The sequence below is a fragment of the Salvelinus namaycush genome, chromosome 13, assembly GCF_016432855.1.
Source record: "Salvelinus namaycush isolate Seneca chromosome 13, SaNama_1.0, whole genome shotgun sequence".
Classification (NCBI taxonomy): Eukaryota; Metazoa; Chordata; class Actinopteri; order Salmoniformes; family Salmonidae; genus Salvelinus; species Salvelinus namaycush.
In genome coordinates, this window is record NC_052319.1 from 40,602,348 (window position 1) to 40,670,886 (window position 68,539).

At 42.0% G+C, this 68,539-nt stretch overlaps 2 protein-coding genes and 1 pseudogene across 2 annotated transcripts; 2 read left to right on the forward strand and 1 right to left on the reverse strand.

The window, feature by feature from the left end:
• Positions 1–27,767: 27,767 nt before the first annotated feature.
• LOC120058130 (protocadherin-8-like) lies at positions 27,768–30,971 on the forward strand. The gene is made up of 3 exons (XM_039006602.1): positions 27,768–29,909; positions 30,230–30,428; positions 30,631–30,971. The coding sequence occupies exons 1-3, from the start codon at positions 27,768–27,770 to the stop codon at positions 30,969–30,971; spliced, it is 2,682 nt and encodes an 893-aa protein (XP_038862530.1).
• Positions 30,972–31,045: 74 nt separating this feature from the next.
• LOC120058131 lies at positions 31,046–45,132 on the forward strand (annotated as a pseudogene).
• An 8,451-nt stretch (positions 45,133–53,583) lies between these two features.
• Positions 53,584–57,275, reverse strand: LOC120058132 (endothelin receptor type B-like). The gene is made up of 7 exons (XM_039006604.1): positions 56,889–57,275; positions 56,659–56,771; positions 56,105–56,309; positions 55,765–55,905; positions 54,398–54,531; positions 54,208–54,316; positions 53,584–53,718 (listed from the first exon to the last, which is right to left on the reverse strand). Exons 1-7 carry the CDS (start codon positions 57,273–57,275, stop codon positions 53,584–53,586), a joined length of 1,224 nt encoding a protein of 407 aa, XP_038862532.1.
• Between the last annotated feature and the right edge of the window lie 11,264 nt (positions 57,276–68,539).

The following is a 68,539-nucleotide window of genomic DNA, read 5'->3' on the forward strand; positions in this document are numbered from 1 at the left end:
TAACACCAGTTATATTCTCCTGAGTAGGACATAACACCAGTTATATTCTCCTGGAGTAGGACATAACACCAGTTATATTCTCCTGGAGTAGGACATAACAACAGTTATATTCTCCTGCGTAGGACTAACACCAGTTATATTCTCCTGGAGTAGGACTAACACCAGTTATATTCTCCTGGATACGTAACACAGTTATATTCTCCTGGAGTAGGACTAACACCAGTTATATTCTCCTGGAGTAGGACGTAACACCAGTTATATTCTCCTGGTGTAGGACATAACACCAGTTATATTCTCCTGGAGTAGGACATAACACCAGTTATATTCTCCTGGAGTAAACCATAACACCAGTTATATTCTCCTGGAGTAGGACATAACACCAGTTATATTCTCCTGGAGTAGGACATAACACCAGTTATATTCTCCTGGTGTTGGACATAACACCAGTTATATTCTCCTGGAGTAGACATAACACCAGTTATATTCTCCTGGAGTAGGACATACACCAGTTATATTCTCCTGGAGTAGGAATAACACCAGTTATATTCTCCTGGAGTAGGACATAACAACAGTTATATTCTCCTGGAGTAGGACATAACAAAAGTTATATCTCCTGGAGTAGGACATAACACCAGTTATATTCTCCTGGAGTAGGACATAACACCAGTTATATTCTCCTGGAGTAGGACATAACACCAGTTATATTCTCTTGGAGTAGGACATAACACCATTTATATTCTCCTGAAGTAGGACATAACACCAGTTATATTCTCCTGGAGTAGGACATAACACCAGTTATATTCTCATGGAGTAGGACATAACACCAGTTACATTCTCCTGGAGTAGGACATAACAACAGTTATATTCTCCTGGAGTAGGACGAACAACAGTTATATTCTCCTGGAGTAGGACATAACACCAGTTATATTCTCCTGGAGTAGGACGTAACAAACAGTTATATTCTCCTGGAGTAGGACATAACACCAGTTATATTCCTCCTGGAGTAGGACATAACACCAGTTATATTCTCCTGGAGTAGGACATAACAACCAGTTCTATTCTCCTGGAGTAGGACATAAACACCAGTTATATTTCTCCCTGGAGTAGGACCTACAAACTACCAGTTATATTCTGCCTGGATAGGACATACAACCAGTTATATCTCCTGGAGTAGGAACTAACGACCAGTCTACTATATTCCTCCTGGTGTTAGGACATAACACCAGTTATATTCTCCTGGAAGTAGGACATAACACCATTTATATTCTCCTGGAGTAGGACATAACACCAGTTATATTCCCGGAGTTAGGACCAGTAAACACCAGTTATATTCTCCTTGGAGTAGGACATAAACACCCAGTTGATATTCTCCGGAGTAGGACATAACACCCATTATATGCTCCTGGAGTAGGACATAAATCACCAGTTACATTCTCCTGGAGTAGGACAGTAACACCAGTTTAATTCTCCTGGAGTAGGACATAACCCAGTTATGATTCTCCGGAGTCGGACATAACACAAGTTATATTCTCCTGGAGTAGACATAACAACCGTTATATTCTCATTGGAGTAGGACATAACAACATTTATCTTCCTCCTTGAGTTAGGACATAACCCAGGTTATATTCTCCTGGAGTAGGACATAACACCAGTTATATTCTCCTGGAGTAGGACATAACACCAGTTATATTCTCCTGGAGTAGGACATAACACCAGTTATATTCTCCTGGAGTAGGACATAACACCAGTTATATTCTCCTGGAGTAGGACATAACACCAGTTATATTCTCCTGGAGTAGGACATAACACAGTTATATTCTCCTGGAGTAGGACATAACACCAGTTATATTCTCCTGGAGTAGGACATAACACCAGTTTATATTCCCTGGAGTATGGACATAACACCAGTTATATTCTCCTGGAGTAGGACTAACACCAGTTATATTCTCCTGGAGTAGGACATAACACCAAGTTATATTCTCCTGGTAGTAGGACATAACACCAGTTATATTCTCCTGGAGTAGGACATAAACACCAGTTATATTCTCCTGGAGTAGGGACATAACACCAGTTATATTCTCCTGGAGTAGGACATAACAACAGTTATATTCTCCTGGAGTAGGACATAACACCAGTTATATTCTCCTGGAGTAGGACATAACAACCAGTTATATTCTCCTAGAGTAGGACATAACACCAGTTATATTCTCCTGGAGTAGGACATAACACCAGTTATATTCTCCTGAGTAGGACATAACACCAGTTATATTCTCCTGGAGTAGGACATAACACAGTTATATTCTCCTGGAGTAGGACATAACACCAGTTATATTCTCCTGGAGTAGGACATAACACCAGTTATATTCTCCTGGAGTAGGACATAACACCAATTATATTCTCCTGGAGTAGGACATAACAACAGTTATATTCTCCTGGAGTAGGACGTAACACCAGTTATATTCTCCTGGAGTAGGACATAACACCAGTTATATTCTCCTGGAGTAGGACATAACACCAGTTATATTCTCCTGGAGTAGGACATAACACCAGTTATATTCTCCTGGAGTAGGACATAACACCAGTTATATTCTCCTGGAGTAGGACATAACACCAGTTATATTCTCCTGGAGTAGGACATAACACCAGTTATATTCTCCTGGAGTAGGACATAACACCAGTTATATTCTCCTGGAGTAGGACATAACACCAGTTATATTCTCCTGGAGTAGGACATAACACCAGTTATATTCTCCTGGAGTAGGACATAACACCAGTTATATTCTCCTGGAGTAGGACATAACACCAGTTATATTCTCCTGGAGTAGGACATAACACCAGTTATATTCTCCTGGAGTAGGACATAACACAGTTATATTCTCCTGGAGTAGGACATAACACCAGTTATATTCTCCTGGAGTAGGACATAACACCAGTTATATTCTCTTGGAGTAGGACATAACACCATTTATATTCTCCTGGAGTAGGACATAACAACAGTTATATTCTCCTGGAGTAGGACGTAACACCAGTTATATTCTCCTGGAGTAGGACATAACAACAGTTATATTCTCCTGGAGTAGGACATAACACCAGTTATATTCTCTTGGAGTAGGACATAACACCAGTTACATTCTCCTGGAGTAGGACGTAACAACAGTTATATTCTCCTGGAGTAGGACATAACAACAGTTATATTCTCCTGGAGTAGGACGTAACAACAGTTATATTCTCCTGGAGTAGGACATAACAACAGTTATATTCTCCTGGAGTAGGACATAACACCAGTTATATTCTCCTAGAGTAGGACATAACACCAGTTATATTCTCCTGGAGTAGGACATAACACCAGTTATATTCTCCTAGAGTAGGACATAACACCAGTTATATTCTCCTGGAGTAGGACATAACACCAGTTATATTCTCCTGGAGTAGGACATAACACCAGTTATATTCTCCTGGAGTAGGACATAACACCAGTTATATTCTCCTGGAGTAGGACATAACACAGTTATATTCTCCTGGAGTAGGACGTAACAACAGTTATATTCTCCTGGAGTAGGACATAACACCAGTTATATTCTCCTGGAGTAGGACATAACACCAGTTATATTCTCCTGGAGTAGGACAGTAACACCAGTTATATTCTCCTGGAGTAGGACATAACACCAGTTATATTCTCCTGGAGTAGGACATAACACCAGTTATATTCTCCTGGAGTAGGACATAACACCAGTTATATTCTCCTGGAGTAGGACATAACACCAGTTATATTCTCCTGGAGTAGGACATAACACCAGTTATATTCTCCTGGAGTAGGACATAACACCAGTTATATTCTCCTGGAGTAGGACATAACACCAGTTACTATTCTCCTGGAGTAGGACATAACACCAGTTATATTCTCCTGGAGTAGGACATAACACCAGTTATATTCTCCTGGAGTAGGACATAACACCAGTTATATTCTCCTGGAGTAGGACATAACACCAGTTATATTCTCCTGGAGTAGGACATAACACCAGTTATATTCTCCTGGAGTAGGACATAACACCAGTTATATTCTCCTGGAGTAGGACATAACACCAGTTATATTCTCCTGGAGTAGGACATAACACCAGTTATATTCTCCTGGAGTAGGACATAACAACAGTTATATTCTCCTGGAGTAGGACGTAACACCAGTTTATATTCTCCTGGAGTAGGACATAACAACAGTTATATTCTCCTGGAGTAGGACATAACACCAGTTATATTCTCCTTGGAGTAGGACATAACACCAGTTACTATTCTCCTGGAGTAGGACAGTAACAACAGTTATATTCTCCTGGAGTAGGACATAACAACAGTTATATTCTCCTGGAGTAGGACGTAACAACAGTTATATTCTCCTGGAGTAGGACATAACACCAGTTATATTCTCCTGGAGTAGGACATAACACCAGTTATATTCTCCTGGAGTAGGACATAACAACAGTTATATTCTCCTGGAGTAGGACATAACACCAGTTATATTCTCTTGGAGTAGGACATAACACCAGTTATATTCTCCTGGAGTAGGACATAACACCAGTTATATTCTCCTGGAGTAGGACATAACACCAGTTATATTCTCATGGAGTAGGACATAACACCAGTTACATTCTCCTGGAGTAGGACATAACAACAGTTATATTCTCCTGGAGTAGGACTTAACAACAGTTATATTCTCCTGGAGTAGGACATAACACCAGTTATATTCTCCTGGAGTAGGACGTAACAACAGTTATATTCTCCTGGAGTAGGACATAACACCAGTTATATTCTCCTGGAGTAGGACGTAACACCAGTTATATTCTCCTGGTGTAGGACATAACACCAGTTATATTCTCCTGGAGTAGGACATAACACCAGTTATATTCTCCTGGAGTAGGACATAACACCAGTTATATTCTCCTGGAGTAGGACGTAACACCAGTTATATTCTCCTGGAGTAGGACATAACACCAGTTATATTCTCCTGGTGTTGGACGTAACACCAGTTATATTCTCCTGGAGTAGGACATAACACCAGTTATATTCTCCTGGAGTAGGACGTAACACCAGTTATATTCTCCTGGTGTAGGACATAACACCAGTTATATTCTCCTGGAGTAGGACATAACACCAGTTATATTCTCCTGGAGTAGGACATAACACCAGTTATATTCTCCTGGAGTAGGACATAACACCAGTTATATTCTCCTGGAGTAGGACATAACACCAGTTATATTCTCCTGGAGTAGGACATAACACCAGTTATATTCTCCTGGAGTAGGACATAACACCAGTTATATTCTCTTGGAGTAGGACATAACAACAGTTATATTCTCCTGGAGTAGGACATAACAACAGTTATATTCTCCTGGAGTAGGACATAACACCAGTTATATTCTCCTGGAGTAGGACATAACACCAGTTATATTCTCCTGGAGTAGGACTTAACAACAGTTATATTCTCCTGGAGTAGGACATAACACCAGTTATATTCTCCTGGAGTAGGACATAACACCAGTTATATTCTCCTGGAGTAGGACATAACACCAGTTATATTCTCCTGGAGTAGGACGCAACACCAGTTATATTCTCCTGGAGTAGGACATAACACCAGTTATATTCTCCTGGAGTAGGACATAACACCAGTTATATTCTCCTGGAGTAGGACATAACAACAGTTATATTCTCCTGGAGTAGGACATAACACCAGTTATATTCTCCTGGAGTAGGACGCAACACCAGTTATATTCTCCTGGAGTAGGACATAACACCAGTTATATTCTCCTGGAGTAGGACATAACAACTGTTATATTCTCCTGGTTTAAAGATCCTCAAGAGAACTGAAGATCAGTTTCTCTTCCTTAATACAGTAACTGCAATACAGTAACACAACCGACCTACTGGGATAAAACTGGTTGAATCAACGATGTTTCCATGTCAATTCCACGTCAATTAAATGAAAACTGATTCTGAAAACTGATTGGATTTACAAAAAGTAATCAACTTAAAGGGAATTTCATCATTTTTCCCCCCCCACCCGACTTTTCAACTAAATCCAATGACAGAGTGAAATGTAAATCAAAACTAGACGTTGAACTTACATCTGTGCCCAGTGGGAAGCTTCTATTTTCAGAGCAGATTATCTTCCAATTCTGGAGTCTGGTAATGTAAATATCCTCTCCTGTATTTTCATCTCAGTGTGAGACTGTATACTGCCATGTGTTGGGGAAGAAATGGTGTCATGTGTAATTAACCAATTCTGCCAGTGATTGTGAACACCTTGTTGACATCTTCATTCCACATGAGCTATTACTGAATATTTTTTGGGGACATATTTGCATAATTATACCTCTTCCTGCCTTCTGATGCTATTGCCTCTCATACAGTGTTGCTTCAAATGAGAAAAAGGAGGGAAATAGCCACATCTTTAACCCCTGTGGCAAAAAAAGTCTGTATTTGTGATGAGAGCGTTTCTCCCATCTGTACCACTTTTAAGGCGCGACGGCTTCACTAAGAGGGAAGTATACCTAAAAAATTATTGTGGATCACATATTATTCAAATCACGGGTATGTTGCTTTAGTTCTTATCAAAATTTCAGCTAATTCTGGTTCAGAGTATGTGCAGATCAGCTGGCTGTTGTGTTCTCTGACATTTCCAATCTCTCCCTAGCTCAGGCCTCCTAACCCACCTGCATCAAGATGTCCACTATCATCCCCGTGCCCAAGAAAGGGAAACTAACTGAACTGAAAGACTAAAGACCAGTAGCACTCACTTCTGTCATCATGAAGTGCTTTGAGAGGCCAGTCAAAAACCATATCACCTCCTTCCTCATCGACACACTCGACCCTCTCCAATTTGCCTACCGCCTTGACAGATCCATGGAAAACACATTTGCCATTGCACTGCACACTGCCCTTCCCCACCTGGACAAAAATAATGCATATATGAGAATGCTGTTCATTCCTTCATTACCATAGTGTCCTATAAGCTCATTACAAAACTCAAAGCCCTGGGTCTGAACTCCTCCCTATGCAACTGGGTCCTGGACTTCCTGACGGGCCGCCCCCAGGTGGTGAAGTTAGGCAACATTACCTCCTCCACACTGATCCTCAACACAGGGGCCTCACAAGGGAGCATCCTTAGTCCCCTCATGTATTCCCTGCATACCGACGACTGCAAGGCCAAACACATTTCCAACTCCATCATCAAGTTTGCTGACGACACACGCCAGTGTCTGTATTCTCCAAAGTAACATTGGAAGTACAAAAACAACAATATTCTCCAAGGAGCCAGACAGCCTAATGAGTGATAACAGACAGTTATAACTGTCCTGTCAGAATGTACTGTCAGGTCCAGGAGATACTTTTCCGTTGAGACTTTTCTATTGAGACCCCTACACCAGTGTGTCGCCAGTGCTTTCATATACCATCTAGTGTTATTGTGTTTTATGTTCATATACCATCTAGTGTTATTGTGTTTTATGTTCATATACCATCTAGTGTTATTGTGTTTTCTGTTCATATACCATCTAGTATTATTGTGTTTTATGTTCATATACCATCTAGTGTTGTTGTGTTTTATGTTCATATACCATCTAGTGTTATTGTGTTTTATGTTCATATACCATCTAGTGTTATTGTGTTTTATGTTCATATACCATCTAGTGTTATTGTGTTTTATGTTCATATACCATCTAGTGTTATTGTGTTGTATGTTCATATACCATCTAGTGTTGTTGTGTTTTATGTTCATATACCATCTAGTGTTATTGTGTTTTATGTTCATATACCATCTAGTGTTGTTGTGTTTTATGCTCATATACCATCTAGTGTTATTGTGTTTTATGTTCATATACCATCTAGTGTTATTCTGTTTTATGTTCATATACCATCTAGTGTTATTGTGTTTTATTTTCATATACCATCTAGTGTTATTGTGTTTTATGTTCATATACCATCTAGTGTTATTGTGTTTTATGTTCATATACCATCTAGTGTTATTGTGTTTTATGTTCATATACCATCTAGTGTTATTGTGTTTTATGTTCATATACCATCTAGTATTATTGTGTTTTATGTTCATATACCATCTAGTGTTATTGTGTTTTACGTTCATATACCATCTAGTGTTATTGTGTTTTATGTTCATATACCATCTAGTGTTATTGTGTTTTATGTTGTTGTGTTTTATGTTCATATACCATCTAGTGTTATTGTGTTTTATGTTCATATACCATCTAGTGTTATTGTGTTTTATGTTATTGTGTTTTACGTTCATATACCATCTAGTGTTATTGTGTTTTATGTTCATATACCATCTAGTATTATTGTGTTTTATGTTCATATACCATCTAGTGTTATTGTGTTTTATGTTCATATACCATCTAGTGTTATTGTGTTTTATGTTCATATACCATCTAGTGTTATTGTGTTTTATGTTCATATACCATCTAGTGTTATTGTGCTTTATGTTATTGTGTTTTATGTTCATATACCATCTAGTGTTATTGTGTTTTATGTTATTGTGTTTTATGTTCATATACCATCTAGTGTTATTGTGTTTTATGTTATTGTGTTTTATGTTCATATACCATCTAGTGTTATTGTGTTTTATGTTATTGTGTTTTATGTTCATATACCATCTAGTGTTATTGTGTTTTATGTTATTGTGTTTTATGTTCATATACCATCTAGTGTTATTGTGTTTTATGTTATTGTGTTTTATGTTCATATACCATCTAGTGTTATTGTGTTTTATGTTATTGTGTTTTACGTTCATATACCATCTAGTGTTATTGTGTTTTATGTTATTGTGTTTTATGTTCATATACCATCTAGTGTTATTGTGTTTTATGTTCATATACCATCTAGTGTTATTGTGTTTTATGTTCATATACCATCTAGTGTTATTGTGTTTTATGTTCATATACCATCTAGTGTTATTGTGTTTTATGTTCATATACCATCTAGTATTATTGTGTTTTATGTTCATATACCATCTAGTGTTATTGTGTTTTCTGTTCATATACCATCTAGTGTTATTGTGTTTTCCACCAGGAATTTGACACGAAAGACTCGTGGCGAGCGGAATCAATAACCTCTGCGTCATGCAAAATAGTTGCTTTGTGAGAAGGTGTTAAAGTTCACAGTTAGCCATTGTTATGTTAATGAAAGTTGAAAAGTACCCAGGGCCATGCCATGACTCCAAGTGAGAGCAGGTCCGCCGGAGCCATGGGCCCAGTGAGACACGGGTGGCGGCCCGCGTAGATGGGAAGAGAAATGTCTGAGCCTTTAGGGTAAAATACTGGGATAAATCCTCAGTGGAAATACGTCATGATCAGAGAGTTCCCTCACAGCTCTAACGCTTTGGATTTCCCTCTGTATCGTCGTCTTACTCATCTATAATAATCACTTTGTTTATCTCGGCTGAGGGACACCTCTAACAGACACCTTGAACATTGGAAGATACGTAGCTCTCAGTACAAGCATAAAGAGAAAAAAATGTATTCAATATTCAAGCACCTCATTGTCTCCAGGCTCTAGGAGAAGAATCAATAAAACATCCTATCTGTTCCGATCTGAATTGATGGTTTCCGATGAGGTTTGAAGCCCTCGTGGCGGCACAACCCTCTATCCTCGCACAGAACACAAAAAACACCACCAGAGTTTCATTTTGATCTTTGAATTAATCAGTTGAGAGCTCCTTCTGAACCAAAAAGTACTGATGTTGCCTTTGGGATCTGCGGTCATGCGGGAATTTATGGCAAGTGTTTAAAAGCATGTTTTTGATGAATGCGTTTCAACAGCCATAATAAGCTCATAGAGACTCGAACAAACAATCTAGGGACCTTCTTATATATGTGGAGTACAAAACCCAGCTAATCGCATTGTATTGTTCTACCACATATTCTCATTAGACAAATCTAATGGGCTCAAAAGAGCAGGGATGGGCTCAAAAAACATTGAACTCATCTTGAGGAGCAGCAGTGGCTCGCAGGTCTACGTACCCAAATCCATACCCACACATGTTGTCAGAGCAAAACGTTTCAGCCATCCTCCTCTTGACAGGGGAGAGACATTTTTGTAGTTTTAGAGTTAATTTCCCACAATTCTATTTTTCCATGGGGGAGTAAAATGTTTGCCGTTTTTTAATATGATATCCGAGTGAGAGTGACTAACAAAATCAATGGGGGCCCCTCCCGGTTGGTAAGTCGATCATGATTACTACAGGTTTAGATAGCTGGCTAGACTAATTTACCAGCCGTTAGCTGACAAAGCTAATTGAGTGAGTGACATGACAAGAAAAATACTTTGATGCACAATGAAATGTCTAAATTGCACCTTGTGTATTTTACTATTCTAACTCTCAATGTTATTATCATTATTATTTATTTTTTCAGTTTTTGGATATCGGTCTGTGAGCCTAAAAAACGTGTTTCCCATCCCTGCTGTAGAGCACTGGTTTTCAACTGGTGTGCTTCTTCACACCCGTGTGCCCTGAGGAACTCCCAGGTGTGCTGCTTCACACCCGTGTGCCCTGAGGAACTCTCAGGTGTCCTGCAAACCTTTCCTAATCTAGATTTTTCTTTAACACACTCACTTATAACTGTGATCTGCGGAATGTACATGGCATTTTGAGTTGGGAGTATTAGTGGGGGTCAGATCACAGATTAAGAGGCAAACGGCTACATCTCTATGGTTGTTTGAAGTTCAGTGTGCTCAGGCTGTTGTTACATTTGGGGCACAGATTCGCGAGACGCTATTACCCCTTGTACACACAAATTAACCATCATGAGTAAGGAACTATCAAAATTATGAAAATATTTAAAAGAAACCCTATTTAATCTATTTTCTTTTTTAAATGTTGACGGGAAATAGATGGTCTGCAGTATGGATCAGATGAGATGGAGGTCATTATCACAAAATAAACTAAATAGGGACGTTATAGGTGTGCTGCGGAATTAAATATCCCATCAAGCAGTGCCACGGTTCAAGAAAAGGTGGAAGAAAAGGTTGAAGAAAAGGAACCACTGCTGTGGAGAATATAACCTTCTCTTCAAAAAGTGAGAGAGAAAAACTAAAACACTACAACATTAATGTCTTCAAGTACACACGTTTAAAAACATAACATAACCCAATGGTTAAAACCTCTCTTAGAAATGTGTCTGAATGATGCCAGAATGATGACGACAAGGCAATTATGCAGACGGATCGACAGATGTTGATGGTTACTTGGGGAAAACTAAGGACACAGCTGAGAGGAAGGCTAGAGTGACCCCATCGTCACGATGTTTCAAAAAGAGCATAAAGATCCCCATTGGGCACTACTTCATCTGAGATGAAACGGTGGAATACTATTAAGCCAAAGGAAAAGGGGGATACCTAGTCAGTTGTCCAACTGAATCTATTCAACTGAAATGTGTCTCTGAATCAGAGAGGTGCTGGGGGGCTGCCTTAATCGACATCCATGTGTTCGGCGCCCCTGGGAACAGTGGGTTAACTGCCTTGCTCAGGCGCAGAACGACAGATTTTTACCTTGTCAGCTCGGGGATTCCATCCATCTCTACCGTCCCTACTATAACATTGTTAATATAAAGTAGATGGCTATCATCTATGTAAGGTGTGTTGCCAAAAGAGCAACATAAGATTAATCGCTGCAATATTCTGAAGAACAAGAATGACTACATGGACTGCTTTGACATACAGTATATATATCAATGCAAATACAGAACATCTGGAAAATGAAAGATTAACGTTGGTGTCAGTGAAAGGCTAAAAGAGCACCCAGATGGCTACGCTAGTAGAGGCAGAGGCAGGGCAGTCACATGGCAGGGCAGTCACATGGCAGAGCATGGGATGAGGCTCTGACATGGTGAAGGCAGAGGCAGGGCAGTCACATGGCAGGGCATGGGACGAGGCTCTGACATGGTAGAGACAGAGGCAGGGCAGTCACATGGCAGGGCATGGGACGAGGCTCTGACATGGTGGTGGCAGAGGCAGGGCAGTCACATGGCAGGGCATGGGACGAGGCTCTGACATGGTGGTGGCATAGGCATGGCAGTCACATGGCAGGGCAGTCACATGGCAGGGCAGTCACATGGCAGGGCAGTCACATGGCAGGGCATGGGATGAGGCTCTGACATGGTAGAGGCAGAGGCAGGGCAGTCACATGGCAGGGCAGTCACATGGCAGGGCATGGGACGAGGCTCTGACATGGTAGAGGCAGAGGCAGGGCAGTCACATGGCAGGGCATGGGATGAGGCTCTGACATGGTGGAGGCAGAGGCAGGGCAGTCACATGGCAGGGCATGGGATGAGGCTCTGACATGGTGGTGGCAGAGGCAGGGCAGTCACATGGCAGGGCATGGGACGAGGCTCTGACATGGTGGTGGCATAGGCATGGCAGTCACATGGCAGGGCAGTCACATGGCAGGGCAGTCACATGGCAGGGCAGTCACATGGCAGGGCATGGGATGAGGCTCTGACATGGTAGAGGCAGAGGCAGGGCAGTCACATGGCAGCGCAGTCACATGGCAGGGCATGGGACGAGGCTCTGACATGGTAGAGGCAGAGGCAGGGCAGTCACATGGCAGGGCATGGGATGAGGCTCTGACATGGTGGAGGCAGAGGCAGGGCAGTCACATGGCAGGGCATGGGATGAGGCTCTGACATGGTGGAGGCAGAGGCAGGACAGTCACATGGCAGGGCAGTCACATGGCAGGGCAGTCACATGGCAGGGCATGGGATGAGGCTCTGACATGGTGGAGGCAGAGGCAGGGCAGTCACATGGCAGGGCAGTCACATGGCAGGGCATGGGATGAGGCTCTGACATGGTGGAGGCAGAGGCAGGACAGTCACATGGCAGGGCAGTCACATGGCAGGGCAGTCACATGGCAGGGCATGGGATGAGGCTCTGACATGGCGGAGGCAGAGGCAGGGCAGTCACATGGCAGGGCATGGGACGAGGCTCTGACATGGTGCTGGCAGAGGCAGGGGAGTCACATGGCAGGGCATGGGACGAGGCTCTGACATGGTGCTGGCAGAGGCAGGGGAGTCACATGGCAGGGCATGGGACGAGGCTCTGACATGGTGCTGGCAGAGGCAGGGGAGTCACATGGCAGGGCATGGGACGAGGCTCTGACATGGTGGTGGCAGAGGCAGGGAAGTCACATGGCAGGGCATGGGACGAGGCTCTGACATGGTGGTGGCAGAGGCAGGGAAGTCACATGGCAGGGCATGGGACGAGGCTCTGACATGGTGGTGGCAGAGGCAGGGTAGTCACATGGCAGGGCATGGGACGAGGCTCTGACATGGTGGAGGCAGAGGCAGGGCAGTCACATGGCAGGGCAGTCACATGGCAGGGCAGTCACATGGCAGGGCAGTCACATGGCAGGGCAGTCACATGGCAGGGCATGGGACGAGGCTCTGACATGGTGGGGGCAGAGGCAGTGAACAAAATGCAACACGGTTAAGGAGTCATTGTGTCGAAATTCTTGCTTTAAAAAGTCTAAAGAAATGATTTATTCTGAATTCTTAAAAGCAAGAAGTGATCTCCCATTGAAGAATGAATCAGTCCAGTTGAGCTCCAAAACCGTGTGATTTCTAATCTTTTTAAAAGAATGAGAAGCTAAGTACGTTCCACAAAATGCAGACTATCATGGAATTTCTTCAGGCATGTTATGGACCGAAGTGATTAGAGAATTTAAAATGGAAAGGCATCCCCTGAAACTCAATGCATTTACAATCCCATTAAAAATGGAATTGTGTCTGTGGGCCAACGGTAAATGTGAAATCCCTATCTTCCCTGAAACAGTTCTCATGCATTTTCCTCTTCTGCCTGGTCTCTTTTCTCTGTCTCGTTCCATCCATTCAAGGCCATGATAGATTTGCCCACAAACTTTCACAGAAATAACACTTTCATACAAATAAATCACAGCATAAAATGTTATTATGGGCTGATGGAGCCGCTATATCAGAATTCAGAAAATCTGGTCCGTACTTTTATGGTAAACGTCATGCAGTGGACGGAGGAGAGTTCCAACGTTTGAATTTTAAGCTGACTGAGAAGTGAAGTTGGATAAGTAACACAGCTTCCAAGATGATACAAAATATTATGATAACAAACAAAAAAATATTTTGAGTAAAGGTTGAATTTCTCTCATAGTCTTTATACATTCTTTGTTTTCACCCCCTGTTCTCTCTGTTTATCATTCGCTAGAGATAAAAGTTGCAAGTGAACAGGACCATTCCGGTGTCATAAGAGGGATGGAATTCACCAAGTTTCCATTCACCACAAAAACAAGCATCTGTTACTGTTTCGCTTAGAAAAGATGTAAACACCCACAGAGAAATACACACACCCTGGCCTGGCCACACACACACACACACACACACACACACACACACACACACACACACACACACACACACACACACACACACACACACACACACACACACACACACACACACACACACACACACACACACACACACACACACACACACACACAACAGAGCCTATTACTTAATACTGACTAAGCCCCCAGGTACCTATTGAAATATTTGACTTATATTAGTGATGTCCACTAATACAACACCAGAGACTCTGATATTGCTTGTTTTAAGAGTCTATGTGGTAAGAACACCTTTTATATACCGATGCTGTTGAGTGGAACAAACTACCACAGCAACTCCAAGGAAACTTTCCAGTATGTTACAGTAAATTCCAAAGAAACTTTGGTTTAACAGTTAAACCAAAGAGCCTTTGGAATTTACGGTAACATACTGTACTTTTTTTTTTACAGTAACTTACAGGTAACTGGCAGCCAGTAAATTACTGTAAAAACAACCGGATTTTGTATTTTACAGTGTAGCGTAGCCTAATGTTGTAATGTTTTTGCACCATGGAAATTAGGGACCACAACAAAAGTAAGTCTGACATTTTTGTGATATTCCTGGCATGTTAAAAAAATATATCTACTGTGTATATATATATATTTATATATTTTTTTTATATATATATATATTTTTTTTACTGGCAAATAAAATCAATCAATCAATCAAACCTGCTGACCCATATAACCTGATCCATACTGACCTATAAGGGATGGATAGAAATGTACTGAATTGGTACCTGGAGGAAAATTGGGGAGGGTCCTGCTTTTTAATTTCATTCAAGGGGAGGGATTAGTATATATATTTTTTTTTAATCTAGTCATGTAATTAGTAATTGATGAAATGTCAGTATTTCTCAGTTGCTTATTAGGGTATGTATTGATATGTGCCAGATGTCGCCCCTCATCTCTGATTCTCTGCAGGGCGCATAATATCAAGTATGACTATTGGCTATTTAGTGTGGTCTCAATCAAATGATCCATAGCCTACAAGCTACGAAGCGCATGCTTGGAGAAGCACAGAGCAAAGTTATATTTCCAAGATAGCTGCTGGGATGGTGTAAATAAAACTATGCTGCATTACACAATGCAATGGATATTCCACCCTGAGCGCCGGCCTGCTCTGCTCTTGCTGATCAAACACGTTGTGTGCTGCCTAACCAGTGGCTGTGCTGTGTAGGGCTACTGTACGTTGACAGTTCAGGAGGAGAGTCAAAGGCTTCTTCCGAAAATAATTTTTGATTAGGTCTAATACAGAATAAGTGCGCAGTCTAGCCTATGTTCAGCTCTGTTTGAGAAGATGATCATTTTATTTTTCTTAACTAGGCAAGCCAGTGAAGAACAAATTATTATTTACAATGATGGCCTACACCGAACAAACTCAGATGACGCTGGGTCAATTGTGCGCTGCCCTAAGGTACTCCCAAACACTGCTGGTTGTGATACAGCCTGGATTCGAACCAGGGTGTCTGTAGTGATACCTCTAGCACTGAGATGCAGTGCCTTAGACCGCTGAGCCACTTAAGGAGGACTGGAGGACAACTTTGATAGTTTGCTACTAATTCATTGATTTTATTAAAAACAATATTTTTCTTGCCCATAATGTATTTTTCAGAGTTATTGACCTCTCAATAAGTCAGATTTTATTTTTTATTTTTTATTTTACCTTTATTTAACTAGGCAAGTCAGTTAAAATTCTTATTTTCAATGACGGTCTAGGAACAGTGGGTTAACTGCCTTGTTCGTTGGCAGTTCAGGAGGAGAGTCAAAGGCTTCTTCCGAAAATCATTTTTGATTAGGTCTAATACAAAATAAGTGCGCAGTCTAGCCTATAGCCTATGTTCTGTTCAGCTCAGTTTGAGAAGATGATCATTTTATTTTTCTTAACTAGGCAAGCCAGTGAACAAATTATTATTTATGCGCCCTGCGCCCTGCGAACGACAGATTTGCACATTGTCAGCTCGGGGGTTCGATCTTGCAACCTTGGAGTCGTCATAATTCATTTTATCCGTCTTCATTTAATTAGAATTTATTAACAACAAGAGGGGTTTGTGTTGGAGCCTATTTCTTCCTATTTAAGAAAAAAAGAGGTGGGCCTACCTGTTTGACAGAATAAATCAGGCTATAGGCTGCTATATCCATAGATTTGTTGATCAATTCTTCCACCCCCCATGCACTCTTTATATAGCCTCCATCCGTGTCACTAAGGGGATGTTAAGTGAAAACCAAGACCTCGAATTGAGGGGGTATGAGAGGGTATGCCATAGGCCTACTTTTTATTCAAGAAAATCACAAAAAGCCCACGCCTGACCTTTGTTAGAAAGTGGCTTTAGCAGTGGATACAGAGGAAGAGAAGGTAGAGAGGAGGGAGTGAAAGGATGATAGGTCCTCTGGAAGTTTAGTTTTCCTCCATGTTTGCTCTGGTGGGCGATAGATGACAACGATGTTAAGCTTGAGTGGACAAGTGACAGTGACAGCATGGAATTCAAATGAGGAGATGAACAGGTGAGACCGGGAGAAAGGAGAAAATCTCCACATAGAAGAAATGAGTAGACCTGTGCCACCCCCGAGACGACCAGATGCTCTCAGATTATGAGATAAAACGCAGTCAGATAAAGAGAGAGCAGCTGGAGTAGCAGTGTTCTCTGGGGTGATCCATGTTTCCGACAGAGACTTAAAGTCAAGGGACTGAAGTGCAGCATAGGCTGAGATGAACTCCGAGTTCTTGACTACAGATCTGTATTTCCAAACGTTGCCAGAGACCAGGAGTTCCACATGGGTTGTGCGCGCAGGGTACACTAAATTAAAGGGTTGCAGCCAAAGGGGTTGGCGTGTCTGTGAAGCCTACAGGGAGAGGAGCGAACAGGTATAGAAAACACACACATAGTTGCCAAAGCTACAAAAGAGCAAAATGAGATCATATGAAAATAACTAGGTAAGATAATCTAGTGGTGTGGAGTCGTCCTCTCCTTCCTTCCTTGAACAACTCGGCAGAAAACCTCAAAAGAACCGTCTTTGTTTTCGGCGACAGTCTTAGTTTTGCGACAAGACCCCAGCTGACACGAACGCAGATTACAGCTGCCGATGACAAATCAGGGGAGACTGAAGTACTAATACTAATTGCTAATTGCCTTGCAAAGGTGAAGAGCACACCTCCCGGCAGTGGTGGAAAAAGTACTCAAATGTCATTCTTCAGTAAAAATGACTCAAGTAAAAGTGAAAGTTATCCAGTAAAATACTACTTGAGTAAAAGTCTAAAAGAATCTGGTTTTAATTAAATGTACTTAAAAGTACAGTGGTAGAAAAAGTACTCATTCGTCATACCTGAGTAAAAGTACAAAGTAAAAGTAAATGCTACACATCAAATTCCTGATATTAAGCAAACCAGACGGCGCGTTTTTCTTATTGTTTTTAATTACGGACAGCCAGGGGCTACACTCCAACACTCAGACGTCATTTACAAACACACTATTTGGTGTTTCGTGAGTCTGCCAGATCAGAGGCAGTAGGGATGACAAAGTGGTATATTGATCGGTGCCATAATTCTGTCCTGGCAGAGTAAAAAGTATGGAGTAAAAAGTACATTATTTTCTTTGGGAATGTAGTGGAGTAAAAGTAAAAGTTGTCAAAAAAATAGATAGTAAAGTACAGATATGACAAAAAACAACTTAAGTAGTACTTTAAAGTATTTGTACTTACAGTGCCTTGCAAAAGTATTCACCGCCCTTGCCGTTTTTCCTATTTTGTTGCATTACAACCTGTAATTTAAATGGATTTTTATTTGGATTTCATGAAATGGACATACACAAAATAGTCCAAATTGGTAAAGTGAAATGAAAAAAATTACTTGTTTCAAAAAATTCAAAACAAACAACACCTGAAAAGTGATGCATGCATATGTATTCACCCCCTTTGCTATGAAGCCCCTAAATATGATCTGGAGCAACCAGTTACCTTCAGAAGTCACATAATTAGTTAAATAAAGTCCACCTGTGTGTAATCTAATTGTCACATGATCTGTCACATGATCTCAGTATATATACAACTGTTCTGAAAGGCCCCAGAGTCTGCAACACCACTAAGCAAGGGGCACCACCAAGCAAGCGGTACCATGAAGACCAAGGAGCTCTCCAAACAGGTCAGGGACAAAGTTGTGGAGAAGTACAGATTAAGGTTGGGTTTTAAAAAAATATCTGAAACTTTGAACATCCCACGTAGCACCATTAAATCCATTATTAAAACTTTTTAAGAATATGGCACCACAACAAACCTGCCAAGAGAGGGCCGCCCACCAAAACTCATGGATCAGGCAAAGAGGGCATTAATCAGAGAGGCAACAAAGAGACCAAAGATAACCTTGAAGGAGCTGCAAAGCTCTACAACGGAGATTGGAGTATCTGTCCATAGGACCACTTTAAGCCATACACTCCACAGAGCTGGGCTTTACGGAAGAGTGTCCAGAAAAAAATAAGCAAACATGTTTGGTGTTCACCAAACGGCATGTGGGAGACTCCCCAAACATATGGAAGAAGGTACTCTGGTCAGATGAGACAAAAAATTGAGCTTTTTGGCCATCAAGAAAAACGCTATGTCTGGCGCAAACCCAACACCTCCCATCACCCCGAGATTACCGTCCAGTGAAGCATGGTAGTGGCAGCATCATGCTGTGGGGATGTTTTTCATTGGCAGGGACTGGGAAACTGGTCAGAATTGAAGGAATGATGGATGGCGCTAAATACAGGGAATTTCTTGAGGGAAACCTGTTTCAGTCTTCCAGAGATTTGAGACTGGGACGGAGTTTCACCTTCCAGCAGGACAATGACCCTAAGCATACTGCTAAAGCAACACTCAAGTGGTTTAAGGGGAAACATTTACATGTCTTGGAATGGCCTAGTCAAAGCCCAGACCTCAATCCAATTGAGAATCTGTGGTATGACTTAAAGATTGCTGTACACCAGCGGAACCCATCCAACTTGAAGGAGCTGGAGCAGTTCTGCCTTGAAGAATGGGCAAAAATCCCAGTGGCTAGATGTGCCAAGCTTAAAGAGACATACCCCAAGAGACTTGTAGCTGTAATTGCTGCAAAAGGTGGCTCTACAAAGTATTGCCTTTGGGGGGTGAATGGTTTTGCACGCTCAAGTTTTCTGTTTTTTTGTCTTATTTCTTGTTTGTTTCACAATAAAAAATATTTTGCATCTTCAAAGTGGTAGGCATGTTGTGTAAATCAAATGATACAACCCCCCAAAAATCTATTTTAATTTCAGGTTGTAAGGCAACAAAATAGGAAAAATGCCAGGGGGGGGGTGAAAACTTTTGCAAGCCACTGTAAGTACTTCACACCACTGCCTCCTGGTACTAGTTGCTGATTGCCTAGGAGAGAAGAAACCACTCCCCCCCCCAATACAGCTACTGATTACGAAAAAAACAACAGTCACAAATTGCCCTGCCCCATAATCCTGGTTGATGTGTCAACAATCATCAGCAAATTACGAGCAGTCAGTAGTTCACACACCAAGTAGCACACTGGGAAGACAGGCAGCACTTAAAGGAGATGTCCCTAGCACTTTTGACATTCTCTCGTTGGGTTATTAAGCCACAGAAGAAGAGTAGCCAGCAGTTAAAGTTGACGTTTTTCTGTGTCGGTCGACCTTCTCTGTCTGGAATGAACAGGTATACCTTCTCTGTCTGGGGTGGACAGGTAGACCTTCTCTGTCTGGAATGGACAGGTAGACCTTCTCTGTCTGGGGTGGACAGGTATACCTTCTCTGTCTGGAATGGACAGGTAGACCTTCTCTGTCTGGAATGGACAGGTAGACCTTCTCTGTCTGGAATGGACAGGTAGACCTTCTCTGTCTGGAATGGACAGGTAGACCTTCTCTGTCTGGAATGGACAGGTAGACATTCTCTGTCTGGAATGGACAGGTAGACTTTCTCTGTCTGGAATGAACAGGTATACCTTCTCTGTCTGGAATGGACAGGTAGACCTCCTCTGTCTGGAATGGACAGGTAGACCTTCTCTGTCTGGAATGGACAGGTAGACTTTCTCTGTCTGGAATGAACAGGTATACCTTCTCTGTCTGGAATGGACAGGTGGACTTTCTCTGTCTGGAATGAACATGTATACCTTCTCTGTCTGGAATGGACAGGTAGACCTTCTCTGTCTGGAATGAACAGGTATACTTTCTCTGTCTGGAATGAACAGGTAGACCTTCTCTGTCTGGGGTGGACAGGTAGACCTTCTCTGTCTGGAATGGACAGGTAGACCTTCTCTGTCTGGAATGGACAGGTAGACCTTCTCTGTCTGGAATGGACAGGTAGACCTTCTCTGTCTGGAATGGACAGGTAGACCTTCTCTGTCTGGAATGGATAGGTAGACCTTCTCTGTCTGGAATGGACAGGTAGACCTTCTCTGTCTGGGGTGGACAGGTAGACCTTCTCTGTCTGTGGTGGACAGGTAGACCTAACTTTTGAAAGTACCATGCTCAGATTCCTAATGACGTCTCAGATTAAATTATTTGCAAAAAGGGACTGTTTCGTTGCAAAGAAGACACACTGATTTTGCATTGGAGAAATATGATCAGATGAATATATAGGCCTGTCTCTCTGTCGGTTGTTAGCCTGTCATTTTGGTCATTTGTGTGGAATTAAAAAGGATTCTGCAAACATGATGATAGATTCAAGCAATGTTTACTATGAAGGAGATCTTTGCACCCCTACTGTTGTCCACAGTGGTCTGCAAACCCACAACCTTCTGGCCCGCAGTCCTGTGCGCTATAAAAATTCCTGCGTGCCATGTAATCAGAGTGTAAATTACACCGTCACATTCAGGGCAGTCTCTGGGAGCACGTGCTCGCAATTTGTCAAATAAATCACTTCAAAAAGTAGGCTACCTGTGAACATTCTTCCACTCCAAAATAATTGCAGCATTCAAACAGTTCATGTACACTCACGCCATTTGATGAATGGAAATAGACATCTGTTTACTAAACACCAAGAAGTATGCCAAATGACATTTGCCGATTGCCATTGATTAGGTCTATATTAAATAGGTCTATATTGATTAGGTCTATATTGATTAGGCCCATATTGATTAGGCCTATATTGATTAGGCCTATAATGATTAGACCCGTATTGATTAGGCCCATATTGATTAAACCTATATTGATTAGGCCTACATTAATTGATGCTTCTTGCTGACAAATGGAGCTTTTGTTTTGCCTGAAAGTTGGGACACTTGAAATGGATCTGGAACTACCCCGGGATAAACGTCATGGTCATCCTAACCCACATGGTTAATTTACCAGACTTGGCTACAATGTGTATTACTATTCCCTTCAAACAGGCCTACCTGTAGCCAGAGATGTAAAATAGGTGGTTCAACTCTGATTGCCGGTCGCGGTCGAAAAAGTGCTGCTCTCTATACTTTCAATTAATTTTTCTGAAAAAGGTGGTTAAACTGTGTTTACTTGTGTTTACCCTCCACTAGTCCAACACCACTGCCGGTAACCGACCCTCCACTAGGCCTACACCACTGCTGGTAACTGACCCTCCACTAGGCCTACACCACTGACAGTAACCAACCCTCCACTAGGCCTACACCACTGCCGGTAACCGACCCTCCACTAGGCCTACACCACTGCCGGTAACCGACCCTCCACTAGGCCTACACCACTGACGGTAACCGACCCTCCACTAGGCCTACACCACTGCCAGTAACCGACCCTCCACTAGGCCTACACCACTGCCGGTAACCGACCCTCCACTAGGCCTACACCACTGCCGGTAACTGACCCTCCACTAGGCCTACACCACTGCCGGTAACCGACCCTCCACTAGGCCTACACCACTACCGGTAACCGACCCTCCACTAGGCCTACACCACTGCCGGTAACCGACCCTCCACTAGGCCTACACCACTGCCGGTAACCGACCCTCCACTAGGCCTACACCACTGTCGGTAACCGACCCTCCACTAGGCCTACACCACTGTCAGTAACCGACCCTCCACTAGGCCTACACCACTGCTGGTAACCGAACCTCCACTAGGCCTACACCACTGTCAGTAACCGACCCTCCACTAGGCCTACACCACTGACGGTAACCGACCCTCCACTAGGCCTACACCACTGACGGTAACCGACCCTTCACTAGGCCTACACCACTGATGGTAACCGATCCTCCACTAAGCCTACACCACTGACGGTAGCCTACCCTCTCGGGTGCTGAGGAGTACTTTTCTCTGTTCATAAAGGAGTAAGAAAGGCCTAGTTCACAAATTTTGTGGAAAATGTGGTTTTATATGTACAGTTGAAGTCAGAAGTTTACATACACTTAGGTTGGAGTCATTAAAAATAATTTTTCAACCACTCCACAAATTTCTTGTTAACAAACTATAGTTTTGGCAAGTCGGTTAGGACATCTACTTTGTGCATGACACAAGTAATTTTTCTAACAATTGTTACAGACAGATTATTTCACTTATAATTCACTGTATCACAATTCCAGTGGGTCAAAAGTTTACATACACTAAGTTGACTGTGATTTTAAACAGCTTGGAAAATTCCAGAAAATGAGGTCATGGCTTTAGAAGCTTCTGATAGGCTAATTGACATAATTTGAGTCAATTGGAGGTGTACCTGTGGATGTATTTCAAGGCCTACCTTCAAACTCAGTGTCTCTTTGCTTGACATCATGGAAATATCTGAATAAATCAGCCAAGACCTCAGAAAAAAAATTGTAAACCTCCACAGTCTGTTTCATCCTTGGGAGAAATTTCCAAACGCTTGAAGGTACCATGTTCATCTGTACAAACAATAGTACGCAAGTGTAAACACCATGGGACCACGCAGTCGTCGTACCGCTCAGGAAGGAGACGCGTTCTGTCTCCTAGAGATGAATATACTTTGGTGCGAAAAGTGCAAATCAATCCGAGAACAACAGCAAAGGACCTTGTGGAGATGCTGGAGGAAACAGGTACAAAGGTATCTATATCCACAGTAAAACGAGTCCTATATCGACATAACCTGAAAGGCTGCTTTTTGGAGAAATGTCCTCTGGTCTGATGAAACAAAAGTAGAACTGTTTGGCCTTAATGACCATCGTTATGTTTGGAGGAAAAAGGGGGAGGCTTGCAAGCCGAAGAACACCATCCCAACTGTGAAGCACGGGGTGGCAGCATCATGTTGTGGAGGTGCTTTGAGGCAGGAGGGACTGGTGCACTTCACAAAATAGATGGCATGAGGCAGGAAAATTATGTGGATATATTGAAGCAACATCTCAAGACATCAGTCAGGAAGTTAAAGCTTGGTCGCAAACGGGTCTTCCAAATGGACAATGAACCCAAGCATACTTCCAAAGTTGTGGCAACATGGCTTAAGGACAACAAAGTCAAGGTATTGGAGTGGCCATCACAAAGCCCTGGCCTCAATCCTATAGAAAATTTGTGGACAGAACTGAAAAAAGCGTGTACAAACAAGGAGGCCTACAACCTGACTCAGTTACACCAGCTCTGTCAGGAGGAATGGGCCTAAATTCTCCCAACTTATTTTGGGACGCTTGTGAAAGGCTACCCCAAATGTTAGACACAAATTAAACAATTTAAAGGCGACGCTACTAAATACTAATTGAGTGTATGTAAACTTCTGACCCACTGGGAATGTGATGAAAGAAATAAAAGCTGAAATAAATAATTATTTCTACTATTATTCTGAGATTTCACATTCTTAAAATAAAGTGGTGATCCTAACTGACCTAAGACAGGGAATTTTTACTAAGATTAAATGTCAGTAATTGTGACTTCAACTGTACATATACATGTATATACACTGCTCAAAAAAATAAAGGGAACACTTAAACAACACAATGTAACTCCAAGTCAATCACACTTCTGTGAAATCAAACTGTCCACTTAGGAAGCAACACTGATTGACAATAAATTTCACATGCTGTTGTGCAAATGGAATAGACAAAAGGTGGAAATTATAGGCAATTAGCAAGACACCCCCAATAAAGGAGTGATTCTGCAGGTGGTGACCACAGACCACTTCTCAGTTCCTATGCTTCCTGGCTGATGTTTTGGTCACTTTTGAATGCTGGCGGTGCTCTCACTCTAGTGGTAGCATGAGACGGAGTCTACAACCCACACAAGTGGCTCAGGTAGTGCAGCTCATCCAGGATGGCACATCAATGCGAGCTGTGGCAAGAAGGTTTGCTGTGTCTGTCAGCGTAGTGTCCAGAGCATGGAGGCGCTACCAGGAGACAGGCCAGTACATCAGGAGACGTGGAGGAGGCCGTAGGAGGGCAACAACCCAGCAGCAGGACCGCTACCTCCGCCTTTGTACAAGGAGGAGCACTACCAGAGCCCTGCAAAATGACCTCCAGCAGGCCACAAATGTGCATGTGTCAGCATATGGTCTCACAAGGGCTCTGAGGATCTCATCTCGGTACCTAATGGCAGTCAGGCTACCTCTGGCGAGCACATGGAGGCCTGTGCGGCCCCACAAAGAAATGCCACCCCACACCATGACTGACCCACCGCCAAACCGGTCATGCTGGAGGATGTTGCAGGCAGCAGAACGTTCTCCACGGCGTCTCCAGACTCTGTCACGTCTGTCACATGTGCTCATGTGCTCAGTGTGAACCTGCTCTCATCTGTGAAGAGCACAGGGCGCCAAAGGCGAATTTGCCAATATTGGTGTTCTCTGGCAAATGCCAAACGTCCTGCACGGTGTTGGGCTGTAAGCACAACCCCCACCTGTGGACGTCGGCCCTCATACCACCCTCATGGAGTCTGTTTCTGACCGTTTGAGCAGACACATGCACATTTGTGGCCTGCTGGAGGTCATTTTGCAGGGCTCTGGTAGTGCTCCTCCTTGCACAAAGGCGGAGGTAGCGGTCCTGCTGCTGGGTTGTTGCCCTCCTACGGCCTCCTCCACGTCTCCTGATGTACTGGCCTGTCTCCTGGTAGCGCCTCCATGCTCTGGACACTACGCTGACAGACACAGCAAACCTTCTTGCCACAGCTCGCATTGATGTGCCATCCTGGATGAGCTGCACTACCTGAGCCACTTGTGTGGGTTGTAGACTCCGTCTCATGCTACCACTAGAGTGAGAGCACCGCCAGCATTCAAAAGTGACCAAAACATCAGCCAGGAAGCATAGGAACTGAGAAGTGGTCTGTGGTCACCACCTGCAGAATCACTCCTTTATTGGGGGTGTCTTGCTAATTGCCTATAATTTCCACCTTTTGTCTATTCCATTTGCACAACAGCATGTGAAATTTATTGTCAATCAGTGTTGCTTCCTAAGTGGACAGTTTGATTTCACAGAAGTGTGATTGACTTGGAGTTACATTGTGTTGTTTAAGTGTTCCCTTTATTTTTTTGAGCAGTGTATATATACAGTACCAGTCAAAAGTTTGGACACACCTACTCATTCAAGGGTTTTTCTTTATTTGTACTATTTTCTACATTGTAGAATAATAGTGAAGACATCAAAACTATGAAATGACACATAAGGAATCATGTAGTAACCAAAAATGTGTTAAACAAATCAAAATATATTTCAAATTTTAGATTCTTCAAAGTAGACACCCTTTGCCTTGATGACAGCTTTGCACACTCTTGGCATTCTCTCAACCAGCTTCATGAGGTTGTCACCTGGAATGCATTTCAATTAACAGGTGTGCCTGGAATTTCTTTCCTTCTTAATGCGTTTGAGCTAATCAGTTGTGTTGTGACAAGGTAGACAAGGTAGGGGTACAGAAGATAGCCCTATTTGGTAAAAGACCAAGTCCATATTATAGCAAGAACAGCTCAAATAAGCAAAAACTTTACTTTAAGACATGAAGACATGAAGGTCAGTCAATCCGGAAATGTTTCTTCAAGTGCATTTGCAAAAACCATTTGGCGCTATGATGAATCTGGCTCTTATTAGGACTGCCACAGGAAAGGAAGACAAAGAGCTACCTCTGCCTCAGAGGATAAGTTCATTAGAGATACCAGCCTCAGAAACTGCATGAATAAGGCTCTCATGGTCAAATTGCTGCAAAGAAACCACAACCAAAGGACACCAATAAGAAGAAGTGACTTACTTGGTCAAAAAAACACGAGCAATGGACATTAGACCGGTGGAAATCTGTCCTTTGGTCTGGAGTCCAAATTTGACATTTTGGTTTTAACCGTCGTGTAAGTGAACGAATGATCTCTGCATGTGTGGTTCCCACCGTGATGCATGGAGGAGGAGGTGGGATGGTGTGGGGGTGCTTTGCTGGTGACACTGTCTGTGATTCATTTAGAATTCAAGGCATACTTAACCAGCATGGCTACCACAGCATTCTGCAGCGATACGCCATCCCATCTGGTTTGCGCTTAGTGGGGCTATCATTTGTTTTTCAACAGGACAATAACCAAACACACCTCCAGGCTATGTAAAGGCTATTTGACCAAGAAGAAGAGTGATGGAGTGCTGCATCAAATGACCTGGCCTCCACAATCACCTGACCTCAACCAAATTGAGATGGTTTGGGATGAGTTGGACTGCAGAGTGAAGGAAAAGCCGTCAACAAGTGTTCAGCATATGTGGGAACGCCTTCAAGACTGTTGGAAAAACGTCGCTCAGGAAGCAGGTTGATAGAATGCCAAGAGTGTGTAAAGCTAACCTGTCATCAAGGCATAGGGTGGTTACTTTGAAGAATCTCAAATATAAAATACATTTTGATTTGTTTAACACTTTTTTTGGTTACTACATGATTCCATATAGTACAATGTAGAAAATAGTAAAATAAAGAAAAACCCTTGAATGAGTAAGTGTGTCCAAACTTTTGACTGGTACTGTATACATTTTTTTTCCCCCAGTGGGTGCTGCACCACCCTCAGCACCCTACGTCTCCCGGCTATGCCTGTGCATACACATTCAAAGCCAGTGCAAAACTTGACTCCAAGCCATCCAAATCTTTTTTATTTTGCTGCTTGAGCTCTATGCACATTGAAAACAGGCTTAGAGGTCTTTCATACTGCCTGCCTATTTTTAATTCTAAAGCGGTGGGATTGGTCACACTTCGTCTCATTAGCATGGGGAGCTGTGGGTTATAACTCTTCCGCCACGGCAGGATGTGGAGCTGTGAGGAAGGAAAGCGGGAGGCAACAAGCGCGCCTGCTTGACTTTCAGCACAGTTCAGAGAAGCTGATGTTGTTGCTGTTGAGAGGAGGCATTTTCACCATTTGAGGTGATCTAATCTGTTTAGTAAAAGTGAAGCGGCTTGGCTCTGTAAAACTAACCAACTAACCTGCGGGCTTTGAAAATGATGCGTGGCATTTTAACAGGTTGGCATCGTTGGATTTTTGGATTCATAACACTAGATATGTTATTTGTCTCCCTGGCTGAGTCTGAGGGAAATACTCTGAAATACCAGACCAACGAGGAGCGGAGTCCAGGAACAGTGATCGGAAACCTGGCCAAGGACATGTCCTTGAGTCGCTCTTTTAGCTCCAAGACTAATTTTAGAATGATGAAAAAATTCAACAATTCTTTTGTCAGGGTGAGAGAAAGCGACGGGGAGCTTACTGTCGGGGAAAGGATTGACAGAGAGAGAATCTGCAGGCACACTTTACAGTGTCTCATCACTTTTGATGTTGTCAGCTTTTCAAAAGAGAGGTACAATTTGATTCATGTCGAGGTGGAGGTAAAAGACATTAATGATAACTCTCCGGAGTTTCCAAACAAGGAATATACAGTGGAGATCTCTGAAAATGCTGATGTGGGGTTCCGTATTTCTTTGGACCCAGCCGAGGACGCAGACGTCGGATCAAACTACATCCAAAGCTATCAAATTTCTGTCAACAGTCATTTTTCCATTGATGTGCTTTTGAGAGCAGATGGGGTTAAATATGCGGAGTTGGTGCTAATGAAAGAGTTAGACAGGGAGACTCAGTCATCTTATGCGATGGAGCTTATTGCCACCGACGGAGGAAACCCATTTAGCTCGGGTTCAACAACAATAACAATAAAAGTGACAGACTTTAATGACAACCGTCCTGTTTTTGACCAGAATAATTTCTCGGTCACTTTGCCCGAGGACGCACCGGTTGGATTCGTTTTATTGGACTTAAATGCAGTTGATCCAGATGAGGGTTTAAACGGAGAGGTGGTCTATGGATTCGGAAAACAGGTTTCTGCGGAGATCCGAGCACTTTTCGAAGTGTACAGTCAATCCGGGCGCCTAACACTCAAGAACCCAGTGGATTTTGAGACCAAGAAAACATATGAGTTAGACGTGCAGGCGACTGATCTAGGAGCCAACCCGATCCCCACTATCTGTAAAATAATAATTAATGTCAAAGACGTTAATGACAATGCCCCAGAAATAAGTATTACGCCAATGACCTCCATCTCAACGGGCATCGCATATATCAGCGAGACCGCAGACAAGGACAGCCTAGTGGCGCTGATCAGCACCGCGGACAGGGACTCGGGCGTTAACAGCCAGGTCCATTGCACCTTATATGGGCACGACCATTTCAAACTTAAACAGGCCTACGAGGACAGCTACATGATTGTCACCGCAGCAGCCCTGGACAGGGAGAAGATAAGCGAGTACAATTTAACTGTGATGGCTGAAGATTTCGGGTCACCTCCATTGAGAAAAATCACACAATACACCATAAGGCTAAGCGACGAGAATGACAACGCCCCACACTTTACTAAACATGTCTATGAAGTTTCTGTCGTAGAAAATAATGCACCAGGGGCATATATTACAACTGTTGAGGCCAGAGATGCAGACTTGGGGACTAATGGCAAAATTACATACAGACTATTAGACAGTGTTATAATGGGATCACCTGTCAACACGTTTGTATCTCTAAATGCAATCTCTGGTTCAATATATGCACTGAGAAGCTTCAACTATGAAGTCATGAAACATCTGGAGGTACACATCCAGGCAAGCGATGGGGGGTTACCTCAGCTTCAGAGCAGTGCCATCATCAATCTAAAAATAGTTGATCAGAATGACAACGCTCCGTCCATCACGGAGCCCATCCTTAATAAGGGATCTGCTGAGGTTTTCCTGCCCAAACATGCACCTGCAGGTTATGTTGTAACCCAGATAAAGGCCACGGATGCTGATGAAGGCATAAACGCGCAGCTGTCTTACAATATCACAGAGGGGGGACACTTGGGTTTCTCCATTAACAAGGTTACTGGGAAGTTACATGTGAGTTGTGAGCTGAACTACGACCTGTCTGAAACACTGAGAGTCCTTGTGGCTGTCAACGACAATGGAACACCTTCTCTGACCTCCACAGCCACTATACACCTCACTCTCATCGAAGGCACCCCTCCCAGTGTTCCTGCTATGGTCCAAAACGACAGCGAGGAAGTCTTTCAATGGGACATGTCCATAGCCATTATCATTGCCTTAGCAGGGAGCTGCTCCCTCCTCTTGCTAGGCATCATCCTGATCACTACCACCTGCAGTCGACACAAACGGAAGAAGAGAGAGGCGGGATGCAATGACAAAGTAGACATACAACATGTGGAGAATGGGGAGAGCAGCCATATTGATTCATTGATCACCAACCACAAAAGCAATGCGTTTGATGTACACCCTTTTCCTGAGAAAGCACTGTTGGCCTCCAGCAACACAATAAAAACAGCCCCAGGTGATGGCAGGCAAGAACAAGAGTGTGACTTTGACAATAGGATAATGGAGAGTAAATTAGAGGTAAGTCGTTGTGACTCACTGCATGGATTGGCTGTTTTGTTGTAGTATTTTCACCATCACAACTTCTATGTGTGAGTATTGTGTTTGCCTCTTCACAGGGTTATTCAACACTGCCCGGCTATAGGAAAGAAACCCTCCGACCCATAACCATATGGAAGGGCAACTCATTCACAACCATCTCAGCCAGAGATCCTCAGTTCAGTGGGAAGGACAGTGGGAAAGGAGACAGTGACTTTAATGACAGTGACTCTGACATCAGTGGAGATGGACACAAAAAAGACTCCCCACCGATAAACAGTAAGTACTACTAATCAATCACAGGATGTTCATGTGATTTTAGACACAGTAATGACACATTATTAAAAAAATCCATAAAAGGCATCACCCTCTGTGATGTTCTCAAGGTCTTTATGGTCAGATGTTAAATGATAATAGTGTATCATAAAATCCAGGCTATTATACCCCAACATATGCAGCACGGTTCACCAAGGGCTAACAGTTTTGGCTGTTGTTTCCACAGGTCTCTGGGCCTGCACCAGTGAGTGTAAAATCCTAGGCCACTCAGACCGATGCTGGAGCCCTTCAGCCTCTAGACCCAACACCAGCCTCTCCCACGGACCACACCTCTCAACCTTCTCCAAGACAGCCTCGTTGCCACGAAACACTCTGCAAAGAGACACCTACTACCAACAGGCTCACCTACCCAAGACCAACGGTCTGCAAAGCGTCTATGAAAAAGTCCAGCACCAAGAATTTGATTATATTCTGGTTTGTCCACCAACACCAGCCAGGATACTAGAGACTGGTGAGATATCCCTCCCGGAGTATGGACACTCTTAAATTAAATGGACAATAATCAAAGCTAATGTAATGAGTCATATGCATCTTTAAATACTGTATAGCCTATTGTTTCAATGTTAGTGTTACGGTAAGTGTTTTGTGTGATTGTTCCCATATACTGTATACTGTATGACTGTTTATTGTATAACGTGTCATATGCAAGATTTTATAAATGAAGAATATATTTTTTCATAATGATTCAATGTAAACTACAAATGTATTATAAATTTGGAAGAGCATGTTTGAACTTTTACTATTTAAAAGCATGGCCATTGGACCTTTAGTCTGAAAGAACCCTTTGTCAAGTGGGAAACAATCAATATATGAACATCAAAATATGAACAATCAAAATATGAACATGTTTGTAGTAAATTTTGTCACTAAGTCACACAAATAAATATTTGAAACCAAATTATTGTTCTGTATGTAAAAAAAAAGACAGCTTAAATCTACAGTGTGCTTCCATACATTCATTCAGTTTGATTGAGGGAGAAATCAGCTCATGCAGTAGGTTACGACAGGCAATATAATGCCTGATAGCAACGTTAAGTTACATTACAGTTACGTTACGTTGCTTAACTTCATCCAAATTAGATAAGGCATGATTTCAACAGAGGTTGCAACTTAAAAACGCTAAATGACCAACGTTACATGTCGGCTGTATGGTGTTGATCCTTGTCTAATACGACTCAGAGGCATGACTCTATATAGGATGACTATAGTTATCACCTCTGAGGGAGCAGGATGACTATAGTTATCACCTCTGAGGGAGCAGGATGACTATAGTTATCACCTCTGAGGGAGCAGGATGACTCTATAGTTATCACCTCTGAGGGAGCAGGATGACTATAGTTATCACCTCTGAGGGAGCAGGATGACTCTATAGTTATCACCTCTGAGGGAGCAGGATGACTATAGTTATCACCTCTGAGGGAGCAGGATGACTCTATAGTTATCACCTCTGAGGGAGCAGGATGACTCTATAGTTATCACCTCTGAGGGAGCAGGATGACTCTATAGTTATCACCTCTGAGGGAGCAGGATGACTATAGTTATCACCTCTGAGGGAGCAGGATGACTATAGTTATCACCTCTGAGGGAGCAGGATGACTCTATAGTTATCACCTCTGAGGGAGCAGGATGACTCTATAGTTATCACCTCTGAGGGAGCAGGATGACTCTATAGTTATCACCTCTGAGGGAGCAGGATGACTCTATAGTTATCACCTCTGAGGGAGCAGGATGACTATAGTTATCACCTCTGAGGGAGCAGGATGACTATAGTTATCACCTCTGAGGGAGCAGGATGACTCTATAGTTATCACCTCTGAGGGAGCAGGATGACTCTATAGTTATCACCTCTGAGGGAGCAGGATGACTCTATAGTTATCACCTCTGAGGGAGCAGGATGACTATAGTTATCACCTCTGAGGGAGCAGGATGACTCTATAGTTATCACCTCTGAGGGAGCAGGATGACTATAGTTATCACCTCTGAGGGAGCAGGATGACTCTATAGTTATCACCTCTGAGGGAGCAGGATGACTATAGTTATCACCTCTGAGGGAGCAGGATGACTCTATAGTTATCACCTCTGAGGGAGCAGGATGACTCTATAGTTATCACCTCTGAGGGAGCAGGATGACTCTATAGTTATCACCTCTGAGGGAGCAGGATGACTCTATAGTTATCACCTCTGAGGGAGCAGGATGATTCTATAGTTATCACCTCTGAGAGAGCAGGATGACTCTATAGTTATCACCTCTGAGGGAGCAGGATGACTATAGTTATCACCTCTGAGGGAGCAGGATGACTCTATAGTTATCACCTCTGAGGGAGCAGGATGACTATAGTTATCACCTTTGAGGGAGCAGGATGACTATAGTTATCACCTCTGAGGGAGCAGGATGACTCTATAGTTATCACCTCTGAGGGAGCAGGATGACTATAGTTATCCCCTCTGAGGGAGCAGGATGACTATAGTTATCACCTCTGAGGGAGCAGGATGACTCTATAGTTATCACCTCTGAGGGAGCAGGATGACTCTATAGTTATCACCTCTGAGGGAGCAGGATGACTATAGTTATCACCTTTGAGGGAGCAGGATGACTATAGTTATCACCTCTGAGGGAGCAGGATGACTCTATAGTTATCACCTCTGAGGGAGCAGGATGGCTATAGTTATCACCTCTGAGGGAGCAGGATGACTATAGTTATCACCTCTGAGGGAGCAGGATGACTATAGTTATTACCTCTGAGGGAGCAAGATGACTCTATAGTTATCACCTCTGAGGGAGCAGGATGACTCTATAGTTATCACCTCTGAGGGAGCAGGATGACTATAGTTATCACCTCTGAGGGAGCAGGATGACTATAGTTATCACCTCTGAGGGAGCAGGATGACTCTATAGTTATCACCTCTGAGGGAGCAGGATGACTATAGTTATCCCCTCTGAGGGAGCAGGATGACTATAGTTATCACCTCTGAGGGAGCAGGATGACTCTATAGTTATCACCTCTGAGGGAGCAGGATGACTCTATAGTTATCACCTCTGAGGGAGCAGGATGACTATAGTTATCACCTTTGAGGGAGCAGGATGACTATAGTTATCACCTCTGAGGGAGCAGGATGACTCTATAGTTATCACCTCTGAGGGAGCAGGATGGCTATAGTTATCACCTCTGAGGGAGCAGGATGACTATAGTTATCACCTCTGAGGGAGCAGGATGACTCTATAGTTATCACCTCTGAGGGAACAGGATGACTCTATAGTTATCACCTCTGAGGGAGCAGGATGACTCTATAGTTATCACCTCTGAGGGAGCAGGATGACTCTAGTTATCACCTCTGAGGGAGCAGGATGACTATAGTTATCACCTCTGAGGGAGCAGGATGACTCTATAGTTATCACCTCTGAGGGAGCAGGATGACTATAGTTATCACCTCTGAGGGAGCAGGATGACTCTATAGTTATCACCTCTGAGGGAGCAGGATGACTATAGTTATCACCTCTGAGGGAGCAGGATGACTCTATAGTTATCACCTCTGAGGGAGCAGGATGACTCTATAGTTATCACCTCTGAGGGAGCAGGATGACTCTATAGTTATCACCTCTGAGGGAGCAGGATGACTATAGTTATCACCTCTGAGGGAGCAGGATGACTCTATAGTTATCACCTCTGAGGGAGCAGGATGACTCTATAGTTATCACCTCTGAGGGAGCAGGATGACTATAGTTATCACCTCTGAGGGAGCAGGATGACTATAGTTATCACCTCTGAGGGAGCAGGATGACTATAGTTATCACCTCTGAGGGAGCAGGATGACTCTATAGTTATCACCTCTGAGGGAGCAGGATGACTCTATAGTTATCACCTCTGAGGGAGCAGGATGACTATAGTTATCACCTCTGAGGGAGCAGGATGACTACAGTTATCACCTCTGAGGGAGCAGGATGGACATAGCGACTTGCTAGACATTTAATCACATGAAATTCCAATTTAAGGTTTTGGAGACTGACACATTCTTCTGAACCATAATAAGCCATGACTGATTAGAAGGCCAGATGAAACCAATCTCTGACAGGGTCGGGGTAGCCCCAATGTCACTACAATGTAATGATCAGGGGCCAGCTAGGGTAGCATGAACCGACTTTTTACAAAGCAAGATTATTACCTCCTGTGCCATAAAGGTCAGGACCTCTTGGTCAAAGCTGTGGGAAACTTTAGCCTACCAGGGCTTACTTATCTGAACTTCTTGTGGATTCATTCCATGAACACCTGTAACAGTTACACCTGTAACAGTAACAGTTACATATCTCATTAATGCAGACAATTAAGAACTGGCATACTAACCCTATGCCAAAACAGTTATAAAAAGTGATAGCATGTAGCCTGGCTGTGGTCTGTGTATTAACCTCATGCTTCAACTTGTTGAACTACATGGACTGTAAACAAACCATCAAAGAACACCACTATGTTGTGAAGACTTGATATAAATTCACTGCAATTCTGTTTTGCTGCCAAAGCACCATTTCCTCAACTACCTTCATTTCTCTTGCCCTCCGCCAGTGGCACGTCACGTCATTCACAATGAAGTTTTGAAACTGGACTTGTGGCCATTTTGACCAACATAATCAACACCGGTGGCCATTATACAGACGGCATCATGGGCGAGACTTCTGAAAAAGTCAAAATTTCACAGGACTTTCAACAATGCCTACCACCTGTGTGACGACCCTCCCACTCTGTCTGCCGAATTCTTTCTCTTTGCTCTTGTTTTCCTTATTAGGATGTCGGTGGGCGGAGCCGGGAGGGTCGTCAGCGAAATGGGACAAACCTGGGCCCAGGTGTGTCCCGGGATAAATATACCTCTTCCCCATTCATTGAGGAGACTCTCCATGCAGACACACTGTTGGATGTTGGTTGTGGCATTTTGTTTGTTTGCTTTGGAACCTTTCAACACCCCTCATTATCACATCTATGCACGCAACCACTCACTTACACTACTGACTACGTACACTACTGACTACATACACACACATTGTACATATGTTACTTCAGTAATTAAATATATTTTTGTTATTCCTTATCTCCATGTTGTCTCCCTTTTTGTTACGGGCTTTGAGCCGGTTCGTGACACCTGTAAGTAGCCTAAATGCAATAATTCCAATACATTTTCCTGGGCGCTGTAGTCTATTATCTTATTTTGAGTTTGCGAAGTTTGAATTGCAAAGGGAAAATGATTTTCTCGTGGGGCTTTGCTTTGATATTGACTGTGTGCATTGCTGCTCACTTAGCATTCTGACCTTTCTAAAGGCATACAGTATCAAGGCACAAGGCGAGACCCAGATGCAGACACAGGAGGCAGATGGTTGGAGTCTTACAATGTTTATTAATCCAAAGGGGTTAGCAAGAGAATGGTCGTGGACAGGAAAAAGGTAAAAACCAGATTTTGTCCTGGTTTTGTCCGAAGGGCAGGCAGGATGATCAGGCAGGCGGGAAAGTAGTCCAGAGTCAGGCAGGGGTCAGAACCGGGAAGACTATCAAAAGAGAATAGAAAAGGAGTACGGGGAAAACACGCTGGTTGACTTGACTAAACATACAAGACGAACTGGCACAGAGAGACAGGAAACACAGGGATAAATACACCGGGGAAAACAAGCAACACCTGGAGGGGGGTGGAGACAATCACAGGGACAGGTGAAACAGATCAGGGCGTGACATACAGTTTGTCGGCTGCGAAGCCTCCTGTTGCTGTTGGTCGTCTCTTGAGATTTGGGGTTGCGGCTCTCGTCGCCGGGGCAGTGTTGATGCTTTGCGGATCCATTAGAGCTTTTTACCTTTGGAAAGTCAGTGACAAAAATGTAAGACTTAATTTATCCTTCATGTGCCTCAATATGGGTCATTTTATTATGTAATTTACCGTTTAAAATGCAGACGAGACAGGTAAATCTACCTCAACGTCAGGTGGGAGATTTTTGATGGTCTACCTGTACCCTGGGACCAAGTGGTATGCTGCAGGCGCTGCACCTTTTTCACTGTCAAGCACAGTAGAACATCAAAAAATATGATATCTTAGTTAACAAATCTCTGCATAATGTCTATCATTCATCATAAAACAACTATCTAATATAGCCTGGCAGTGGATGGTGTGTTGGACATTGGAAATTACATTTGGATTTGCTGGTCGGAATCCTATTAAACATCTGTTAGGTAATTACGTTATTTCTATACCAACCTATTGAATTTCACATTAGAATCACATAGCTTTGATGTGAATATTTTGGGCATGTAACTAAGGCCTGGTGGTGGTGACTGTCTCATTAGAGATACTTGAATATTTATTTATGTAATAATGGGCTCACCTGTAGGGCAAAACATCTCAGGATAGATCCATGTCAAGGCCCTGCTGCCCTCCCTCTGAGACGTTCTATTCAAATCAGCTATGTGATTGGACTACACATCATACGGTCTTTTAAGTGCTGCACAGGAGAACACGAGGAGGGAGGCAGTTTGAAGTATTGTGTCATGGCAGGACCTTGCAGTGAATATTACTGTTAGAAAGCCTCCTGCCATATCTCCAGCTATTGTAATTGTAGTTTTGGGTTCTACAACTAGGGGTATTGACCATGTGTAGTTGATAGCTGGCAAGTTAGATGTGTTTACTGTATGTATTATGGATAACCTTGAATATCCTTGTAACTGTAATTTTTTTTCAATCTCATTAGATGTACAATGTACATTACAGTATGAGTGTCAATGGAAAAGTGGAGGAGGGGTCCATGGAAATCGATTCCAATAATAATGTGGAAAGGTTCCGAACTGGGAGTGAGTAAAAATGACGAGGCGTTGGAGATATATGACTTTCATACTGTGAAGTTGTCCTTATTTTCTCTTTGAAGTAGTTCAACTGAGAGTTTGGCATGTGTAGCAAAGTTGTGAGTGTAAATATCCCGTCTCTGTGACTCCTCAGGGAATTACAGGAATTCAGTTCTCTGGAGGGGAGAAGCATTATACTAAATCTCAAATCAAGACATTCCAGAGGTCAAGACACTCAACAAGGAGTCACTGAGGTTTGACCTGGTACAGTGAGCTTTACTAAACATAACTTAAACATAATGTTAGAACTGAATATATTACTAACTTTATGCAAAAGTATAGACCCCCCCTCCCCCCCATCTGTTCTAGATACTCAAGGGCATGTCAATAATCCAGTAGTCGATTGGGCTTTACAGAAACAAATACATTTTGAAATGGAATGACATTTTAATGCCGATTGATAAGCCTGTGGACATAATGTAGGAGTAATGGCCTGATGAGGTGTATTTCGCCCAGTCAGGAAGGCGAAATAATGCCAGTGAAGTTTGACGAGAAGTCTCTGATCTGGGTAGCTGCTGACCGGCCCTTGAAGAACAGCAGCTTCCTCAGCACAAGATCCTGGACCTCTGTGGAGACCTGCCCATCTTCTGGCTCCAACCCACATATCCTAAAGGTTCCTCTCTCATGGCTCCTGCTATTCACATGGCTCAGTGATAGAATAAGATATATAGTTGTTATATAACGAGATTATAGATTGGGATAGAGATATAGATGTTATATAACGAGATTATAGATTGGGATAGAGATATAGTTGTTATATAATGATAATATATATTGTGATAGAGATATTCAGGTAACTGAGATTATAGATTGTGATAGAGATATTCAGGTAACTGAGATTATAGATTGTGATAGAGGTATTCAGCTAACTGAGATTATAGATTGTGGTAGAAATATAGTTGTTATATAATGAGAATATATATTGTGATAGAGATATTCAGCTAACTGAGATTATAGATTGTGGTAGATATATAGTTGTTATATAATGATAATATATATTGTGATAGAGATATTCAGGTAACTGAGATTATAGATTGTGATAGAGGTATTCAGATAACTGAGATTATAGATTGTGGTAGATATATAGTTGTTATATAATGAGAATATATATTGTGATAGAGATATTCAGCTAACTGAGATTATAGATTGTGGTAGATATATAGTTGTTATATAATGATAATATATATTGTGATAGAGATATTCAGGTAACTGAGATTATAGATTGTGATAGAGATGTTCAGGTAACTGAGATTATAGATTGTGATAGAGATATTTAGGTAACTGAGATTATAGATTGTGGTAGATATATAGTTGTTATATAATGAGAATATATATTGTGATAGAGATATTCAGGTAACTGAGATTATAGATTGTGATAGAGATGTTCAGGTAACTGAGATTATAGATTGTGATAGAGATATTTAGGTAACTGAGATTATAGATTGTGGTAGATATATAGTTGTTATATAATGAGAATATATATTGTGATAGAGATATTCAGGTAACTGAGATGATAGATTGTGATAGAGATGTTCAGGTAACTGAGATTATAGATTGTGATAGAGATATTTAGGTAACTGAGATTATAGATTGTGGTAGAGATGTTCAGGTAACTGAGATTATAGATTGTGATAGAGATATTTAGGTAACTGAGATTATAGATTGTGGTAGATATATAGTTGTTATATAATGAGAATATATATTGTGATAGAGATATTCAGGTAACTGAGATTATAGATTGTGATAGAGATATTCAGGTAACTGAGATTATAGATTGTGATAGAGATGTTTAAGTAACTAAAATTATAGATTATGATAGAGATGTTTAGGTAACTGAGATTATATATTGTGATAGAGATATTCAGGTAACTGAGATTATAGATTGTGATAGAGATGTTCAGGTAACTGAGATTATAGATTGTGATAGAGATGTTCAGGTAACTGAGATTATAGATTGTGATAGAGATGTTTAGGTAACTGAGATTATAGATTGTGGTAGATATATAGTTGTTATATAATGAGAATATATATTGTAATAGAGATATTCAGGTAACTGAGATTATAGATTGTGATAGAGATGTTTAGGTAACTGAGATTATAGATTGTGATAGAGATGTTTAGGTAACTGAGATTATAGATTGTGATAGAGATCTTCAGGTACCTGAGATTATAGATTGTGATATAGATATGCAGGTAACTGAGATTATAGATTGTGATATAGATATGCAGGTAACTGAGATTATAGATTGTGATAGTGATAAAGTTGTGATATAAAGAGATTATAGATTGTGATATAGATATTCAGGTAACTGAGATTGTAGATTGTGAAGGGGATAAAGTTGTGATATAAAGAGATTATAGATTGTGATATAGATATGCAGGTAACTGAGATTGTAGGTTGTGATGGAGATATTCAGCTAACAGAGATTATAGATTGTGATGGAGATATTCAGCTAACAGAGATTATAGATTGTGATGGAGATATTCAGCTAACAGAGATTATAGATTGTGATGGAGATATTCAGCTAACAGAGATTATAGATTGTGATGGAGATATTCAGCTAACAGAGATTATAGATTGTGATGGAGATATTCAGCTAACAGAGATTATAGAGATTCTGGAGCGGCGACTGAAACAGCGTTTTACACCACCATCAACATAAAAACAAATTATGGAATTTCTCATCGACAACTGATGTCGAATCCCTCCAATAGAGTTCTAGACACTAGTAGAATCTATGCCAAGGTGCATTGAAGCTGTTCTGGAGGCTCGTGGTGCCCAACGCCCTATTAAGACACTTTATGTTGGTGTTTCCTTTATTTTGGCAGTTACCTGTCGTTATTATAGAATGAGATGTGATAGAATGTAAACTAGTTACCTGTAGTTATTATAGAATGATATGTGATAGAATGTAAACTAGTTACCTGTAGTTATTATAGAACGAGATGTGATAGAATGTAAACTAGTTACCTGTAGTTATTATAGAATGAGATGTGATAGAATGTAAACTAGTTACCTGTAGTTATTATAGAATGAGATGTGATAGAATGTACACTAGTTACCTGTAGTCATTATAGAATGAGATGTGATAGAATGTAAACTAGTTACCTGTAGTTATTATAGAACGAGATGTGATAGAATGTAAACTAGTTACCTGTAGTTATTATAGAATGAGATGTGATAGAATGTAAACTAGTTACCAGTAGTTATTATAGAATGAGATGTGATAGAATGTAAACTAGTTACCTGTAGTTGTTATAGAATGAGATGTGATAGAATGAGATGTGACAGAGATGTGACAGGACTGTTGTAGAACAGGGAATCCTCATTTACAGTAGAACTGTCCTGATCATCTACCTAATAGTAAACACAGACCAGTCAGTGAGCTGTAAACATTATTTACATGCTTTTACCATTCCGATTTGTGTTTCAAAAGTTAGTGAGATACTGAACACACTCAAGGTATTTGGAGACTTAAACAAAAAAAAAATACTGTCTTACATTTAAAAAAATCATGATCTTGAAATATGCAAGGAATCCTTGATATCATTGTAACTAATTAAATTATTCAGCACGACTGAGCGAGACCGAGTGTATGTAGAATTGTGCTCGGAGGACATGTGTGGTGTCTAGTGGTTGTTGACCCAATACCCATGCCTCCTGTGGCTGCCTGGAACAGATGGAGAGAGGAGAACGAGAGACACACAGAGAGCCAAGCGTCAGTTTGACATGGAGGATTTTGAGGCAGCTGCTGAGGAGAAGAACACAGTAAGTCATGCAGAGAATAGCACCTCCACGGAGGAGGAGGATGAGGAGGAGGAGGAGGAGGAGGAGGAAGGGGTGGAGGAGGAGGAGGGGGAGGGGGAGGAGGAGGAGGGGGAGGAGGAGGAGGAGGAGGAGGAGGGGGAGGAGGAGGAGGAGGAGGAGGAGGAGTCCGTGGGCTCATAGGCTCTACCTACAACCCAGAAAACCCTACCATGTAATGCTGAGAATATTGTATACTTTAAAGAGGAGTTGTTTTCTTCAAGCTTTGATATGATTTTATCCCCCCTGGTTTTCTTTGTAAGACACAGTACTTCACTGAACGGTGAGTTTGGATGTCTGTGTGCTACAGTAAGTGATCTGTGCAAACCCACATTCAATGATCACACAATTTGTTGTAATTGGGTGGGTAGGTGTTAGATGGCCAGCAGTAATCTAAAGTCACTAGCAGTAGGTGATAACAGACACCCCATGTTCATGGCCCTGTGTTTCACAAACTGAAGTGAAAATCCTTACCCTCTTAGCCACTGCACGTTGAATAAGGCATATTAGAACCGTGGGCTATGATTCAGCTCGTTAGAACCTTGGGCTATGATTCAGCTCGTTAGAACCGTGGACTATGATTCAGCTTGTTAGAACCGTGGACTATGATTCAGCTCGTTAGAACGGTGGGCTATGATTCAGCTCGTTAGAACCGTGAACAATGATTCATTTCGTTAGAACCGTAGGCTATGATTCAACTCGTTAGAAACTTGAGCTATGATTCAGCTCGTTAGAAACCTTGGGCTATGATTCAGCTCGTTAGAAACCTTGGGCTATGATTCAGCTCGTTAGAAACCGTGGGCTATGATTCAGCTCGTTAGAACCGTGGGCTATGATTCAGCTCGTTAGAAACCTTGGGCTATGATTCAGCTCGTTAGAAACCTTGGGCTATGATTCAGCTCGTTAGAAACCGTGGGCTATGCTTCACCTCGTTAGAAACCGTGGGCTATGATTCAGCTCGTTAGAAACCTTGGGCTATGATTCAGCTCGTTAGAAACCTTGGGCTATGATTCAGCTCGTTAGAAACCTTGGGCTATGATTCAGCTCGTTAGAAACCGTGGGCTATGATTCAGCTCGTTAGAAACCGTGGGCTATGATTCAGCTCGTTAGAACCGTGGGCTATGATTCAGCTCGTTAGAACCGTGGGCTATGATTCAGCTCGTTAGAAACCGTGGGCTATTATTCAGCTCCTTAGAACCGTGGGCTATGATTCAGCTCGTTAGAACCGTGGGCTATGATTCAGCTCGTTAGAACCGTGGGCTATGATTTAGCTCGTTAGAAACCTTGGGCTATGATTCAGCTCGTTAGAAACCGTGGGCTATGATTCAGCTCGTTAGAAGCCGTGGGCTATGATTCAGCTCGTTAGAACCGTGGGCTATGATTCAGCTCGTTAGAAACCGTGGGCTATGATTCAGCTCGTTAGAACCGTGGGCTATGATTCAGCTCGTTAGAAACCGTGGGCTATTATTCAGCTCCTTAGAACCGTGGGCTATGATTCAGCTCCTTAGAACCGTGGGCTATGATTCAGCTCGTTAGAACCATGGGCTATGATTCAGCTCGTTAGAAACCTTGGGCTATGATTCAGCTCGTTAGAAACCATGGGCTATGATTCAGCTTGTTAGAAACCGTGGGCTATGATTCAGCTCGTTAGAAACCGTGGGCTATGATTCAGCTCGTTAGAAACCGTGGGCTATGATTCAGCTCGTTAGAACCGTGGGCTATGCTTAAGCTCGTTAGAACCGTGGGCTATGATTCAGCTCGTTAGAACCGTGGGCTATGATTCAGCTCGTTAGAAACCGTGGGCTATGATTCAGCTCGTTAGAACCGTGGGCTATGATTCAGCTCATTAGAAACCGTGGGCTATGATTCAGCTCGTTAGAACCGTGGGCTATGATTCAGCTCGTTAGAAACCGTGGGCTATGATTCAGCTCGTTAGAAACCGTGGGCTATGATTCAGCTCGTTAGAACCGTGGGCTATGATTCAGCTCGTTAGAAACCGTGGGCTATGATTCAGCTCGTTAGAACCGTGGGCTATGATTCAGCTCGTTAGAAACCGTGGGCTATGATTCAGCTCGTTAGAACCCTGGGCTATACCTAAAAGAGGATCGTTGGAAAACTGAAAAGAAACGATGTACTGTATATCAAGTTCACGTGAAAACATCAAGCAGAAACATAAATAATTTACCTATCACTCCACAGTGCGATCGGGAGTGAGAGGAGGGTGCCATGACCTTTGATCCCATGTGTAACGGCAGCCTTCCCTCTCTTCACTAGAAGAGGGGGTGAAACAGGGATCGGACCAACACGCAGCGTAGCCAGTGCTCAACATGTTTAATTAAACGAAAACAGTGAACACTTACAACGAACAAAATAACAAAATGTGGCAAACCGAAACAGTCCTATCTGGTGCAGAACACAAACACAGAGACAGGAAACATCCACCCACAATCCCCAACACAAAACAAGCCACCTATATATGATTCTCAATCAGGGACAACGATTGACAGCTGCCTCTGATTGAGAACCATATTAGGCTGGACACAGAAACAGACGAACTAGACACACAACATAGAATTCCCACCCAGCTCACGTCCTGACCAACACTAAACAAGCAAAACACATAAGAACTCTGGTCAGGACGTTACACCATGCTAGACCATCAGGGGATTTGCTGCTCAGAGTGTCGACACAGCTACACCCACTGCCAGAGGATATGCGAACCCTTGGGCTACAACTACAGAGGCTGCCAGGTATCTTACCGAGATACTCTGCCTTGCCGCTGGTGGGTGGCGTGCATATTAGGGGTTGTATAAGTAGTACACACCCACTTTCTCAAGCCAAAAACACCAAAGGTCTTAAAGGTCATGTTCTGTAAGCAACAATGTAATTTATATGCAGATATTTATTGTGTAACTTTGTATTTGCTTGCAAATACCTGATAGAATTAGGTGAGTTATGTTTGTTAGGATGAAACAGGGACTACAGCTCATGATTTAGTAAGAAAAACACCAGTTAAGACAAATTTCCACCTGGACCCTTGAGGTGATGTTTAACATATACAGCACGTATACCTTCTCTGCAGGCAATACTTCTCTGCAGGCAATACTTCTCAGCAGGCAATACTTCTCTGCTGGCAATACTTCTCAGCAGGCAATATTTCTCAGCAGGCAATACTTCTCTGCTGGCAATACTTCTCAGCAGGCAATACTTCTCTGCAGGCAATACTTCTCTGCAGGCAATACTTCTCAGCAGGCAATACTTCTCAGCAGGCAATACTTCTCTGCCGGCAATACTTCTCTGCAGGCAATACTTCTCAGCAGGCAATACTAACCAGCAGGCAATATTTCTCTGCAGGCAATACTTCTCAGGAGGCAATACTTCTCAGCAGGCAATACTTATCTGCAGGCAATACTTCTCAGCAGGCAATACTTCTCAGCAGGCAATACTGTACTTCTCAGCAGGCAATACTGTACTTTTCAGCAGGCAATACTGTACTTCTCAGCAGGCAATACTGTACATGTCAGCAGGCAATACTGTACTTCTCAGCAGGCAATACTGTACTTCTCAGCAGGCAATACTGTACTTCTCAGCAGGCAATACTGTTCTTCTCAGCAGGCAATACTTGAAAAAAAAACATAAAAACAAATGTAGCACAGCAATTTGCAGCTTTTGATTTAGAAATAAACATACCTTGTTTCTTTCTTCCCCTTTCAACATATCTTTTCAGTAAACAAAGCCTACCAATACTTTTTTTTTGCACAGCACTGTATTTGATGGAATGTATGGAAACGAATACAGTGATCTTTATAAATGCTTAATGAAGATAATGTACCGTTTCTATGACTGATACGGTTATGTTGTAATGTTACCTCTGGTACTTTAGTACAGTACATAGTGATTTTCATGTCGATCTATCTATTCAACGTCTGTTCTGTTTCCTCAGCAGTACGGGGCCCTGCAGTTAAAACTGATGTGACAGCAATGGTTACCACAATTCCCATCACAATTCAGCACCAGGTTGAAGGCAATGTAATTTGTGCACGTTGACATCTTCGTTGATGTGAACTAATGTGAAATGGGTGTCAGGGCAACCGCGAGGACGTTTGAGTAAAAATGACATTTCAGTAGAAACAACAGGAGAAAGGCATGGAGGGAGGTTAAGCAACCACATATCGTGATCACAACGTTCCAGGCCAGAACATTTCCCCACCGCAACCGAGATTGGAATACATCTTAAATGTTTCCACATCTAGAAACCAAAGGAAATCAGAGCAGCCTATCCAAAAGCCACATGTCACCTTCCTATATAAAAGGATCACACTGAGATCGAGTCGATGTCACACGGGACGATCCATGCCCGTCAAATTATAACAGATGTGAAATTCCATCCGATTTGTCTGTAAAGCGCCCATTGAAAGCATGTAACAGTATAAATACGAAAACAAAGAGATGCTTGTCTTGGTGCAGAGGTCTTTCCTGTTTTCAGGGGGGGGGGGGGGGCCGTGGTGCTTATCACATCTGCAGTGCCACTGTGCCTCCGTAGGCTATACAATATTAATCCCCCTCCCACGTCTGCAGATGCACTTAAAGGAAGGTGACATGCATGACATATCCAGGACCTCCTGATGGCTCGTGTTCTGGAGTGCAACCTCTAAAGAGAGGGCCCAAGTACCCTGAAGTGATGTAAATTTGCAGAGGGAGTCCAATTTCCATCACTGTGCTGTCACTGCCAAGGTCATTAAACTAAATCAACCCGCCGTGTGTCAGACAGCTCCCATTTTAAAGTCCCCTCAATAATAGAGCTATACTTGTACTGCAGATTGCAGAACCGTATTGAATCTCTGACCCGACAGCACCAAGGAGCAAGATTAGCCTCGGCTATTTCATCTCTTGGAAATCACAGTCAGAAAAGTGTGTATGAATATGAGGTTACCAGAAAATAATGAATTGATCATTTTGACTCTATTGGATGTCTGAATGATATGAACTTTAGTAAAATACGTGTCAGACCTACTCTACATGGAACCTAAGTCATTTCTTTTTTATTTAACTAGGCAAGTCAGTTAAGAACAAATTCTTATTTTCAATGACGGCCTAGGAACAGTGGATATATCATTGTTAATGAAAAGACACTAGGGAAAACATTCGGACTCCATAGACAGCCAGAGAAGAAGACAGGAAATACTACCACAAGAAAAGAAAAAAAAGCATTTATACTGAGAGAAATCCATTGCCCAGAACAACAGAAGTTATGGTATCCCCGGGCCGCGTTCTAAGAAATGAGTTTTCTTTCACCCCCTTTAGAAGAGAAATGTGCCGCTGTAGAGGAGAAAGAGATGAATGTGTTGCAGGAGCAGCAGCCCCAGTTTGAGACAGTGGGGCCTTTTCTTGTTGTTGTCTCCCCTCTGGAGCCATGCTTACCCAGGGAGCCCTTCAGGCCAGGGAACAAACAGGCCTTTCTGAACACTGACCCACTGTGCCCAGCAGCCAGACAGCAAACCTCCCCTCCCATGTTAATGGAAACCATAGACACAGAGTCCACCGTAGCCCAGGGACGGAGGGTGCCAGTGTCACGCCCTGACCATAGTAAGCTGTTTATTCTCTGTGTTGGTTGGGGTGTGATAGTGACTTGGGTGGGTCATCTAGGTGTTTTGTATTTTTATGGTTGGCCTGATATGGTTCCCTATCAGAGGCAGCTGTTTATCGTTGTCTCTGATTGGGGATCCTATTTAGGTAGCCATTTCCCCATGGTTATTCGTGGGATCTTGTCTACATTTAGTTGCCTGAGTGCACAACAGCAGCTTCACGTTTCGTTTGTTCTCGTGCTTTATTTGTTTTGTTTAGGGTGTTTCGGGTTTATTAAAATGATGTGGAACTCTACGCACGCTGCGCCTTGGTCCATTCATTACGACGACCCTGACAGCCAGCCTTTTCTTGCATCCACCTGCACTTTGATTATCGCCCATTGAAACAAAGACAGGCTTTTTTTTCATTCACAGGTATTCACAGGCACCTATATACCTCAATGTAGTACAATGTAGACACTTTAGCCTAGTAACAATTTTATTTGATACATGTGGTCTGAATAATCAAGCTTCTCCACTTTCGGGGAATTTGCAGTGAATATATTGGCTTTTCTATTGGACATGGCTTCCTTCCCCGGGACACTGGTTGAATCAACGTTTTTTCCACGTAATTTCGATGAAATTACATTGAACCAACGTGGAATAGACGTTGAACTGATGTCTGTGCCCAATGGGTTGTTGTTGCATCTAACACATTAGTAGCCGAGCCACTCTGGCAGGCATTCACTGCATTTGATTGCATGTTTGCCATTACATCCAGACGTGAACAGAATAAACGGTAGTGACAGTCCGTTTTGCACCTAACCCAGTACACAGAAAACCTTTTACATCTGCTCATTATGTTTACCCACAAGAGAGCACTGAAATGCTTTCATTGTTAGTGGCATTTTCAGAAAAGAGCCCTAACACGACTTGATTTTTTTTGCCATGGCAACATCAGCATCTAGACGTTACTTTTATTTTCTCTGGTATGGTGAGAATGAGCCTGGTTTTGGTACATGGATTAAAAGCTTTTTAATCCCATGGTTGAGTGACCACTAGCAGCTCTGCCTAGTGATCTGACTCTCCCTGCTGTTTGCAGGTCTCTCTGAAGTTTTCCTGCATTAGGCTGTCGTGGCAGCCTTCCCTCTCACTGTTTTAGCATGCAAGCCCCAAATGCCCATTAATTAAATGCCTGCTGGTTCTGTACGAGAAGTCTTGCCTTGTTAATTCCAGTCCGTTCAAACTGTATATTTCTTATCAAGATCTGCTTGCATCCAACAAAAAAAAGCACAATTTAATGAAATGTTGCCATGCTCCTGGGTGCCAGCCTCTCTCTGTCTAATCTAATCAAAACAAATTGTTTTTGTCACATGCGCCGAATACAACAGGTGTAGTAGACCTTACCGTAAAATGCTTACTTACAAGCCTTTAACCAACAATGCAGTTCAAGAAATAGAGTTAAGAAAATATTTAATAAATAATCTGAAGTAAATAAATAAATAATTGAGGCTATATCAGTACCGAGTTAATGTGTGGAGGTACAGGTTAGTCAAGGTAATTGAGTTAATGTGTGGAGGTACAGGTTAGTCAAGGTAATTGAGTTAATGTGTGGAGGTACAGGTTAGTCAAGGTAATTGAGTTAATGTGTAGAGGTACAGGTTAGTCAAGGTAATTGAGTTAATGTGTGGAGGTACAGGTTAGTCAAGGTAATTGAGTTAATATGTACATGTAGGTAGGGGTAAAGTGACTATGCATAGGTAATAAACAACCTCTCTGTTTATTGAATGAGGTTGAATCTATAGTGTCCTTGTTTTACTTAAATGTCTAAACCTGTGTGTAGGTGGAGTGTAGGTGTAAACAGACCATTATAGAGGACTGGATGATTGTTGTTTTGTGGGGGACAACAAGAGAGATGTTAAGTCTGGTGAGAGTTTCCGTATTACGTCTGATTACAGAGAAAGCCACAATGATAGAGGTGTGTTTTCTTTATTATACAGAGAGTGAGGGTATCACGTTTGAGGTAAGACCCAGATGCAGACAACGTTGAATTAACCACAGTTTATTCATCCAACAGGGGCAGGCAAAAGACAGGTAAAGGACAGGCAGGGGTCAATAATCCAGACAGGTGGGGCAAAGGTACCGGATGACAGGCAGGCTCAGGGTCAGTGTAGGCAGAGGTCAGTAATCTAGATACGTGTGGCAAAGGTACCGGACGACAGGCAGGCTCAGGGTCAGTGTAGGCAGAGGTCAGTAATCCAGATACGTGGGGCAAAGGTACCGGACGACAGGCAGGCTCAGGGTCAGTGTAGGCAGAGGTCAGTAATCCAGATACGTGGGGCAAAGGTATAGGACGGCAGGCAGGCTCAGGATCAGGGCAGGTAGAAAAGGTCAAAACCGGGAAAACTAGAGAACAGGAACAATCAAGAGACATGAACAGAGGGAAAACCACTGGTAGGCTTGACGAAACGAAACAAACTGGCAACAGACAAAACAGAGAACACAGGTGTAAATACACAGGGGATAATGGGGAAGACGGGTGACACCTGGAGGGGGTGGAGACAATCACAAGACAGGTGAAGCAGATCAGGGTGTGACAGAGGGATTGTATAGACTTGATTTGAGAAAGGTTTACCACCCCTAAGGAAGGACACTTCCTGCTTCCTGTCCCCCTACTGGACTTGTACCTTGTTAGTAAAAAAACATTAGGAACACCCCCCCCCACCCAATTCTTCCCGCAGCTGTGTCAAGTTGGCTGGATGTCCCTTGGGTGGTCGGCCATTCTTGATACACACGGGAAACTGTTGAATGTGAAAAATCCTGCAGCGTTGCAGTTCTTGACACAAACCAGTGCGCCTGGCATCTACTACCATACCCTGTTCAAAGACACTTAATAAATATTTTGTCTTGTCCATTCAACCTCTGAATGGCACACATACACAATCCATGTCTCAATTGTCTCAGGGCTTAAAAATCCTTCTTTAACCTGTCTCACCCCCTTCATTTACACTAGTTGAAGTGGCTTTAACAAGTGACATCAATAACGGATCATAGCTTTCTCCTGGATTCACCTGGTCAGTCTGCCATGGTCAGTCTTTGCCAGTCTAATGTTCTGTACACTCAGTGTATATTATACAATGGTGTTGTTTCTCAAGCTTTCCCAATGTGTTTGCAGAAACGTTTCCCCTGGTTTTGTACTCATGTTCTAAATGCACTTTAGCAGAGCAATAGATATCTCAAGGTACAAATCAAGACTTCACATGTCAAACTGTGAAGCTAGAAGGAAGTTCCTCCACACAAATATCAAGAGGCTTTACGACATGAAAGCGCAAGTTGTCCAAAGCGTTGCTGGGAGTACTGACAAAGTTTATGAAGAAGAAAGTGAATGTGTTTTTAATCCTCTGCAGCACGTGCAACAATGAGAGGCTGAGTGCTTAGATATGCCACCCCTGGGGCAGGTGCTATACTTAAGTCTTACAACAGCCTCATTATCGCCTTCCACTCACATCAGGTCCTAGCAGCAGTTTGTCACAGACAGACTCCTCTCTGCCTGCCAGTAGGCATCAGACCAATACTCCTGCAACACTACTGTACATAATTACCATATGGACAGCATTTTGAGCCAGACTGAAGACTAAAACCCCTCCAGGCAGATTCCCTAGATAACAAAATGAATATTTTATCTCATTTCCATCTAATTTGCACCAAATTATTATACAGAAGTGAAATTTGTAATTAATTTATAGAACAGATCAAACACAGGTTCATACTTTGATTTTTTTGGGGGGGGGGAGCTGTTATTTTGATGCTTTTAATCTCCACTGCTTTCCACAGCATCTCTATATATAATCAAGCACTATTATAAAACATGCTGCAAATGAATAGCTGTCAGCACACATAGAATGCTTGTCTGGGTTGTGAAAGCAGTTCCAGGGAGATGTCCCCTTTACCTGCCACCCAACTGATTAATTAATTTCACACTGTTAATTAAATCCACAGTCTGGGGAGTCTCGGCGCCACCCTGGGAAACCATATCTGGGTCTTGTGTGCACAGATATTACTTAGGGAAGGTCTGAGACAACTGCTCTCTCTGTCTCTCTCAGAAGTTGACACTGACGTCACCGTCTCTGAGGACGAAAGACCATGATGTGTCTCAATGTCATCTGCCAGTCATGGCAACACACTGCAGGGAAACAGGACAGGACCACACCATTTTACTGTGACAGGACAAGGTCCAACAATAATTGACAACAAGAGAATATGAGAGAAAAGTGGGAATCTGATACAAAATACAAAGTTAACCAATTTATTTTCAAAATAACCCCTAGATGATTATAAAACATTTATAGAAAGAAAAACCCTTTCACACCGTGCATTGTCCAAGTATAACCGGTTATTTTAGATGTCCGAGTATAACCGGTTATTTTAGATGTCCAAGTATAACCGGTTATTTTAGATGTCCGAGTATAACCGGTTATTTTAGATGTCCAAGTATAACCGGTTATTTTAGATGTCTAAGTATAGCCGGTTATTTTAGATGTCCAAGTATAACCGGTTATTTTAGATGTCTAAGTATAACTGGTTATTTTAGATGTCTAAGTATAGCCGGGTATTTTAGATGTCTAAGTATAGCCGGTTATTTTAGATGTCTAAGTATAGCCGGTTATTTTAGATGTCTAAGTATAACCGGTTATTTCAGATGCCCAAGTATAGCCGGTTATTTTAGATGCCCAAGTATAGCCGGTTATTTTAGAAGTCCAAGTATAGCCGGTTATGTTAGATGTCCACATATAGCCGGTTATTTTAGATGTTGTGTGTGATATTCAAATCAGATCAGTTGCTATTCCAGATCGTCTCTGAGATCAAAACAACATTCATTGGTTCTGTTGAAAAGGAGTTTTCCATGACTCCGGTGTCTGGGCACCCGCATCACCATGTGTGCCAGGCTGGCAAAGCGCTACAGCAGCTCCAACGTGACAACAGAAGATGAAGTGCAGGAGTCTAACACAGCAGATATCAAAGCAGTGTGGGTTGGAAGGTACGCTCCCCCCCACCCCCTCTTCCCTTTATTCACTACTAGGAACACACAATATGTTAACCATGAATGTAATGCACAGATTGAATAGGATGTTCAAATGAGCCTGTAATTGCATAATGATGATATCATTTAGGAGATTATGAATAAGAGTTTCATACTGATGTTTGGTGAGAATTGATCTGTTTTCTATTTCAACAGGGATTTTGTAAGTCCCTGTGTCGAGATTGATTCAGTTCAGTCTGTCAGTGGTGGATATGTGGAAAATGGGCAGAGACGAGAGACAAAGGATGAAACTATGTTGTGTTCTGACACTCATGAAGAAGGAAACAAAGTGATAACAACCACACGTAATGTATAAATAGGAATGTGTTTGACGTTTACATTCATTAAAAGATCTAAAGAACAAAAAACAAGAAACTGTATGGGACCATAAGAGTGACTTCTAGCAATATCTTACATAAATCAAATTTGTTATCCGTTATTTGATTCATGGATGCTGTTTAATATGTCTGGGTATAAATCATCATATCTCCAAAAAACATAAAGGAAAATGCAATTAATTGACATCCTTATAAATAATTCCCACACTGTACATACAGTCAGGTAGAGTTACAGTACAGAAACTATCGTACATTATTATATTCCATTAAAATGATCTGGCCCTGACAACGAATTACTATATTTTCATAACAGGTTGAAAGTCAGCTTCCCTCTCTAAAAGGCTTCCCTCTCTAGAAGGCTTCCCTCTCTACGCTACGGGGTGGAATATAATTCCTACCTAAAATAGTTCACTAGATTGATAAGATATTGGATGGAAGAAATACTTCCTATCTGTGCTTGCCTTGTCCTGTGACAGGACCCATCAGGTGCTCAACTCTTCCCTCACCCCTCCTTCTGACCCCATTCTGTCATCTCCGTTTCCTTATTTTCCACTCGCAGGTCTTTTATAAAGTGTCTCCATTCATTACACATCTAACAATGCGTTACAAATAGGCCACCATCAATCAGTCATTCAGCAGTGAAGGCAGAATCCACTGGTGTCTCCGATGCGATAGGTTTAGGAACTAAAGGAGCAACATGTGAGGGGACGGCTTTCTCTCAGAGAGACGGAAATATACATTTGTGTCCTAATAATTTGTCATGCCCTCTCTGACACAGTTTTGATATTGAATAGGAGAACTAATTTGGTTATAAGCTTTTTTTAAATTCTCATTAAATTTCTTTAAAAAAAACAAGCAGTATTTCTATGTAATTGGGTAATCTCTTTACAGGTGGTAAGAGCGTGTAATGCTGGATATGTGTCAAGACTAAGTGCCTTGAGGCAAAGTTTTCCAGGTAAACATGTTACGGGCCAGGGCATATAAACTTACAGTGTGTATGATATAGGTGAAACATGACGTACGTAGTTGGGAGTGATTCAAGGCCCGAGGGAACAGAGTCAGAACTGTCTGACTCTCTTTGTCTGAGTGTGTCATATCATAAGCAGATGTTCTACTGATAACAAGCTCACAACAGACAATGCCACAGGATTTGTTACTAAGCAACTCTATACCATTAATGACGGTACATTACATTGTCTATTGAGTCAGAGGCTACAGAACCAATAAAGACATTGAGGCAGAGCCTAAGACTATAGGTCATGTATAGACCCTCACACTGAAATTACATTAATTAAAAATGCATAACATTAAATAAGCAATCTTTGAAATTATTACAGGGAAACATCCATAGACACACTAAAACTGAGCATTTATTATTATTATTTTTTTAAATCTGTGCATATGTCATAGTAATATATTGTTTAAACAGTCAAGTGTCCTCTTACTCAAGTGGAGGTGGGCTTATTAGCTCTAATGTTGCTTTGCTTAGAGGCCTGGTCCTGCTTCTTTGACTTCAAGATAGACGGCACCTCTTCAAGCATCAATACTTCAGGATGTATGCACCAACCACATAGGCGTTTCTAAAGGGACAGACAAAAAAGACAATGAGTTAGAGAAGTCCAAAGGACAATACATCATTTTCAAATACAGTCAAAAACACAAAACGATCAATGAATATGTTTAACATAGTTGGCCAGAGATGTTGGTTCTGGGCTGTCAAGATTACTATCAATATGCTCAGATATCCACGTTTTACTTTGCATTGTAGCACTGTAAATGCTCTTAGATTAATATGCAAACTAGCAGCACTGTGAATGCCCTTAGATTAAACCTTAGCTATGAGTGTTGCTGATTCAGCTATGACCTGTCTGGTGTCTAGTTCAGCTCTGGTCACTGTTTTCAAAGGACTGCGTTCTTTACCCACCTCAAGTCATTGCCCTCACAAGGTTAACTGTTAAAAGTCAACGAGTCAGAAATGACTTCGTCAGACTTCATCCTTTACCTACCTCGGTCTCGTGTGTGTAAGAACTGATATAACAAACAACGAGGAAGATTATATTAAATCTTACCTTGAAACATGTTTTGAATCGTTTGCTGACCATGTACAGAGCGATGGGGTTGATGCAGGAGTTCAGCGATGCCATATTAATGCCAATATAGTCCAGGACAAGAAAAACACTGAAAAGGATGAGAGGATCAGGTCAGTAACACATACCACAATTGAAAACAGCAGTGACAGTTTAATGTATCCTTTCTTACCTCAGTAGCTGACACCTTTTAGAATCCTTCTCGTCATAAATGGTGAGTTTTAAGATTCTGCTCAGGTACAGTGGTAACCAACAGAGAGCAAACACAAACACTAAGCAAAACACCGTCTTGGCCACTTCTCGTCTCTGGGTGAAAACAGATAAGGAGATTTATCTTAGACATTTTAATGACATCATAAAAAAATAACGACATTACAGAGCTAGCATTACAATGTCTATACTGCACCATGGGCCTCCATGTCCGGTCCAGGAAAGATACTGGGATGTGCAGGCTTTTATTCCACCCCAGCACTAACACATTTGTTAAAAATAATCAACATATCATCGTCTTCGGGCTGGAGCATGATTAGTTGAATCAGCTGTGTTACTGCTGGTCTGGACCATGATTAGTTGAATCAGCGTGTTTTACTGCTGGTCTGGACCATGATTAGTTGAATCAGCTGTTTTACTGCTGGTCTGGACCATGATTAGTTGAATCAGCTGTTTTACTGCTGGTCTGGACCATGATTAGTTGAATCAGCTGTTTTACTGCTGGTCTGGACCATGATTAGTTGAACCAGTGTGTTTTACTGCTGGTCTGGACCATGATTAGTTGAATCAGCTGTTTTACTGCTGGTCTGGACCATGATTAGTTGAACCAGCGTGTTTTACTGCTGGTCTGGACCATGATTAGTTGAATCAGCTGTTTTACTGCTGGTCTGGACCATGATTAGTTGAATCAGCTGTTTTACTGCTGGTCTGGACCATGATTAGTTGAATCAGCGTGTTTTACTGCTGGTCTGGACCATGATTAGTTGAACCAGTGTGTTTTACTGCTGGTCTGGACCATGTTTAGTTGAACCAGCTGTGTTACTGCTGGTCTGGACCATGATTAGTTGAACCAGCGTGTTTTACTGCTGGTCTGGACCATGATTAGTTGAATCAGCTGTTTTACTGCTGGTCTGGACCATGATTAGTTGAATCAGCGTGTTTTACTGCTGGTCTGGACCATGATTAGTTGAATCAGCTGTTTTACTGCTGGTCTGGACCATGATTAGTTGAACCAGTGTGTTTTACTGCTGGTCTGGACCATGTTTAGTTGAACCAGCTGTGTTACTGCTGGTCTGGACCATGATTAGTTGAATCAGCGTGTTTTACTGCTGGTCTGGACCATGATTAGTTGAATCAGCTGTTTTACTGCTGGTCTGGACCATGATTAGTTGAATCAGCTGTTTTACTGCTGGTCTGGACCATGATTAGTTGAACCAGCTGTTTTATTGCTGGTCTGGACCATGATTAGTTGAACCAGTGTGTTTTACTACTGGTCTGGAGCAAAAGGCTGTACATCTAATACCTCTCTAGTACCAGAGCTGTAATCACCTGTACGGTGTAGTTCCCCAGGGTATTCTCATTCTTCCTCAACATTTCCCGGGCCATCAGGGTGTAGAAGACAGCCGTGCAAGCCAGCGGCGTGCAGAAGTAGAAACCGAAGAGCCACCAGTCTTTTGCTGATTTATAAAACTTATGGAAAAATATAGTGTTTAGTATTGTGGTTTTCGGTTTTATCTACCTACTGGAATGTGATGATAAGCACACCTCACTAGCTGCATTATATAATCAATCTGTCATTTTCATTTATTATCTAAAGAAAACCAAATTAAAACACATTATTGACCTTTTATTTTTCCATATTACTGCATGTTCTCAGGACTGACATTACCTGCATGAACTGATTGGTCTGTATGGGGTGAAGCAGACATACTGTCAGATGCTGTCCTTTATACTCCATCGTTATGATATCAAAGCCGACAACTTCAGGCACAGCCAGGAATGTTGATATCACCCATATCAAAGTTATTTCCACTACTGTCCAGGTTGAAACCCCAATGCCTTTGATTCGATTCCAGGATGCAACAGCTTGATACCTAGAAAATTAACAAGGAAATTATGTGGCTAGGGAGCGTTTTGTTCATAACAATAAAACAAAAATCACATTACAATGAAAGGGAATTTCAGGGCCTACTTCAAATAAATATATTTGTTGAAATGTAGACATCAGCCAACTCTAACCATGTTACTCTTCTTATAACCTTTTGTATTCTATTCTCTGGTTTTGCCTTGTAAAATCTGAGTAATACAGTCATGTCCAACTATCTTGAAACAGAAATGTGAACTGAAGGTGTAATCCTCTCACCTGTCATACCTCTCACCTGTCATATCTCTCACCTGTCATACCTCTCACCTGTCATATCTCTCACCTGTCATACCTCTCACCTGTCAATGCTCAAGGCACATAAACTCAACACTGTGATTCCAACAGAGGTTTTCTGGATGAAAGGGATAAGTTTACAGAGCGCCAAACCAAACGGCCAGTCCTGAGCCATGAGCTGCAACAACAAAATGTCAATATTATATTACAAATCAATGTGTACTCAATAATACAAAACCCGATTTGATAGATCAGGATAGACAGATCACTGCACCCCACACTGCTAATAACTCACCCTGTAAGCATTGACTGGAATATCTATCACGATATGCAGCAGGTCTCCCAAAGCAAGGTTGGCAATGAGAATGTTAGGTCCACTTCTCATACATTTGTTTTCATATATGATTCTCAAGAGTGTTGAATTTCCAACTAGTCCAACGATGAATACAAGAACAGACACCACAGTACTGATGTATTTGAAAGTGTCTCTGATTCCAGTCGACACTAAGCACATGGGATGGGGTCGGGTGTTTCGTCCTGCTGTTTTGAACAAGGGAACAGAACCATTGGATTTGTGGTCCTCTGTAAGCTCTACAGCATCCAAAGAGGCAGTTGCAAAGAGTTCAATAGTAGGAGCTGCTTGTGGATTCTGATCATTGGTCGCTGCACTGATTAAAACCATTCCATTGGTAAGCAGCAGAGACAGAACAAGAGTTACAATTTCCATCGTAGATGATTTCCTCAAAAGGCCCTGCAATTTATCCCCGGGAAGTAGTCTGCAAATGAGAATGGAAATCATTACTGGACACATTACAGCCTGGAGTGATACCAAAAAATGAATCAATGTGGTGTAAAGTCTATTGATTACAACAAGAAGCATTGATGATTGTCTGTGAAATTATAGATAACATTGAAAAAATGTCAGATTACCTACTGTACACGCCAATCGATCCAGCATCAAATTTTTCCTCCACAATGCAGTGGCAATTGTAGTCTACACATGCAGTCTGTGGCTTAGCTAAGGCAGATTAAGGTTTTTATAGACCGAGATTTTATTGGCATGGTTAGTCATCAATCTGTCACCACATTACTGCTCTTGGTGCATCATTCTGGATGACAGGGCTTCACTGAAGTCTTGTACTCAGCAGATGACTCTATACAAGTTACAGCTCTGTTCTAAATCCAATGGTTGTCTTACCATTGTACATACAAATTGTCACGTTCCTGACCTATTGTTCCTTTTTCTGTTATTTATTTAGTTGGTCAGGGCGTGAGTTGGGGTGGGTTGTCTTTGTGTGTTTTGTCTAGTCTAGGGGTGTTGTATGTGTATGGGGTAGAGAAGAGTGAGGTTGTCTAGTTATGTCTATGGCTGCCTAGATTGGGTCTCAATCAGAGACAGCTGTCATTCATTGTCTCTGATTGGGAGCCATATTTAAGGCAGCCATAGGCAGTAGGCTTTTGTGGGTAGTTGTCTATGTTGAACGTTTGTTGCTTGTCTGTGCACTTACGTTATTTAGCTTCACGGTCGTTTGTTGTTTTGTTAGTTTGTATTATAGTGTTCGTTTTTGTGTTTTCTCTCTCTTCTCAATAAAAGAAGATGTATTTTGCACACGCTGCGCCTTGGTCCAATCTGTCTCAAGAAGACGATCGTGACACAAATACAAAAAACAGCAATGATTAAAAGGACTTTTAGGGACACACTGACCCAGTAGTTATATTTGTGACAAATGTGAATCCTATTATGATCTTTGACATTGAAACAAGTCTCTATCTTGAGAGGATAGGGACTTATATAATTATGAATTTGAATACTAGACATAATATGGACCTGAACCTTCTTATGATAGGATAAAAGTCGGCCATTACGTTCAGGGAGTTGCCAACCATGGTTTGCCAGTGCTGTGATAAGACATTGTGTAAAATAATTTATTAGGAGAATTTATCTGCACTGTCTTTTATCTAGCTAGCCAGCCTGTTTTAGACGGATGATTCCATTAATTGTTCAAATTAACTGCCAACATTCCATTCAAATAATGCAGTCAATCCACAGCCACACTACAACATTTTTGACATTTATGGTCTTTTTACATATATTTTAGAGGCTATATATTCAGAAAATTGGCATTTATAAATATATGACAATATTTTGAGTTGACAATAATGCTATTACACAATTTCTGAATATCACACGCCTTACTTTCATTTTCCTGCATAAGTAAAATCGGGATTATGCCTCTACTGACATTTTCACCCCATTCTGGAACTTTTAGGGTTTATGACATAGCCCCTCTAATAATTTAACAGGATGTCTATGCTTAGACCTAAAGGGCATCACTGAGTTCTACATTTCATATGATGTAATAATAAAATGCACACGAAGTTGTTGCCTTGTATTTTATCAAAAATCCATATATCTCATTGACATCATGACATAGGAAAAACAATAACACGTCATTCAATTGATGCCTCGAAAGTTTATACATGATTTCACTAGTATTTGTCATTGAACAGGGGCTATTTATTTTCATGTGGGTGCCACTTACCCCATAAAACCCTGTCACTGTGAGTGGGGTGCCGCCGACAGATGCTGGTGTTACGCAATAATTCAAGATTCTGGACAACACGACTGACCTTACTGCCCCTCGGTTCTTAGCGGAAAACGTGCAACAACCAGTGGGCCAGTTGACCTGTGACAATCAGAAAGACCCCGTTGCAACTCTTGTGACGGACAGGTATCCAAGTTTATCTGACAACATTGAAATTTGCCCACGTATGGCGTCGGATGACAGTTGGAAAGTCTGTGAATTGGGTGAGTAGGGGTGAGTAGGCTAGCTCACTGATGAGATAGTGAACATGCTATCTTCTCGTTGTATTGTAATTGAATAACGTTACATTCAGAAGCAGATAGCCTACTTAACGTTTCCTTCGCTGTGCAATGCTAGGTGAGAAAACAATAAAGAGCCATGCCAGGACTACTTTGAGCACAGATGAAAAAGTTCTAATGTAAGACATTTTGTATTATTTCAGGTTCAATGAGAGATTTTTAGAGAGATGTAGCCAATATGCTGGTAGGGTTTAGCCCAGGTAGCCTGTTGGAGGACAGTGGAACTGGACCCAAGTGATTTAAACCAACCACGCTTCAGCCATTCGCCTTCATTAAGTTCATATGCTGATGATAAAATGAAGGAGGATTTTAGATATTATTTTAAAGTGGTCCAGGTACAATCGGCATGCAAAAAACAAAACATGATGTGATTGGCAAATGAGTTGCACACACAATATATTGGTCAGAATTTGTACCAATCTCATCATGTTTTTTTGGTATTCCCGTTGTGATTGATCCCTGAACCCATAGAGGGCATTTTGAAATGTATAAAATCCTCCTTCATTTTATTTTCTTAATCAGTGAAGTAGGCCAAATCCTGGCCCTGATGAAGGGTGGAAATGCGTTCATTTTACTTTGAGCAATGAAGCAATTTGTATACACCTCCACTGCCCTCCGAGAGTTCCTCAGTTTCTTCTTCACTTCAGTTTGCTCCTCAATTCATGCACCTTTGGAGAGCGAGGTAGCAGCGTTGCTACCTTCCCCCAGTAGCCTAAGTATTCACATCATTGTCATACAATTATTAACAACTATTGCATTTCATAACAAAATTGGCATGCACTTGAAACTATTTTGACCATAGTCTGAACATGCTTGAAGAGCAGGCCCTCTTTGTCCCTACACCATCCAGCACGCTGCCAAGGAGTGATTCTACCACAGCAGAGTTCATAGAGGTCCACGTGCTGGATGGCAGTTCCATCACCATAGTCAGCGCCAGCACCCAGACAGACTGGGAGTGGGTGGAGCAGGCACTCACAGACAGCTGTCAAGGTAGTCAGAATGTCCGATGGGTTTTGGGTTCGAATGCGTCACACCTTTCTGCTGCCCTCCTCCTCTGACGACTCAAACATCTGTCAGCACCTTCCTACAGTTATTTTCTCTCTCGTAGTTCAAAGTGAAGTGGAGAGGTTTGAGCCAAAAGCCTCATCACAGACAGTCCCCCAGAGTATAGTTATTGGGCCAGATTCAGAGGTTAAGGTAGGCTAATGTATGTAGCCTATGGTATATGATTAGTTAATAGAAAACAGTTTAATTACAGTAGGCTATTCAATCAACCAATTTACTACCAATCCAACAAACTGAAAATAGATCACAACAAACTGAAGAATTTATATGGTATAATGGTATAACAGGGTTTATCTTTTGTGTCCTCTTTGGAAGAATGAAGAGACAGATATGGAGAAGGAAAATGAGTTGTATGGTATACCTAATGTGGGGCCACCTTCCATGTTGGCCTACAAACCAGAGTCGAAACAACCGCCTGTTCATTTTGAAAAGGTAAGCAACCTCAAGCACTTTGGATGAGAAATGATACAATCACTACAAAGTTAAAGTGTTGACTGTCAACTTTAATTTGAGAGTATTTTCATCCATATCAGATGAACTGTTATTTGTATTAAAGTAGTAAAAAGTTAAATATTTGGTCCCATATTTCTAGCACGCATTGACTTACGATAAGGGCTGTGTTTTGTCTAGGCTTACCCTGGCGTGACTTTTGTACTCCAAAATGACACAATACATAATTTACCGTTCATTTCTATTGCGCACAAAAATAATCTGAAACACAACCAAAACTAACAGCAAATGCATCTGACAAATTTGTGGAGTCACAACAAGCTTGATTTAGTCATTAAGTGCAATGAATATGGGACCAAATACCTAACTTTATACTACTTTAAAACACATACAAGTGAATTTTTCTCTATACTTTTGATCCCCTATATATACACAAAGTGCTGTAATTTCTAACCGGTTCCCCCGATATGAATGAAAATACCTTAAAATTAAAGCTGACATTCTGCACTTTAACCTCATAGTCATTGTATCATTTTTTTTTGTATCATCCAAAGTGCTGGTGTACAGAGCCAAAACGACAACAAATGAGTGTCACTGTCCCAACACTTTTGGAGCTTACTGTATTTTTTCTATTCCCACAGTGCTACTTGTTTTCATGATGACATATTTCATGTTACATACATAAAATAGTACTGCACATGCATACACTACCAGTCAAAAGTTTTAGAACACCTACTCATTCAAGGGTTTTCTTTTCTTTTTACTATTTTCTACATTGTAGAATAATAGTGAAGACATCAAAACTACGAAATAACACATATGGAATAATGTAGTAACCAAAAAAGTGTTAAATCAAAATATATTTTATAGCCACCCTTTGCCTTGATGACAGCTTTGCACACTCTTGATATTCTCTCAACCAGCTTCATGAGGTAGTCACCTGGAATGCATTTCAATATACAGGTGTGCCTTCTTAAAAGTTAATTTGTGGAATTTCTTTCCTTCTTAATGCGTTTGAGCCAATCGGTTGTGTTGTGACAAGGTATACAGAATACAGAAGAGAACCCTATTTGGTAGAAGACCAAGTCCATATTATGGCAAGAACAGCTCAAATAAGCAAAGAGAAACAACAGTCTATCATTACTTTAAGACATGAAGGTCAGTCAATACCGAACTTTGAAAGTTTCATCAAGCGCTATGCTGAAACTGGCTCCCATGAGGACCGCCACATGAATGGAAGACCCAGAGGTACCTCTGCTGCAGAGGATAAGTTCGTTAGAGTTACCAGCCTCAGAAATTGCAGCCCAAATAAATGCTTCAGAGTTCAAGTAACAGACACATCTCAACATCAACTGTTCAGAGGAGACTGTGTGAATCAGGCCTTCATGGTTGATTTGCTGCAAAGAAACCACTACTAAAGGACACCAATAATAAGAAGAGACTTGCTTGGGCCAAGAAACACGAGCAATGGACATTAGACCGGTGAAAATTTGTCCTTTGTTCTGGGGTCCAAATTTGAGATTTTTGGTCCCAACCAGCATGTCTTTGTGAGAAGCTGTGTGGGTGAACGGATGATCTCAGTATGTGTATTTCCCACCGTAAAGCATGGAGGAGGAGGTGTTATGGCGTGGGGGTGCTTTGCTGGTGACACTGTTTGTGATTCATTTAGAATTCAAGGCATACTTAACCAGCATGGCTACCACAGCATTCTGCAGCGATACACCATCCCATCTGGTTTGGGCTTAGTCACACTATCATTTGTTTTTCAACAGGACAATGACCCAATACACCTCCAAGCTATGTAAGGGCTATTTGACCAAGAAGGAGAGTGATGGAGTGCTGCATCAGATGACCTGGCCTCCACAATCACCCGACCTCAACCCAATTTAGATGTTTTGGGATGAGTTGGACCACAGAGTGAAGGAAAAGCAGCCAACAAGTGCTCAGCATATGTGGGAACTCCTTCAAGACTGTTGGAGAAGCATTCCAGAATTTTTTAATTTGTTAATTTCACCTTTATTTTTAACCAGGTAGGCCAGTTGAACAAGTTCTCATTTACAACTGTGACCTGGCCAAGATAAAGCAAAGCAGTGCGACACAAACAACAACACAGAGTTACACATGGAATAAACAAACGTACAATCAATAACACAATAGAAAAGTCTATATACAGTGTATGCAAATGAGGTACGATTAGGGAGGTAAGGCAATAAATAGGCCGTAGTGGCGAAGTATTTACAATTTTGCAATTAAACACTGGAGTGATAGATGTGCAAGTAGAGATACTGGGGTGCAAATGAGCAAAAAAACAAAAACAATATGGGGATGATGTAGTTGGATACGCTATTTACAGATGGGCTGAAAGAATGCCAAGAGTGTGCAAAGCTGTCATCAAGGCAAAGAGTGTCTACTTTGAAGAGTCTTAAATATAAAATATGTTTTGATTTGTTTAATACTTTTTTGGTTACTACATGATTCCATATGTGTTCACTATACTATGATGTCTTCACTATTATTCTACAATGTAGAAATTAGTAAAAAATTAAGAAAAACCCTTGAATGAGTAGGTGTGTCCAAACTTCTGACTGGTACTGAACATGCATACACAATATAGTACTGTACATACATTCTATAGTACTGTACATGCGTACTATAGTACTGTACATGCATGCATAATATAGTACTGTACATGCATAATATAGTACTTTACATATATACTATGGTACTGTACATGCATAAAATAGTACTGCACATACATGCTATGGTATTGGACATGCATAATATAGTACTGTACATGCATACTATAGTAATATAGTACTGTACATACACTTAGGTTGGAGTCATTAAAACTCGTTTTTTCAACCACTCCACAAATGTCTTGTTAACAAACTATAGTTTTGGCAAGTCGGTTAGTCTACTTTGTGCATGACACAAGTAATTTTTCCAACAATTGTTTACAGACAGATTATTTCACTGATAATTCACTGTATCACCATTCCAGTGGGTCAGAAGTTTACATACACTAAGTTGACTGTGCCTTGGAAAACTCCCAGAAAACTCCCGAAAATGATGTCATGGCTTTAGAAGCTTCTGATAGGCTAATAGACATAATTTGAGTCAATTGGAGGTGTACATGTGGATGTATTTCAAGGCCTACCTTCAAACTCAGTGCCTCTTTGCTTGACATCATGGGAAAATCAAAAGAAATCAGCCAAGACCTCAGAAAAAAATTGTAGACCTCCACAAGTCTGGTTCATTCTTGGGAGCAATTTCCAAACGCCTGACGGTACCACGTTAATCTGTACAAACAATAGTACGCAAGTGTAAACACCATGGGACCACGCAGTCGTACCGCTCAGGAAGGAGATGCGTTCTGTCTCCTAGAGATGAATATACTTTGGTGCGAAAAGTGCAAATCAATCCCAGAACAACAGCAAAGGACCTTGTGGAGATGCTGGAGGAAACAGGTACAAAGGTATCTGTATCCACAGTAAAACGAGTCCTATATCGACATAACCTGAAAGGCCGCTTTTTGGAGAAATGTCCTCTGGTCTGATGAAACAAAAATAGAACTGTTTGGCCATAATGACCATCGTTATGTTTGGAGGAAAAAGGGGGAGGCTTGCAAGCCGAAGAACACCATCCCAACCGTGAAGCACGGGGGTGGCAGCATCATGTTGTGGGGGTGCTTTGCTGCAGGAAGGACTGGTGCACTTCACAAAATAGATGGCATGAGGCAGGAAAATTATGTGGATATATTGAAGGAACATCTCAAGACATCAGTCAGGACGTTAAAGCTTGGTCGCAAATGGGTCTTCCAAATGGACAATGAACCCAAGCATACTTCCAAAGTTGTGGCAAAATGGCTTAAGGACAACAAAGTCAAGGTATTGGAGTGGTCATCACAAAGCCCTGACCTCAATCCTGTAGAAAATTTGTGGGCAGAACTAAAAAAGTGTGTACGAGCAAGGAGGCCTACAAACCTGACTCGGTTACACCAGCTCTGTCAAGAGGAATGGGCCAAAATTCACCCAACTTATTGTGGGAAGCTTGTGGAAGGCTACCCGAAACGTTTGACCCAAGTTAAACAATTTTAAGGCGACACAACAAAATAGTAAATGAGTGTATGTAAACTTCTGACCCACTGGGAATGTGATGAAAGAAATAAAAGCTGAAATAAATAATTCTACTATTATTCTGACATTTCACATTCTTAAAATAAAGTGGTGATCCTAACTGACCTAAGACAGGGAACGTTTACTAGGATTAAATGGAATTGTGAAACTGAGTTTAAATGTATTTGGCTAAGGTGTATGTAAACTTCCAACTTCAACGGTACATGCATACGTACATACTATGGTACTGTACAACATTTTGCATGAGAGGAGTGATGATGGTGAAGCTTGCCTTCTCTAGATCCCAGTGTTGTCCATCTCTGGATCCAATGAGGCTCAGTCCAAATGGAAAATAGAGTTTGTTCAATGTGACTACTGCCAGCAACCCTGTAACCCTTTCATACGCCGGGAACAATTGGAAAATAATCGTGACCTGGAATTGGTGAGTCCTGCTGACAGTGAAGTTGTTCTTTAGGCTATCAATTCAAAGCAAATCAATGCAAGTAACAATGTGCCAGTCTTTAAATACCTGTTTCAGAGAGAGACTGGAATGATTGCATTCTGATGTTACTTTATCGTTCCTGGTGTGGATCACATGCTGCTAAGATTGTAGATATGGGTTACAATTAAGTTAGCATTAAGTTATCTCCTACTCCCATTGAACAGTTGTTTTGTTATGTTTCTACTCAGCTCTTTTGCTGTGAACGGGCTCAGAAAATGCGAGCGTTTCTCCTGGAAGAGGAGCGGGTCTTAGCTGCCCGGGAGATGAACAGGAAGATTGATGTGGGCCCTCACCCACCCTTCATGAACAAACACGAGAAGAGAGCTGCAAAGGAGCGGGCAGAGCAGAGGTGAGAGGATCTAATTTAGGTTATACCCTGTCCATTTTGGTGTCAGCTGTTTGAAACCCCCTGCAGTCGTCTCCTGTAAAAGGCGCTGCGCGGTCAGTCTGTGGTCTGCATTGGCCATGCAGTATTTATGGTGATACGGCCTCTGCAGAAGTCAGGACATTCATACAATACTTATTGAGTTTCGCGGAGCAGCGCAGAGCTGTTGTGAAGGAAGTTGTCAAGCAAGTGAGTTTGTGTTTATACAGGACCTCCCGCCCCCACCTACCATCAAACAATCATGTGAATGCTGAGCTATACGGAGCCCTCTGCATTGTTACAAAATTTGGGAGGCACACAGCAATGGGGTATGGAGCTCAATTTGGACTCTGTGTGCCTCCAGAGGCTCCGCAATTGCGTCACACCCTCTATACGGAGTCCCCTACCACATTTTCGGATCAAGCATAAATTGTCTCTAATTGTGCATCCAGAACGGCGCAGCGGTCTAAAGTACTGCATCGCAGTGCAAGAGGTGTCACTACAGATACGTGTTCGATCCTGGGCTGTGTCGCAGCCGGCCGTTGCCATGAGGCAGTGCACAATTGGCCCAGCGTCGTCCGGGTTAGGGGAGGGTTTGGCCGGCTGGGATGTCCTTGTCCCATCGCGCTCTAGTGACTCCTTGTGGCGGCCGGGTGCATGCACGCTGACTTCGGGTCGCCAGCTGTACGGTGTTTCCTCCAACACATTAGTGCGGCTGGCTTCCGGGTTAAGCGAGCAGTGTGTCAAGAAGCGGTGTCGTGTTTCGGAGGAAGCATGGCTCTCGACCTTCGCCTCTCCCGAGTCCGTACGGGAGTTGCAGCGATGGGACAAGACTTTAACTAACAATTGGACATCATGAAATTGGAGAGAAAAGGGGGTATAAAGTACCGAAAAAATAAAATAATAATATATATATATATATAAGAATTAGCCTCTAATCGAATGATGGTGTACCTCACACCTCTCAACATACATGTGTAATAGAGTACCACAGTACAAGTCATAATACCCATAAAACCTAGCGGTCAAACGGAAATGGTTCCAATCGTTTTTCCACCATTCATTTCTCCCATAGGTGATTTTAAAAATACTTAAAATAAGGGCTGTGTTCCGTGTAGGCTTACCATGTGACGTTTTGATCTCTCTAGGACAAGGTGACTTTTATCAATATACTCACCTGTATTTACCACCAAGTGCTAAAATGATTGGAACCATTTCCCTGTTTGACCACTAGGTTTTATGGGTATTATGACAACCCCACTGTGGAGCTCTATGGGCCCTTTTTTAGACTTAAAAGCTAAACGTCATCAAAGGGACACGTTTCTGTCAAAGTCTTGAGTTTTGGACAGAAGAGGAGGATGGCTTGGGATCTCGATCTTCAGAGAGATTTCCACTTAACCTCCCAATGTAGTCTCCATCACTCCAAGCTGTTCTGATGATACACTCTGAGGAAGGCCAAACTCTATTTTAACTTAAGGTTGCGGGAATGGGAACTTCAGAAGGTCCTGAAGAAAGGCAATCAGAACCGATTTTTTTCAGGTAAGAGTCCATTTTCATGTTCTCACTAAAACACCTTGATAGATTATAACAATTGTAACTATTTAATGTAACTAATATGAGATGCTGAATATAGTGACTTTGCACTCTCAGACAAAAATGGCAATACTGGGTTATTTTTCTTGTGTTTTTAAGGTCAGATCAAAACCATCTCCTACAGACTGTCCAATGAGGTTTGGACTATCCGAGAAGATTCTCACTTCCCTAAGATGGACATCATGAACTCGTCAGATATCTTCACCCTCCAGGGGGAGACGGACAGGCAGCACAGAGAGAGGGTAGGTTTCTGTATTAACACCATCCCTGTACTGTCATTGACACCAGCTTATCTCATCTGAGTGCTCTCTACACCTATCCCCTTACTGTTCAGGTCCGTGCTATCCCCTTACTGTTCAGGTCCGTGCTATCCCCTTACTGTTCAGGTCCGTGCTATCCCCTTACTGTTCAGGTCCGTGCTATCCCCTTACTGTTCAGGTCCGTGCTATCCCCTTACTGTTCAGGTCCGTGCTATCCCCTTACTGTTCAGGTCCGTGCTATCCCCTTACTGTTCAGGTCCGTGCTATCCCCTTACTGTTCAGGTCCGTGCTATCCCCTTACTGTTCAGGTCCGTGCTATCCCCTTACTGTTCAGGTCCGTGCTATCCCCTTACTGTTCAGGTCCGTGCTATCCCTTTACTGTTCAGGTCCGTGCTATCCCCTTACTGTTCAGGTCCGTGCTATCCCTTTACTGTTCAGGTCCGTGCTATCCCCTTACTGTTCAGGTCCGTGCTATCCCCTTACTGTTCAGGTCCGTGCTATCCCCTTACTGTTCAGGTCCGTGCTATCCCCTTACTGTTCAGGTCCGTGCTATCCCTTTACTGTTCAGGTCCGTGGACTACCATTAATGAGTGATCTATGTGTTTGTTTTTTTAGAGAATACATTTGCTTCTGAGGTTTTATCCAAATGGCAAACCCTTCATCACGTTATATCCAGACGGAACAGGTAATGTGTTGTATCTTTTTTTATTTAA

What these genes read in the sequence shown, in the direction of transcription:
- LOC120058130 (XM_039006602.1), top strand. Translation starts at nt 27,768, where the DNA reads ATGTTATTTGTCTCCCTGGCTGAGTCTGAGGGAAATACTCTGAAATAC. An exon ending in ACAAACGGAAGAAGAGAGAG is followed by an intron (nt 29,910 to 30,229) that starts GCGGGATGCAAT and finishes GCCTCTTCACAG; the next exon opens with GGTTATTCAACACTGCCCGG. An exon ending in AGACTCCCCACCGATAAACA is followed by an intron (nt 30,429 to 30,630) that starts GTAAGTACTACT and finishes AAGGGCTAACAG; the next exon opens with TTTTGGCTGTTGTTTCCACA.
- LOC120058132 (XM_039006604.1), bottom strand. Translation starts at nt 57,275, where the DNA reads ATGGTTTTAATCAGTGCAGCGACCAATGATCAGAATCCACAAGCAGCT. An exon ending in TTCCAGTCAATGCTTACAGG is followed by an intron (nt 56,772 to 56,888) that starts GTGAGTTATTAG and finishes TTGTTGTTGCAG; the next exon opens with CTCATGGCTCAGGACTGGCC. An exon ending in GATTCAAAACATGTTTCAAG is followed by an intron (nt 53,719 to 54,207) that starts GTAAGATTTAAT and finishes CTGTCCCTTTAG; the next exon opens with AAACGCCTATGTGGTTGGTG.